Source organism: Motacilla alba, chromosome 2, assembly GCF_015832195.1.
Source record: "Motacilla alba alba isolate MOTALB_02 chromosome 2, Motacilla_alba_V1.0_pri, whole genome shotgun sequence".
In the NCBI taxonomy this organism is placed as follows: Eukaryota; Metazoa; Chordata; class Aves; order Passeriformes; family Motacillidae; genus Motacilla; species Motacilla alba.
The window spans coordinates 36550613-36611560 of record NC_052017.1 but is presented as its reverse complement, the minus strand read 5'-3'; the positions used below and the strand labels follow the sequence as shown (position 1 = coordinate 36611560).

Sequence of the window (60948 nt, the reverse complement as noted above, 5' to 3'; positions counted from 1 at the left end):
GCTTTCCCACGACTCCTCGGCCGAGCAAATGTTACAAGCAAAGAGCACATCTGGAACAACACGCTGGCTGCAATGGACCGCTTAATATCCCCGTCTGAACATAGACTCCTAGTTTTCATGGGAGTTGATGCACCTTTACGTGCCACTGGTTTTCCTTTTTTATTTTTTTCTCCCCAGATCACCAGGTTCTCCTTTAACCAGGCATGATATTTAACCCAGCATTAAGTCTGCACACTTGCATCTAATGAACTGATATGTTTTGATACTGAAAATACATTTACGGCTTTCACACAGATGAATAACCCAACTGATGTGCATCGAGGCCACTCGGTGGGCATTTATGTCTGAAGAAGCTGCACAGGTGAATGCTCACAGGATCACAGCCTAGGTGAATAACCTTATTCTTTAGGAAACTTAAAAGCCTGAAAACTTATTACTTCCATTAAAGTAAAATCAAAGACCAAAGCTGTCAGGAAGCAAATAATTTTACTGCAGTTCCTTCTTGAATCCTCAAGAGCATGGCTGCCTTACAATACCATGTCTCTTTTTTTCCATTATACCTTGATGCTCGCCAGATAACCAGAAATGTAAGTCTACCAGCTTGTGGCTACAGATACAGTTACTATAGTAACATTTATAAACACTAATTTCGCTACACTTGCAGAACTGCTGCCTGCTAGAAGCTGCTTAGAAAGAAACCACTCTAACTGTGAATAGGTAAGTCTTTCTCTTTTTTTTTTTTTAACATTAAGCCTGATCATTGCTCACATTCTAACTTTGTGCAAATATGTTGTTAAAAACAAAAAGAAAAAAAAGGCTTTACTTTGTCTCAAAAAGAGACACACAAAGTGTGTCTAGCAAAAGTGCTCTAGCAAAAAGTAAAATATTACATTTAAAATTTTAGTAAGACTAAGGAGTGAAAAAATAAACAAAAAACAAACCCCCTATGCTTTGACATACAAGGGGATACATGCCATTGTTGCACATATCCAAACAAACCCCCTATGCTTTGACATACAAGGGGATATATGCCATTGTTGCATATATCCAAGCTGTTTTCTTCTGTTGGCTGAACTCAGAAGTATAGTACTTACTAATTTTCTAATTATAAGGCATGCATAAATCTGAGCACCACGTAACCCCTCTGTTTGGGGGTTCATCATCTGCTTGGTTTTCATGATTAAACATGAATATATTAAATTAGATTAAAACTCACAGTATTGTCTGAAAAACCCTCACCACATTTTTCAGTTTCTGTCCTTTGGGGCATGTCAGTGGGTTTGCACAAGTCGAGCTGACTCTGAAACCCGAGATAAGGAAGCACAGGTGGGAGCAGATGACCCTGTCTGTGCTGCTCAGCTCACAAGCTCAGGTGAGTAGCCAGGTGACTTCAGGAATGCTACTCATCTGCATCAAATTAGGGAAGCCAGGAGCCACCAGTGCCAGCTCATGTGGGTTTCAGGTCTCGCCCAGGCTGCTGGTAGCCCCGAGGAGATCCCTGCTCAGAGCCCATGCTCCCAGCAGATCAGACAAACATTTCACATTTTTTGCTCCTGCATGAATTCACAGTGAACACCTGACAGGCTTAAATGCAAGAGCCTGTGTGTTACTATTATTCCAAGGAGGCAAAGGAGGCAGCTGCATTCTTGAGTCACAAAAGAGGAAATCAAAATACAGTTTAGGGTGTGCCGGACTCCTGGTTATTACCAAGTTGTCATTTAGGGCTTTTGGGGCCTATCTTGCTCCCATAAATTAAAGAATGACTCAGTTAATAGCAGCCTAATGCTGAATGTTACTGCTCTGACAGGGACCACCAGCCTGCAGCTGAGCTGTGGGAGTCTACCCCTAACCCTCATCCCTGTCTCACAGCCCAGTCAGACCCAGCATGCCCAACCCAGCCTTGTCTCCCTCTTTTTGTTCAAGAGAGATTTTCTTCCAGTGCTCCCACCTGTTTTCAGTCTTGCCATTCAATTCTAATCGGAAAAGCATAGCTCTTGCTCTTCCAGGGAACTTCTCCGAGTATGAAATCCTGTTGCATCCTTTCATTAATGCATTCCATGTGGGTGAAGTGGCCTCCTTCCTGGCCACCAGGCATTCAGGACTGCTATCAATAATTTATGAATCACTGGAAGTATTAACAATACAGAAGTTTTGCTCATTAGGCCACCTCTAGCATCTCGTCAGCTTCCCATGGTGCCTACATGTGACTCTAACAACACAGACCTTCACATCAGGTTTTTGCTCTGGTAGGAAACCTCACACCCCAATGACCCAGTTTCTAAAGGAAAAAACACAGAAAAATGAATGGAGAAAATGCCATCGCGACACCCATGGCTGCTCCAGTCACACAAATTTCTTGTTAGTGATGGACCATTTAGCAGTTTTTATATGTTTCTTACCCAGAGGATGCTCTTCTTGACTGCAGTCAGACTTTTGATTTAACCCAAACCAAGTGAGAAAACTAAAGGCTGGAGTCACTCCTGCCTTTGCACAATTTGAGCTGTGTGTGTGAAGTCCAGAAGATGTTTGTTGAAGTTATTAAGCCATCAGCAGTCACTGCATAGGCTTACACTGTATTATTTTGTGGTAGTGAGAGCTCTGGATTTCTTCTTGCAAACACGGGATGTGCTGTTGTGTTCTCCTTGTAAAAGCGTTGTTATCTTATTGCAAGAGTCCCATACCTTCTCAGTGATTTCTCATGGGTAGTTCTTCTCAACACTGCTCCTTCTTCTTCAAAGCCCAGACAGCAAGTGACTCTAGGTCCCCGTTCTCCCCGTCTTATCGGACTGTTCCTCCTTATTGGTTACAGCTGTGAGTCAAGCCTGTTTCTGATCTTGGATAATTGGCCTGGCTGCAACTCTTTGGGGGGTAAAGCTGCTTTTTACGCATTTCTTATACTCTATTCCCACCACAATTCCCCCCTTTCTTTTAATTACAAAGTTGCAGCATCTCTAGAAAGGTATGTCTGAGTAAATTGATATAACATCAGAAACCCTTATACTTCTAGAACATTGACAAGATCAATAGCTGTACAACTTTATCTATATATTAGGATAGCAACAAATTGACAATTACAAAAAATAGTTGCAATTTACAAACAAAATGCACATGTTTTATCAGCAAATACACCATACTGAATGATAGAGCTACTCTGTCTTCAATGTACTATCTATTTTTCTCTTACCTTCTGTTTAACTCCTCACAATTCTTTTGTTTATTCCTTTCTCTAATGTATTTTTCTGTTCTTTCTATCCCTTATTTGATGGCAGAGATCCCTGCAAACCTCTGGGACTCCTCTTGGTGCATTTTGACTGCTTGTGCCATGTAGGGCAGGTCATTTGGTGCTGGAAGCCTGAAATACCTCTGGGAGACTGGCACGGGCACTGCTGGCAGAGATGAGAGAGAAAGGGCCTCCTTTCTCCAGGTGCCAGCCAGCACCCTTGGTACAACACTGGCATAGATATTATTTCTGTAAGATGAAGTTACAGTGGCCTAAGCACATCTGACTGTGCAAACCCAGTCATGGGCCTTCCACATATCTGTGTGGCGGACCACCTGGAAATCCTAGATTTGCCAGGAACTAAAGACACAACCACAGGCACCACTGCTAACCACTCAGCCAAGAAGCAGAAGCTAGACAGGCTAAAAACTTCCATTTGGACCAACTGTAATAGTGCTGTGTACAGCTGAAAAATGCAGAGGAGCCCCAGGAGTACAGCACCAACCCCAGATGGGGATCTGTGGGGTGAGGGAGGCAGAATGTCACCAGGAGTGCAGAAGGCACAGTTACGTTATCACCACCCATCTTCTACCTTCTGCCACAGCTTTCTTTCTGGATCCCTAAAGCCTCACATCCCTCACCTCATGTGCCAAGGCTGGCAGGCTCAGTGTCCTCACTTGATGTTTCACGGCCTCTCTGCCCCACGCAGGCTCTTGGGGGATAGCAAACTGCAACTTCTGCCTCACTGAGACTGACCCATCTATGAGGAAGAGCTGCAAAATATCTGGAGTGTAGAAAGAGCTGGTTTGTCATTGTTTCACTACTCCCATTTCCCATTTTGATGCTTCCTCCCAGCTGAGGAGCTGCACCTCTGCACAAGTGGACAGTGTCACAAATTATAACTCTTGCCCAAGAAGACCTAATAATGGGGACTCTTATTTTATAGGGTGGCACAAAACCAGAGGGCCTGGAATCCCGGGATTCCAGTTTTGGACAACACTTTAGGAGACAAATAAGGAGACTAATTATCTTAATTTATTCCATAATTATTTTAATCATCAATCACTTCCTTCTTTCTTACCTATTATCAGGGAGTACAGGATTCCGAGTCCTGAATGTAGGCTCTGCCCCTGGCATTCTCCTGTGACTCACCACGTTTGTCTTTATCTCTTCCCACACCTATCATAACTAGACTTTCTTGAAGCTGCATCACTGCTTCTGGGGATGCAGTAAGTAGGCTATATATGCACACCTAAGTTGACTCACTTGGGAGAAGATGTCCTGCTCTTTCGGCACCATTCCCCCTCTGGATGGTTTTAGAGATTGAGAGGACCAGCTCTGATAAAAAAAAAAAAAAATTAGGGAAGGTATAGGGCATGGCTCCTGAGTTTGCAAAAGAGTTTGTTTTTTCAGTTGAAGACTTTCTCAGAGGTCTGATATGAGTTTAAGGAAGGCTTTGTAAGGGTTTTCACATAAAATATTTGCTTTTTGCTGCTTTGGCTGAAGATGATCACGTGAACCTGGGACCTGCTAAGGCAGCACACCCCAGCAGAGGCTGGCTCCAACTGTGCTGCAGGACATGAGCTGCACAGCACAGCCACACTGCGCCAGACAAATGCTAATGCCTCACTGGCCACCCAGGGTGGCTGCTTGACACATGCTGGTGGCATCAGGCACCCTGCAGCTCAGGGACAGACAGTCCTAGCCATGCTGAGAGTCTCTGTCATGGTTGCTGTATGTGGGTGTGACGCATTCAGTTTTCCAGGGGAGGTGCTGCTGCTGGAACTGTGCTGAAGGTGTGGAGGCAATGAAGCCATGTCCTGTTGTCACAGGCACATGGGAAGGAGAGGACTGAGAGGGAAGCACTACCTGAGACATAAGCAACAAGTAAATAAGTAAATCAGGGAAGCAGGAAAAGACAGGCAAGGAAGCTGGTGCTCATTCAGTGAGAATTTGTTTATATGTACTACTTGATAATATTTTGATGAGAAACTCAGGGAGACCGTGACCTCCATTTTACATCCCACAGCCCTTCTCTGCCTCTTGCTGTCACCCATCTTTCCAGCACTGGTTTCAGCACCAATAACAGTCACCATTTTCTAAGACCACAAGTATGTAGCAAATAATAAAACCCCCAAACCTACAGAGGAAGGAGTTCAGGCCTGGAGATTGTGCAAGCTAAGTTCTGACTGTGTCAAAGGGAAGTGAGGAAGAAGCACTCTCTGGGTGGAGATAGAAACGACATGTGTCAAAGGGAGATAACTGCGTATGGGACTTGTCTGTTGTGATACAACTCAGATCCTCGATCCTCAAAGCTCGGGAACATCTTCCATCTTTGGTAATTAAAAAATGATGATTGTAGTGCCAAACTGCAGAAACAGAAAATAATCTTGCCTTACCTTATTAACAGCAAGCAGCTCCAAGTGTCACAGCTAGAAAGGTTTTCCAGAAATATGAGATTTACTGAGACAATGGTATCATCTGCCATATGAGCCTCATGCTCTGCCTCATTCTGCCCCTTTTAGACAGGCCAGTGTATGGCAGACTAAGCACTGACCAGGAGGCTCTTTGTTATGACACACACACAGTAAATACAATTTTTTTGCCCTTGAAAACACATATAATCTTAAACTGTGGTTCACTCCCCATTCTTCTACATCTAATTTCTTTTTATCTGCTTCTATTTTCATCTCAGAACATTAAACTGTGTTGGGTTTTGGCTCCCTAAATAGGCACAGAGAAACTGCAGTGAGCTAGAAAGCTGAATTTTATCTTTCACTGCGAGGCTGGCAGTGCCTTAGCTTGGTGTATTGTGCTGTCAGTATCTCACTGTTATCCTTTAACCTGACAGCAAAAAAACTCCCAGTCTTTATTTGTTCCTGATGAGAGAAATGCAAGGAGAGAAGGACATACAGACTAATCTTTTATTCATAAGAGATCAGCAAAGCAAATGTTTCTTTTTTTTCATTTTTACAAGGTTTTTAGCTATTAATATAAGCAATTTATGCATAGCATAAAAAATTAACATCAGGACTGCCCTTTTCATAATTATAAGCAAAGCTATTGCAACTAAAGAGTTACAGCCTCTCTTGCTACATGAATTATTATGCATATTATCCTGGTTATTTACACATTGTAATTATCTGGGACTGTTTTGGTGCTTCGAAAATGTGATTTGTTAGCACTTACAGCCACTTATGGAGATACAAACCCATGTAAAATGTATGTGAGTGTTAAGAATTCAGTTTGCGGAGTTCAAACTAACATTTTGCTGAAAGTTATCAATTTCCTGTCTCTAATCCAAGGGGCTTTTATATACACTAAATATAAAATGGGTTAATATTTAAAAGACTGACAAAAAATAGCTTACCAGGTGTTTTGTATACATTAGTCCTAATTTTTCTCAGGCCTGAAGGCATCATTGTAATGAAAGCACTGAAAAGTCTTGTGCCATCTCTCAGTCTCAAATTCAAATTATGCAGAATAAAGGAAAAGGGATCTGCACAAGCAGCTTTATCCACGTACTTCCTTACTTTTCCCTGCTGAAGTGGTGCAGCATTTTCAGAGGAGTCTGATGTTCACCTCTTGTAGAGAGACAGACTTTCCTATAAACTGGTGCTACAGCAGATTGATAGTTGTAGCCAGCTGCAAGCCACCTCTGAAAGGATAAGCTATACTTAACTGTCATAAGAGGTTTTTAAGTGGCTCCACTTAATATCACCCTTTACAGAAGATATGTTATAATTGATTTACCTCAGATGATCAGAGGCACTTGATTCATTAAGATGTATTAGGATTAATTTGAGCTGGAGGAGGTTAGGGCTTCAACTTTACTGAAATTTCATCTAACTGCCATGACAGGAAAGAGGCACACAATGAAATACAGAAAAACTGCAGAAATCCTTATAATACACAGGTGATGGAGAGAAGTAGTGAGACCAAAAAAAAAAAAAAACCAAAAAACCAAAAAAGTATTTCCTAGCTGAAATCCTGGAAGAAAAAACAGGTGCAAAATAGTTTATTCAGGTGTGGCTGTATGGAATGCAAAGAGAGAGCCCCAGTAAAGGAATGAGGTTGAAAGTAGGATGAAATTCCCAAAGGCTGCTCTTGTAATGCGGCTGTGGGGTATTACTGCTGCTAAACTACCTTCCTTTGCCCTGGTGATGAATTATCAGCAGTTGACAAAGGTTAACTGAAACAGAAATCTCATAACAGAGACTTCAACAGCACATGCATTTTTGTCTGATTTTTCTCATCCATAAATGCTAGATACTAAGAAAAACCCATAATCAACTTGAATATAAACACTGTGTTTTCATACTTAGTAGATACATGAAGTATAGGCTGGCAAGCTTAGCTGCTCACATGGTGTCAGGATTTTGTGTTATGGTGTCTGTGCATGTACGTCACGTGCTGCTTTAGGGTGAGAGGATGTTATGCAAGCAGCAGTTCATGCTGAAATTTTCCAAGCCTGAAGTAGAATCACTCGGGAAAAAATTCTAGGTAAAATGGCTTAGCTGTTTCTGAGAATAGGATTTGGAAAATATGTTGTTTTGAATGTATTAAGCCAAAAGTCTTTTTTTTTTTCTAAAGAAGCTCCAAGACAGTCAGGTTTTAAACTACCACTTGGCAATTTGGCTGAAATGGCATCAGCAGTGCTTCTTTTGTCATCCTTGTCAATTTGCCCATATCAGAGCAAGTTACAATATTTAGAAAGCAGCCTCAGTTTGCCCATGCCAGGTAGAGACATGCCAAGGTGCAGGTAGTGAATTCAGGCAGGTCCCTCAGTGCCACCGGGGCTCTGTCAGGAAGCACCTTGCTCAAAGGCTCTACAGCTCTGATCCTTGGCTTTGCAGCACCAGGTGCCAGGCCTGGGAACAGCATTGGCGGTGCAGAGCGAGGTGAGAGAGACTGAGCTGATGGGGGAGACTGGAGCAAGGAGCTGGAGTGGAAGAACTGGAGCTACAGGGGGGCGGGGGGAAGATGCAAGCTCTGGCTAGAGGACAGGCAGAGAGGCTGGTGCTGACTAGAGCCAGGTCCTTGCAGTACCTAAATTCTACACTGCTAAATTCTCTGAGACGCATAGGTAGAAGATTCATTACTCACTTGAATTCCTTGTGGATAATCCACTCCCACACCATTTTGTGATCTTGCCAATATCAACAATCCTGGTACTTCTAAGAAAGTAAATAATTCTTTAATAAAAGCATTACTGATTTGCTAAGATAAAAATTCCACATGGCAGAGAGACACGGAAGACAGGTTTATTGCACTGGACAACCATGAAAGTAGGTCAGATACATGCTTTCTGGAGATTCTTGATGGCTGTCACAGTGTGACAGCTACAGAAACAATTGTAGCAAAGCTTCCACTTCCATTTCTTGAACAGCTTTCTCACACAAACTCCTCCCACAAAAATAAAAATGACAAAAAGAAATTCTAGATTTTTTTTGCCAGACTAATAAAGGCAGATTACAGGGAAAAAGAGAAGAACCAGGAAATGAGGAGACCAACAAGACCAGTCTATTATGAAAGTGTATGCTAAGTCCTTTTGGAGAATGCAGATTTTTACACCTGGGAAGGAATGAGGTTTCCAAAGTTCACTGGAGTGGCTGTTCAGTGGGAAAAAGAATTCCTAGTGAAGAGGTGGATGGCACTGGGGAAGAAGAAAGAAAACATCCTGGAAACAACACACACAGCCCATTAGCCAGGACAGCCATAGGTGTTGCTGGGCTACTGCACGTTGCTATTATAGGTAAGTATATTCCACACCAGGATTTTTTTCCCTTCATCCAATTAAACAAAGAAAAAAAAAAAAAAAAAAAAAAAGAAAAAGGAGGCAAGCCTAAATTAATCTAGAGATTTGTTGGCAGTTGGTATCTGGAGATAAAAAGCAGCAACTCCTTTAACTTGACAATGTGAAGGAGACATGATAAATTCCCTCACAACTGATACTGCTCTCAGACAACAGTATTCAGCTTATTAGATAAATAGCCTGAGCACAATATTTGAATTAAAGCATACAATTCAATTTACTGATGTAAAAGACAGAGTTAGGAAGCATTCCATAATACACAAGTGACCTCTGTAAGAACAGTATGTTTTTTGGTTTTTTTTAAAATCAAGATGTTTAAAGTGTCACCACTTTAGAACAGGCTTCTGTTTTTTGATGTGTCAATGTCCTTGCATCAATAAAACAAGCTTAAGATATTCTTTTAATTCATCTGTTTCATTGGACTAAGTGTCACCACATTTTGCTACCAGCAAACTGAAAACATGATTTGAGGGAATTATCTGAATTATTACTTTCTGAAATAGGAATCTGTTGTATTTTACTCTTATGAAAGAACTATTCAGACCTGTTTCCTTATGAAGTAGAACCTTGCTTTCCTTTAGTACAGAATCAGTTATTTATTACAATCAGAAACAATGACACATTCCTAACTCTTCTTCACAAACCCCTGCTACAAGGGACACTAGAAGATCTTGCAGACTAGCAACTCCAGTCATTTTATTTTCCCACCTGGTGTCTTTTGTTACCAGTTAAGCCCTCTCCTGTACTTAAAACAGCTGTGAGATTACAAGTAAGATACTTCCTTTCCCACAAAGGAGTGCACAAGCAGAGTTACATAAAAAAAGCTTGTGGGTGAAGAGTTCTAAATGGATTTGTGTCTGCAGCTCCATTCTATTCTCTTCCAGCCTCTGCCTGAAGCACATGCCCAGCACTACACCACTTCTCTATCACTCTCCCTGGCATTAGTAAGGAGTGGGCTGACATTGCAGCTGACATCAGAGGCACTCTCTTCTGTGATGTGTGCATTCACACAACTTGTAAGACTTCTTCCTATTTCTCCATATGAAACTTGGCTAAAATTAATGAAGAGGGTCAAAGATCAGTAGAAAAAGAGACAACCATTTGAGAGACTTCATTGTGGCCAAGACAAAAAAAAATCATGTTCTACATTTGAAAAACACAATTCCAGATATAAAAAAAATGCTTTTCCTCAACAACAACTTGCACTCATCTGCCAGCCTGTGAAACACTGTAAACCAACTTTATCATGCAGTGACACTGATCTAGGTAACTGTGGTGTATCCCACCTCCTCCATTCTTCAATGCTTGCTGCTACAGCTGTACTTTACCTCAAATAAGCTTTCTGCAGCTAAGTGACCTTGACTGGTACAGGTATCAAAACAGGTAGTTTAGCACTAGCCCAGCCATTCTTTCAGGAAATGCAGTCACACCTTTACTGGAATACACAGCATTAACTCATAAAAAGGCTGCAATGTTTTCAGAGGCATTTGTTTCCACCTTATTGGAAACACATTTTATTTCAAAGAAATTGATGAAGGCAGGAACTGAGGCCGGGTGAATTCTTTACCAAATTGCTTCTGGGTCTTGTTACCTGCCTCATCCATTCCTTACAGAGAGGGCTTCATGCTGGCTGCAATTAAGGATACCATAAATTCAAGCTCTGCTAACAAGGTTTGAAGTTCATCAGAGGTACTTTCAAATCTTTTATGATTAAAGTCCACATTTCTGAACCACTGCTAAATACACATTTATTTAATCTAATACAATTAATTTTCCACCAAATGTACCACATCAAAGGAAAAAAATTCACGCAACATGATTTTTCCCCAAGGAGTGTATTCTTACAGAAGTACAGACATGTTTCTTCAGCTCCAGGTAAGCAACTAAATAAGATGGTCAGATACAAGGAGCAGGAGGTGGTAACATGGGCCATCTTCTTCATTTAGTCCCATATTGATACATCAGCTAAGCTTTGTTGATTCTTTTGCCCTGTCTCTGGTTGGCAGACAAGAAAGACTTGCATCCAAAAGGGATTAGATTTTACTCTTTCTTGCAGTCAGATCGTTCCACATGGGTTATATTATGGCCTTGGATAGGCTTACAGTTGGTGGTCTTGCTCCAAGGGTTTAAAGGATATTTTAAACATTCTTCTAGCTCTCCATGGAAATCAGAGGAAGGAGGGGGAAGCAAGCACAAGGAAACATACAGAGCACAACTTAAGGCATCTAAAGTTTATAATTAATTAAAAAGGTGCGTCCTTCAGTTTGGTATTTTGAATCACTTTCTGATTTAAGGCAGAAGAAATCTGCTTTCACAGACTACACTCAGCTGTCTCCTACACTCGATGATGCCAATATTGCCCAAGAAACACAACTACTGTGTAAGCAATGCCTACTCATACACCCCTTTTCAGAGGTCTGTGCCCCAGTCTAGCCAGATGATATTAAAAATACAATGTAAATGAACACACTGCAGCCAGCTTCATGTCTAGAAAGCCACCACATCCCAAGCAAGTTCCTTCTGCCTGCATTGCTTTTGCCCTCATGCCAACACATTGGAGGGGACTGAACATAACTCAGGAAATGGTCTCCCAGGGCAGGCACAGAGGATCTCAAACAACATACTACTTTGGTTCACAGCTCTTTCCATTATGCTCTGCATTCAAATCTGACATTACCAGCTCCCTGCAATGCTGCAATTTCTAACACTTTTAATTCTCAGATTTCAGAAATGTTGGGGGACAGGGAAAATACCTCTTCCTACTAAAGCCAAGAAATTAGTCCTCAACTTCCCACAATGACCAAGAATTCTTGCTCCCTTGGGCGCCTTAACCAAGTAAGAGATTTAAGGCATCCTGTAAGTAAACAGTATATCTTACATCATGTCCAAATTATTTTCAAGTACTAGAATTTGTAGGCTGCCAGAAACAGTCTGAGCTGAAACTTCTTGGTGAATTCATTCAGACACTTGAAAGCACATGTTCTCATAGGAGAAAAAGTATTTGAGAAAAACAGAGAAGTCGCACCTTGACGGGCTTTTAAACAAGAGTGCATATTTTTCATATTAGACTGCACTTTAAGCTGAATGAAATGTCACCTAAGACTCCTCATAAGAGTTTATCTGCAGTCAAGAGATTATGAGTCCAGAACAGTCTTCTAAGAATGGAAGGGGAAAAAACACAGAAAACTTTGCTGTAAAACCAGAAACAAATTCAATGACGGACATATTGTTGCCTGTGAAGTAGACTATTAACTATGATCTCAGGTTTCTTCCCAGTTCTTAACAAAAGGCTGATACTGTCACAGCAGTATCTTTAAAAAACCCAGTATGCTATAAATGTTATTTGAACTTTAGCTGATGTATGTGCAGTCTTACATAAAAATGGAGTCATGTCTCTCAAGACTACAGCACTTCTAATGTGACAGAAAACACTTCAGAATGGTGGAAACATTGGCACTAATAAACCAGATTTGTAGAGGGATACCTGAGAACTACAAGGGCTCTTGGACATCACAGAGCTCCAGTAAAAAGAACATCTGTTATACCTGTACCTCATACTGTATCTGTCCCTATCAATGTTCCTTGCTAGGTTCTTATTTTGGCTTCTATTGGGCTTTGAGGGGCTTTGGATTACCTGAAGTGCTTGTACCAACTCTTAACATTCACTCGTTATTTGAGAATGCATGAACACTGTTCAAAAAACAGGACATCGTGTGTCAGTATCTAGTAGCCCTCACTGGAGACAACTTAACTGACTCAAACACTCTTAATCATCTGCAAGATCAAATACAGCTATTTTATTTCAATCAAAGTATTTTTCAGAGTGACTCAAAAGGCAACCTGAAACAAAATCAGTGAAAATGTTCTAGGAAGAACTATAGGCATAGTAAAAATGGAATTCCTAATAAGGAAACCAATGACCACAAAAATCAACCTAATCCAGAACTGCCTCTTTTCAGTAACAACGAAGTAAATTCAAAGAATAGAGATACACTACTCCAATTCTAGCATACAAGGTGACTCTGAAGAACTCAGTTTGAAGAAAGAAAATTTTAATCTAAGTTTTCATCCACAGTGAGACTTCAGAGCAAGAAAAAACCAACATTTTCTGTGCAACAGGTCCAAGTCACAGCTATAAACAGATGCAAGAGAATGTGCTGGCATCAAGGTCTAAAGCAATGAAAATCACCCCAAAATAGAGGAAACCATGCCATCTTATTCTGACTCAAATACATAGCTGGCAGAAAAAAATGGACTCCAATTCATTTTGTGACAAACTGCAGGTGATGTTGGGTCAAGAACTGCTAAAGACTGTATCACCACTGGGTTCTAAACCACCACCACAGTTTGAAAAAGACACAAGAATGTACCCAATCAATTGCAAATCACAAGCTGCAGAAGAGATACAGTCAGCTCAGAGACACTGTAATGCAACAAGTCACCTTGTGAACAACTGGCAAAGACTGCATTAGCTGCAGGTTCAAGAGACAATATTACTATTTTGATCATACTTCTAAATGGATGTGATAAGATACCCAATTACCTCAACATTTAAAGATTTATCATAGGGTAACTGGAGTGCCACAATATATACAGGACAAGCTTATATTTAGCTGTGCCATGAATTTATTGTAAGCATCTTAAATGCTGACCCATACAGTGAATCAGACATTTTGTCTGGAACTGTACAAATGCAGTAAAACCTCCTGAAACCCTCAATAAGAACCAGTAATCAAAATTTTTTTAAACCACTTTATTCAAACCTGAGCACCTCAATATAAAACTAAACACTGGTGAACTGTCATTTTTCTTGCTAAACCCAGATTACTGCAAATTTAAAATCTGCACAAGTAAGTTTCTATCAGTTCAACATTTAAATAGACTAATTCATCTCTTCTGACACACTTTGTAGATTTCATATAATGAAAATAACTAAAAGAATTAGTGCAATATACTGGACTGATCAAAATAAAATGTACTTTGGAAAACAAAGTTGCAAAGTTCATTACTGACAGACAGCAGTACTTATGTTACAGATACAGGAGCATCATTCATTACTGTTCTAGCCATAAAGGAAGAACTCAGAACCCCCTTTGATTAGAGAGGAAAAAAGTTAGCTTTATGTAACTGTACATTCTGTATACCTTTAAGCAACTCTTAAATATTACAGAAAGTATTAAACAAATGTAGACTACAATGCAGAGTACCTATTTACAGTACATTAATATCCAAATTTAAAATCAAGTTGGATGTACATAATCGTTAGTGCACTATTTTTTTTCCTTAGGGGAAAAACAAACTGTAATGGCCAGCAATGATCAGAAACAAGAAAGAAGTCACAGACACCGAGTTTGTTGTGGTTTTACTTGAAGAGCTCTTACAGTTTGTAGAGGACAAAAAAACCCCATATCCTAAGTTGCAGAGTTGAATTTACTGGTCTGTACCCTCTGAACAGATTAGAAATGAAGTTAGACTTGATTCATCACTAATTCATTAAGATAACTAACTGGGTTGATATAATTTACATATAGTGTACCAACTAAAACTCCACTTTCTGGCAAGCATAGGATTCTTAAAATTGTTAATGCAAGTATTATTTGTAATAAAATTATTAACCTATGGAATGTATAACTAAACAGTGGATACCTGCAGAAACAACAGGTTGCATCAATACTGCAAATAAGTTTAAGTAATTTTTAGACCCTGTTTCTAAGGAGGTTTTAAAGCACAATTGAGAATTATGAAAAGACCCAATTCTATTTATTATAACAGTGATCAGTATTGAGGCTACAGGAACTGGCCAATTAGGTCCACAGAAAGTAGTTCTTCTACACCTCTAATAATAACAACTGATTTTTAAAACCTTTCAACTGAAGGAAGTTTATTCCGCCTCCATCTCTCCTCTACTGCTGAAACATTACAGCCAGTGGTGGATACATGCATGTTAAAATTTTAGGTGAAAAGAAAACTCTGTATCATGAACTTGACTATTATCGTAAGTCTCTTCGCTGTTTGGAAGCTGTACTGGACCAGGTTAAGCACTCCAATTCCATGGTTATTAACAGTTAGGAAGCAGAAGAATATTCAGAACAGTTTAAAGCAATTGATCTTTTAGTTACTACAACATTGACTCTTGGGTGGTTGTGTGGGTTCAGTAAGGTCTACTCCTCTTCCTCTGGCAGAGCTGGCTCCTGCATTCTGTGGCTCATTCTTGGGCAATTTTTTTGCTGTAAGGTGAACAGGGAGTAAGAGTTAAACCTGAGATTTTACTAAGATTAAATCACCTGAGTAAACAGAACAACACATTATAGGCATATCAGCGTACTCATTGTATAATCCGATTTGATTCGGTGCATTGGTAATGAAAGAAGTGAAGACACTTCTTAATGATTAGCTACTTTATGATTTCCAGGAGTGAAATGCATTGGTAACTTGAGCAGTAAAATGTATCTGCACAGGTGTGCTATGCCAGTAAATGACAGCTCTTGTGGGAATCCACCCACACAGAACAGGCTTTAAGATCAGGATGTAAGTGCAAAAAGATACAGAAACATTGAAAAGGCAGAAAACACAGAAAGAAATGGGTCCAACAGTTCCCAGATACCCAGCCAGAGTAAGTGTTTGCAAACAACATATAAAATGGCTCTCAACACCAGATCAAGCCACTCCTGGATTTTTTTCAAGCTGTCTCTTCTCTCCAGTTCTTATCAGTCAATTGACTGGTAATTTCTTTGTTGCCCTTGTAGCTCCAAGGTTCCTCCTCAGTCTTAACACAAAAAATAAGGGTGAAAGCTGTCCCCCTTCTGAGCAGTAGCTTCACGTAGCTTTCTCTCCATCAGAAAATTGCTAAGTTCTACACAAAAGGACTTCCATGGGCTTGTCTTACCAGGGCCCAACAACCACCCTTGTTCTATAGTTTGGCTGAACGGTTTCACTCCAAAGTAATGACTTCTGTCAGTTTTTAAAAGAACTTTTTCTAAAATGAATGGAACCCAGCCAAAAAGCCACAGAGCAGACATCAACATGTTGTGGTGCCAGATAACCTCAGGGTGCTGGGAAAAAGGGTGGGCCACAGGGATCCTCTGATATCCCCTCCAACTTGGGCTGTTCTACAGTTCTGTGATAAAACCCAAGAATCCACACGGTACTAAGTTGCTGAGCCAGTACAAAGGGTCAATGCACCAACAGAAAAATGTCTTCAGAGCAATGTTTTGGATTCTAGAACTGTATCTAGAACTGAATTAGCATTTTTTAACTGGGAGTTCTGAATGAGTGCTGAAGCAGTCAATTTACAAGCAGCTGCAGCTTGCATCCAACAATTATTTCAACATTCTCATTTTTCATTTTCTCCCAGCTTTAAGATCATATTTATATAATACATGGTCCTGAGGATTGCATCCATATATTGCAGGCCATTCCAAATTACATGCAATAAATACTTATAACCTCATCAGAATTTCCATTCAGAGTCTATTGCTGCACAAATCTTGCTCTGATGCACTGACAAGCTGAATTTCACTCCACTGATGTGAAATTCTCACATGGCCAAAAAACATTGCAGACAAAACACACAGGTACTAATTGAGCATTTTTTTCCTCAAACTTACTTTGTAGGCTTCATTAAAATATGGAGGCAAGAATTATTGTTGATATATCAAATTTTTTAAAAATCAGATTTTGGGGACTTTTTTTTAAAACAGGAAGCAACCTGCACCATTAAACATAATTTTGAAATTTCACCAGAACAGTCCAATTGAGCATTTCTGTATCATTAAATGCAGGCCTATCTTGAACATTTATGAGAAAAATATACTTTCCTCCCAGACAGTTAAGTGCCTGTGTCTATCCCCCTTTTTCAATTATTTACACTTATTATGAAGCAAGTACTTGTTGTTAAATTATCAGTATTTCTATGCTGATACTTCAATTTTCATCTGCTGGAAGTTTGAAAGACACCACAAACTACCTCCTGCTCTCCTGGCTTGGAAAGCAGAAGATTAAGACCTCTTTAAAAACATTTAATTTTAACATCAATGAGGTTTTTTCACAAAAAGTGAGTTAGAGAGGTGCAACAGACAAAAGAGATTGAGTGAGCTTATTTAATGCTATACATTACTATTACCCACTGGCAAAGCATCTACTATAATTAAGGTTACTACTAAATAGATTAGTGGCCAGCCTAAAAATGAATTCTTTTTCCTCCACTTTCAGAAGTTTATGAACAATTAAATACAATTTTGGGTACCAATGGAACACAAAAGTTCTTGGTTTATACTTACTACTACATGCTAGCATCTTCACAGAAATCCCTAAGATTATGTTAAAAATATATGAGTAGATTTACTTTTCACATGCAGGGTCCTTTACTTATAACTTGGACACTGAATTTAAGTACACACTGCCATCTTTGGCACAGCTTTTGGATTCCAGATAGCTGTTTAAATAAAATGAAACATATGAAAGGGAGTAAGAACACTTCAATACCAAAAATAATTTACAGGAAAAACAGAGATCTTAGGTTAGCAATATTGCCATGGTCTGAATCGCATGAAAACCATTCCCTTCAAAGTTCTCATTTTGTCCATAAACTCACCAATTGCCATGAATATTTCATTTACGTTCATAGATGTTTTGGCAGACGTCTCCATGAACAATAGGCTGTTGTCATCTGCATAAGCCTGTGCTTCCTGAAAGTTAAAATAAGATTATTTCATAAGAAAAAAAAAAAAGAAAACTCATACAATTATTACACACTGTACTTTTAATTGCTACAAAGGAATAATCTCTACAGCATTTTGAAAGAAAGACAGTTTGTGGAAACACTCATCTGACAATGTTATACACCAGTTATGGAGAATTTACAATTTCACCAACCAGTTAAACAATTAAAAATGGAATCTTAAAGAGCCATACTAATCTTAAAAATATCCATGTGGAAAAATCTCAGGCAAAACTAAATAATAAATGAAAATATTTATGAAAGAGATAATACCAATGGAGAACATTAGCTCTGACAGTAAGAACAAATAAGCTCCAAAAGTGCCATCAAATGTCAGCAAGTCCATTATTACCCTGAAAAAAAGGCAGTCTGTGAACTATCTTGAATCTTTCAACCACTGAGGCAGATGGATCAGAACAGCTTATTATTCTGATATAAATTCATAATTCCAGCAAATAAGCAGTAATCAGTAATTTGGCATATTATCTCACTTTGCAGTATGAATTTTAATCTGATACACTGCTCTTAAGAACCATACTATTTTTGCCACTTCTTATTAGTCAATTCAGCTGAGAATCTCCAGCTTCTTATGATTATGTAACTGCCTTTGCATTCAGTAAGACATCTGCAAAAAAGCTGAACTACAGAACACCTTTGATGATAAGAATAATCGACGACTCTCTATAACTAAATGGCACCTGCTAAGATCTATGCAATTCTATCTGAAACAACGCATTAACAAATACTTAGAAATCTAATATTTGATTTGCAATGAGAAAGGCCACAAGGAGCCCATAAATCCACAGCAGCAAACCCTCTACATTTGAAAAACATTAAGACTGTAATTGTTCAAAAAAATAGTACAGGTAGGTCTACTTCGGTAGTTAAATGTGATTACATTATTGACTGCAGTCACGTATGAAATCTTTGTTAAATACTTCAATTTTTCATAAAACACCAAAGCTGAATATCAACTGCCACAGAGGTCTAATATTAAAAGGCAGAAAAACACCTAAACCACTGCTAACCTTTTAATTCAACCCTCTGTCGTTACAAAAGGATTCATTACTACATGCAGCTGTATCTCCAACAGTGACCCCAAACACAGATTAAAAACCATGAATTACTGACTAATAAATACTATCTTAATTCAAATTCAGTCAATTATGAACAGACCAAAACTACCTGCAGTTAGTTTAATTCAGTTTAAAGGCTATTTTCTGATGACTTGATTAAACTTCCTAGAAGATAAAATACACCAGTGAGAGCACAGCTGTAATCACTAAACCAAAAGAAATGCCATGAAAAGCTCAATTAAAATTTCAACACTGTTGAAACAGTACAGCCTAAGCAAGTTAGGCACATCAATCAGCTTTGTATCATACAATCATCAAAACTCTCGGGCTGACAGACAGAAGAGTTTGCACTGAGTTACTGTTATCGCATCCACTGAAACTCTAGTTACCGGTAATTTTGGGTAGAAGACAGAAAGAGGTCACATCAAAGAACAGATACTCAATTAGCCTTAAAGATAAGCAAATAAATTAATTATTCCTGAAAGTCAAATTAATTATTCCAAAAAGCCTATTCCTCCGTATTACTTGTACAGAAATAGGTTTTTCAGTAGCATGTATAATTTAATTAGTCTCAGTTGACATTTATATTTAACAGCATGACCTCCATAATAACTAGCTAGGCTGTGCATATAAGCTCCCCGTAGGTTTATTTACTATCTATTCAAACAAAATGCAATTTCTACGAACAAAAATTATGTACATACCTGGAAATCCACAGCTCTTTTGTTAGCTAGATCAGCTTTGTTTCCTGCTAAAGCTATTACAATGTTAGGACTTGCTTGTCGCTGAAGTTCTTTGACCCAATTTTTCGCTCTGGCAAAGGATTCCTGTTAATGATTATAAATGATGCAACTGAGTTTTATCATCCTTTTGTACTCACCTATTATCCCCATCTCTGTTATCTACACTTCAAGCAAGAAACACCAATGCAAGGCTGCAACCTCAGTCCAAAGGCACACTCCAAACTGCCAACTGAGCTTTTAAAATGAAACATTCCTACCTTAGTTCTCAAATGTGCTTAGCTGGGATAATGCTGAAGAGTAAATAGGTAGGAAGATCTTTGTGTAGACAGAGTAAGGAAAGAAATGCTTAAGAGAGGAAACAGGAATTTCAGTTTCTCTGGAAGATTCAAGCATATGAACAGCTACGCTGAAAAGGCCTCAAAATGACTTTTTAATTACTGAGGACTGCTCACTATGGTACATAATTTCTGTGGTTTTTTGAGAGTTTTGGGTTTTAAGTCTAATTTTATCAGAAACTAGTGAAGCTTATCTCATCCTAGTTCAAATAAAATTAAATCTAATAACCTTAGGTTTTGGTCTCAATAGCTTGTGCTACCCTTCCAATCCTTAATCAAAATTTGCAAAAATACAATGTTAAAATAATGTCTGCACTGTCAGGAACAAAGGTGCCACCAGCAACATGATGAGAGTAAAAGCTCAAACTCCATGAACTGATTTGAGGGTGGGTTAGAAACACTTTTACAAGAGGATTTTTCCTCTTCTTTTCCCTCTTTTTAATACAAAAAAACCCCATCCCAAAGCAAACAAACAAAACCAAAGAAAACACAACAGCAAAAAAAACCCCAAAAAAACAACAAAGAACAACAAACAAAACCCCAATTCTAGAAACAGTGTTTTAGCCAGAAAAGTTTAGAGACACAAATTGACATTACACAGTGCAGTATGAAATGAACAATCTGGTCCAGCAGAAGGCATCCCTACCCATGGCAGGAGCGTAGGACTACACAGCCTTTAAAGGTTACTCCCCATCCAAACCATTCTACAAAATGATGAACTGATTCACACAAGTCAGTGAGAAAAAAATAAGTAAAGATCAGTGCAAGACTGGTAATTTCGAAATCCCCCTTGTACATCCCTAATCCAGTACTTACCTCGTTCGTAATGTCGTATACCACTATGGCTGCTTGTGCTCCTCTGTAGTACATGGGTGCTAAACTGTGGTACCGCTCTTGCCCAGCTGTATCCCAAATTTCAAATTTTACCGTTGTATCATCCAGACATACAGTCTGGGTTAGAAAAGCAGCTACAAAAAAGACAGAGGTGCTGAAACCAGAAGTTTGCTTGTATCTCTATATTCACATATAGTTATGCTCACAGAAATGCAAAACATTTCAAGCCTACTATTAAAATACAGCAGTTTTGATGCAAGCATTAGCTGACAGTCTGTGACTCTGATCAACACAGAGGAGTTATTTCAACAACTGGACTTTCCTCAAGTTAGACATAAGAAAGCAAAAACTGGAAATAATTTCCTTTTTCATTATAGTGAATCTGAGTAACCATAAGCCTTCTCTTAAAGCTTCTACATACAGTCTGTTGAAGCAGGATGGATACTAGAGTACCAGTAACAGCATCCCATCATGCTACAATCCAACAGTTCAGATATTTTCATTTCAGCATATTTGTATCACTTAAATAGCACCTTAAAACTTTGATTTCAGCTCCTAACAACTTCAACTTAGCTAACAGGTCTGGAAGAAAGAAGCACTTCTTTTAAGTTCTTGTTCTCAAAGCAGCTACATTTTTGACTTTGCAAGTGATCTCAATAATTAATTTCAGCACAATTTCAACAGCCTGCAGTTTCCCTAAAACTTGCAGCCATTGCCACTACAGCTGAATGCATTACCATAAATAATTGTCTTCCAGTTACAGAAAATACTAACTCATTCCAAGTCTTCAAACAGTTACTACTAGTAAAATTTTTCCATTCAGATTAGGGTACAATCAGAAGTATAGAGGTGAGTGCCCACACAGCATAGAAATCCATATTAAAAACTAAACTAAGGAAAGCCCACTAGTTAGCTGAAGAAGGAACTCTGATCACTAGGCGCATTGACAGACTGTGGCCGATTTAAATCAAATGGCTGAAAAGACATTGAGGCTTGCATACCTGGGATTTCATCCTGTCCCACATACTCTGAGACATCATAGTGTATGAATCATTCCAAAACTGCTGCAACCTTCAACTCAACTCATTACAGAAACCAAAATTAAGCCAATCTTGCTCTGTAAAGGACATTGTAACTAGCATACAGAAGTGTCCCTGTCTCAGCTGTTAGCAGCAGCTGCATGGTACTTAGCTGCTGGCTGGGGTTAAACCATGACCAGAAGCTGACTCCTTAAGTGGTCAGGTGCTCCTGCTTCAGGGGTATTAGCATCCATCACAGATGAGCAGGCAGGCTAGAGAAGGTAAAAGCTTTGATGTTCCAATGTTAAATCAACATAAATCTCTCTAAATGCTACATATCTGAACACTGGTAGAACAGGCTCCACTTGGCAGCTCCCTAAGCAGCCCAGAACCAAAACGGAGTGGAAAAACACCATACATCCTACACTAAACTAAGGGCTTTCTCCCCAGAACCAGCTCAATATTATATTTCTCCAAGGCAGAGACAAGATGTTAAGCAAGCTGACTTTCAAGATCTCACAGACATTATTCTCTTAACAAAAAAATGTACCTACACGGCATAAAAGAAGGTATGTACTTGGAAAGAGAATTAAACAGGAGGTTTATTCTTTGTAATCCTCTTGTTTTTGTCAAAAGTAACATTTCAACCACTTTAAAATGCCAGGTAATTTCTGCAAAAACGGTAACTTTTTTTGACCTTGCCAAGGCCACAGTAAATTGACAATTAATCATCTGTTAATTATCTGAAAGTCTATCATCTTTAACAGCCATACTTCTGTCTTAAGCAACTAACAGGCCTTGCTACGCTGGTCTGAAGTGGCAGAACCACACCACCACCATCCAACATGTCTGCCTTTCACTGCACTCCCTTTCAGATGTTTTTATCCAGATTCACAATCCTCATAAGCCTCTCTTTGTTAAAAGGCCCTTCTGTATACAAAGAAAATTATGCCTTAGGCAACTACAAGCCACAGAGTTGGACAGTTTTCTCTATAGAAAACTTCTCTGAATCCCAACATTGCTGCATGTAATAGCTCTCAGCTGTATTATATAGCATTTCCTCTTTTCTATTTCATACAGAAGAGGCACAAGTTAATACAGATTACACTAAACCTTATATATCTGAACTTGAACTTAGGCTCTTGTTTAACCTTTGTTTAGATTTTGATCAGTGTAACACAGTTTGGGTTATTCCAAACACTAAAACAAGAAAAAATTAAACAGAGGTTAAAAGAATTTTGAGATCATTGAAATGGAACAATGAATTTTGCTTCATTTCAACTGTTTTTCTAAACAAAAAACCTTGGTGATATTGGACAGTTAATTCACAACACATCTTTGAGAATGCTCTCTGTATTACCACACAGCTGTTTATCAGAGCATACAGAAACTTTCATACCAAACACCTATCCTCAAGCCATGATAAAATGCACAAAGCCAAAAGTGTGCATTAGTAAGACTGCTAAAGTAGAAAATATGTGGTTGTCTATTTATGCTGACAGATAGAAAAAATAAACACATGTAACAGCTAGAAATAGGGCAAAAGAAGAATGCAAGGAAATTCAGCTTGCATTTATTTTTGTAAGCTTTCCAGCATTTTTACATTTCAACAACTGTTGGCGTGTGAAGACACATACAGACCACTGAAAGGCCTTCACATAAATATGACAATGGAACAGGCTGACTCATGCAAGCTGCAACAGCAACTACTGGAGAGTATTTATCAATTCACAAAATCCATACTTTGTAAAGTCTGTATGCTGTTAGGTAGTTTTAGGATACATTTAAATCTATCTGAGGAGGAATATAGCTCAAAGCCAAACAACTCCAAAATACAATATAACTTAAGAAATCTGCCAAGGGTAAGAGTGTTACAAAATCTGTTTAAAGCTAAACAGATTTTTTTTTAAATTCGGTAGTCAGCACCTGTTTTGTTTGAAGTCACAAAATGGAAAAACAGCACAATAAATTCTGTGATTACTAACACAGAAATATATCCAGAAATGTAGCAAGTTCTCCAAAATCAAAGTCAGAATGCCTAAGTGACAAACACAAACTTTATGGAAGATGTAATGGTTGTTTTTTTTTCATAGAAACTAAGCTTAGAAGTCTTACTAAGCAGTTATTTCATGCATTAAGCGTGCAGCACAATTAAAAGAGCCACACACCCACTTACAAACAAAATGTAACATTTAGCCCAGGTTTCAAAACTGTGCAGTTCAAGAACACATTTACTACTTCCACTTGAAAAGGATGTTTCTGTTTAACTCAGAAAGTTATAGTTCTCAATTACTAACACAGGTTTGACCCTTGCTGTCAGTGACCCACTCTAGAAGTGCCATTACATTAAAGGCTTTCAAGGGCAAGGATGATATAAATACATAACATGAAACAAATTAACAGGGTAATTTTCTCACCTCCAATCGTACTTTCTTGAAATTCATGAAACTGTCCTTTTACAAAACGAAGCACCAAACTTGATTTGCCAACTGCAGACTCTCCTAAAAGTACTAATTTAAATTGGCAAATTTTATTTCCAGCATTTGGCCCGTTGGGCCTTGTTGCTCCTCGATTAGCCATGTCCAAATTAGAAAGCAGTCCTTTGTTTCAACAGCTTTTGAAAGCAAGTTCCACTGAGATCTGAATCCTGGTTCTTCTGCCAGTAACAACCTATTTTGTGAAAAGACAGTGGGTGCATTAGATTTACAAACCAAGTAAGACAAGTCTCATTCACTAATGCAATATATTATGTATAACTTCACCTAGTATTTACCAAAGTCAACAGTCCAGACTACAGGTACCATAATTTGTAAGTTGTCAACTATAGCCAGAATTTACAATACATCAACCAGTTATCCTTTTCAACACCTAGTCTTCCCATCAAAGCTTCAAATTAGCACATTAAAATCCAGTTATGCTGCTTCTTGCAAGACCTCAGTCTCCTGTTAGCTCTTAACAAATCAAGACTGATGTATAACACAACAGATTCAGACTTTCAAATTGTCAGTAAAGTAACAAATTACAAGCAGGAATAACTTTTCATAATTATTCTATTGCTAACCAATATTCCAAAGTCAGCACTGCTCAAGGATGCTAAAAAACTGAGCAATTTGGGAAAACTCAAACACCAGTAGCTTCTTTGCAAGTGGAGTTCATCAATTCACTTCTATCCCATCTATCAAACACAATTTCTTTACATAAAAGTACAGATCTTCACACACAAGCCATTAATATCCTCTCTAATTAACAACTGTACTGAGAATCAAAAGTGAAGCCTTCCATATGAAAACCAACTGACCAGTAAGAATTCCAGGCCACTTTGCACAGACTACCAGAGAACTACCATACGATGATAAATTTTTATTTCCAATACTTACACGTGCCCTAGATCAGTATTAACAACAGAGATTTTGGTAAGAACAAGTATGAATAGCGTATTGCTTAGTCTGCTTACTCTTCTTTCCAGCTGCTTAAAATAACCCCACCCACAGTACATATTCATATAGAAAGGGAAGCCTTTAGACTCTGCTGGTACCACTTCTGACCTTAATATTTATGCTTTTACACACTTAATAGGAGATACAAAGCAAAAGACCTCTCAAAATTAGCTCATAATTTTGTCCTGCTCCAGCTGATCACTTATTTGAATTAAGCACACTTTGCAGGGATACAGCTTTTCTAACACCTAGGATACGAGTTAGGTTAGAGTACACGCTCCTAATGCAAAAAATAGCTTTAATTCATATGTTGCAAAAAACATATAGTAAGCAAACATAATAGTTACAAATGACTTCCTGTTCTTTATTCCTTGTGATAAAGCAACTACATTTTAAACCAAGCAGTAGTCTTTAACCACCTTCCTGTTTCAAACACAGATCAGGCACTTGAGCATTCCAGTTTGCTGCAGGCTTAGCTCAGATGCTAAGCCTTCCTCCTCCTTCCTAACTCTCCCCCTTCCCTCAACCCAAGTCCTGAAGATCCTTCTTTCCTGGAAAGTGTTCCAGCAGTCTAGCAGAACCCTACCCTTCAGTCAGATACTCCCTTGCAAACTAATATTCATGGAATAAATGAGAACAAAAATCTTAGCATTATTTATGGAGAAACGTAACAGCTGAAAAACAGATACTTCACTTCTCATTGTAAACAGAATACAGGTTTTAAAAAGTATTTTCAGCATCTTAGAGACACTTATTTGCTCATGTTCCTCCTTTTCTCATATCTCTCAAAATAATTTCCCTTCTTTGAGGTAGAATATAATGATTCTGCATTCTGTCCTGAGTTTGTGTTCCATTTGACTATTACATCACACTTAAAAATACATATTTTTAAAATTTCAGTTGTCCAACATAATCCATCAAGTATTATATACTTGATTATATACCTTTTAGCTGTATATTCTTAGAAACATGTGAAAGTATTCCACAGTGAAAGAATGAAGCAAAAGAGCCCCTGCAAATCCTACCATTGTTTTTATGAACTACCACATTAATTCTATACTACAATTCTTATTCATTAAACTAATTTTGGTGAAGTATTTCATAAAAGTTATTTTAACTCTCATCCTTACACCATAAAACAACGATTTTGCACTACTAGTGTGTTGGTTCTCAGGGAAGTCTTCCCCCCTCCATGCTATGGAAATGAGCTTCAGAAGTTGTGGATAAAATTTTGCATTTTTGCATAAAAATGCATCAGTGACAACAGTTAATCTCTCCCTAATTGTACTACAGCATAGAATGCAGCAAGGCATAACCAAAATATAGGTGATTCAGAATACTGTTAGCCATTTGTTTATCTTTTCCTTTGGAAAAGTAATGAACACAATTAGGTTATTTTTGTTTTAAAATGAAAGAAAATCCAACATCTGTTTGCTGTATCATTCCAGTGTGTTTGGACAACCATGAAATAATTTAAAACCCTTTAATCTTAATATATCCTATGTTTTTCCAGACTCTGCAGCATTCATAAAAACATAAGGACAACATCCAACGACTGTGTGACTTAGTACTCCTGGGAGCAAGTGACTTCTAGATGACACACGGTGAGGAAATCAAGCCACTGCACAGGTTACTCCCTATGACTGACTTTTTGCTTGCTGTTTCACATGCTGAGAGCAAAAGGAGGTATGAGAAAAGAACATTTCACTTGCATAATATTTATCAATTTCACCTGAGCATTGTAGTTATTACAGATTTTTATCACTCACAAAACAGTAATTACTACCCCTGGCAAAACTACTTCAGAACACAAAGCTGACACAGGTTGTCAAGAAAAATATCTAGTTTGATTTTTATAGATGCCCAAGCTAAAGAAGCTGTAGTTATCAGAGAACTTCAAAGTTTACATTCTTACAGCATCCCTCCTCTGAAATCATTCTAGACAGTCAGATACCATGTACAAAAATAACTAGCTCTCAAGCTGATAGCAGACCACAGGACCTGGCAGGAAGGCCATCTAAGAAACATACTGCAAACCTCATTCATTCAACAGTCACATCAATATATCTAATAAATTAGTAATGAAACCTACTAGTCATACCACCCACTTTTCAACAGCTCAGGATAAGAGAAAATGCAAGACTGAAAACCTGACAGAGCACATCCAGATGACTGTGACATATTTAAAAAAGTCACTAACACCTTCCATCAATGTATATGGAAATGATCATCTTTTGAAGTTTCAGATGATGCCAAAACTCTGTAGCTGAAGTTCACAACATGGCAGCATACTTACACAAAAAACAAGGGAAGTACCTGCTTAATCTAAAGAGCAGCAGTACTGCAGTTTGACACAGCCACTGCAGAATGGTTTTGGCCTGGTCTTTTCACATCTGTGAGCTGAACACACAGTGCTTTATAAAGATTCAGAAGTAGATTTCAATGCTACAATCCCCCATGCACACTCCAAGTCTCAGGGCACATTTGTTCTACTATTTCTTAATTCATCAGTAAAATACAAACCTGGAGAACCCGGGAGGAATAGTACACTCAGTACCCTACACATACACTGTGAACTCAGCTCTGGTAAAAAATTCCCAGGAAAAAAATCCACTGATACAGCTCCCCTTCTCCTCCCCTTCCAAGTCTGTATGCAATGTAATCAATATGTTTGGAATATGTAAAGAAAGAAAACATGGGTAAGACATTTTCATTCAACTACACAAAGGCAAGTACAGAACTGCTTGACTTGAAACAAGCTCCTAAACTGATACATATGGGAGTTATGGAAGTGACCTACTAATATAAAAATCTGCTAAACAAAATAGTATAAATTTTTTTGAGATGGATGGCTTCACAAGGATGGAAATGAGGGAGATTTTCTTATTTTTATCGAGTTTAACATAAAAACTCCATTTTGCAGTCTTGGGCAGTACAAATACATAGGTCACTCTGCTAAGTAGGAACTTTCACTCTTCTCCTGAATATTCCCCCCATGACAGAGAGGTCCATGCTGAAATGCCAGAACACAAAGCCTGGAGTATATTATTAGCCAAGTACTCCTGGTAATCCCACCAACTAATTTACTGGATGCTGGGTGTTCTCCTCACTCCAGAAGAGAAATCTGTATGTTGTTGGACAGTCTGAGTTTCATTTATGAAAGAGTCCTAAGCATTTTAACAGATCAAACACAAATCTTATTGTGCTTGAGTCTGAGTACAAAATACCAATAGCCCCAGCCAATACCTACAAACTCCCAATTTAATGGCATAATTCAGTCATGTAAGCGTAAGCACTGGACTATTTTCAACTGCAATACAGCTAATACAGAAGTATCAAAGTAACACTGGTGACAAAAGCCAGCCTACTGAAGAGATTAAGACAGTGAGCACTGTTCCTACAATTAATGTGATTAAGTGTATTATCAAATAGAAAGGCCACAGAAAGAATTCACGATAAATTTAAAACTGGAACATTCCACCACTTTTATATCTCATAGCAAACAACACTGTTTCTTACTAATAAACTTTTGTATGCTGCATTAACGGACACAAAGCATACAATGCTGAGGCTGCAACTATTACCTACTTTAAATTTCTTCCTACTGGACTTTCTTGAATGTTTTAAAATGCAGTAACTACAAAGGCTAATATATTAGCCACTCCTACTAACTGAGTTTTCCTTCCAGGTTCAACAGAATTGGTGTGACACCTTACTGCAGTGTTCAAGACAGTGACAGAGACAATCAGCAAAATGACTGTCATATGTAAGCCATATTGAAACATAATGAGACTCTAAGTTAAACACGTGAATCAACACAGTTGCTGCAAAAAAATCATAGCCCTACAATTAAAGGTAATAGCCATCTCATAAGCTCATCCGAATGATGAATGGTACCAACTGCGTTCAGATAAACTGGTTTATCATACAGGAAATGTAAGTGATGACTACAATACCATTGTCTCTAGCCACCTCACTTCAGCCAACATCTACCTTTTCCAGACATTTCTCATTGTGGAAGAACAATACCTACATGCAATCTGTAGGTAAGCATGACTGTAACTCTGAAGAGACACTCCAAAACTGGAAAAAATAAAAAAATACCACGATTTTTACTCTGCCTGAACGTTACATGAAAGAAACTGATTAATTTCAGCTGCTTAATTAGATGTTTAGCCTCTCATTGCCAGCCCCACGCTCTGAAAGAAGTGTAAGGTAGAAAAACAAAATCATTAAAAATACCGAGAGAACAGCCTTTCATGGCCCTGTTTGAAATTTTTGATAGTTCTTATGCAATTCAGCTCTCCTCTAAAACACAAAAAGCTTAGATTTGTTCCTCAACCCAACCCCAGCTTTGTGTCTAGCTCCAATTCCGTGCGATGCAGAAGATATCCAGCACACTAGGCCTGTCGCGATCCCCCCGATGGCGACGCATTGTCGGGAGCATTTTGCTTCCCACCTAGCTCACCGTCCTTCTTCCAGACGCAAGCGAAAGGGAAAGCGAGGGGCCCATCACCCAACCTCCCCTTCCATATCTCACGAGCAACTCCAGGGGCACAGCCCTCACGGCCGGCCGCAGACAGCGATACCTCTCCGCAGGAGCGCCCGCACGCAGGGGAGGATCCCCGCTCTCCCGGGCCCAGGCCCTCCAACCCCCGCCGCCACCTCCCCTCCCCCGCGGCTCCCTTCCAGGCACAGGAATAAGGGGAAGTGGGAAAACCGGGGGCGCCATTTTGAGCCGGGAAGGGAGAGAGCAGCGTCCCCTCCCCGCACGCCGGGCTGCCCACCTCGGCCACCCGTACCGCGGCACGACGCTCCCGCAGCGCCGGGGGAGCGGCCGCCGCCAGGAGCCCGGACAAGGCGCGTCTCGCCGCCGCCGGGGCCCCCCCGCGCCGCCACCGCCTCCTCACCTGGCCGGGGCGGGGGAGCCGGGGCGGCGGCGCAGCAGCGATGTCCGTCCGTCGGGCGCGTCGGTCGGGGCTGGCGGGCGCGCCGGGGCAGGGTGGGCGGAGGAGGGGTGAGAGGGAAGGCGGCTCCTCGGTGGGGGCGAGGGGCGGGGGCGCAGCCGTGCCTCACCCAGCCCCGCCGCCGACTTCCGCCGCCGCCTCTGCCCCGACCAAAACACACTCACTCACACACACAACACGCACTTCCGCCGCCGCCACGTCACGCCCGCACGCGCCGTGCCCTTCCGGTTCGCCCGCGCCAGTCGTCACGTGGCTCCCTTTCTTTCCCACCTTCTCCCCTCCTCCTTTTGTTCCCGCTCCCTCCCTCCTGCCCGGCCGCTCCCACGGCGGCCGAGCCGCACTCGGCTGTGGGGTGTTCCCCAGCTCCCGCCTCTCCTCAGCGCCCGGGGGAACAGTCCCTGCGAGCGACCCGCGCGTCTTCCATCCTCCATTTACGGTGGGGGTGGTGAGGCACTGGAATGCGTCGCTCAGAGAAGTTCGGGATGCTCCATCCCTGGCAGTGTTCAAGGCCAGGCTGGGTGGGGCTCTGAGCAACCTGCTGTAGTAGGAGGTGTCCCTGCTCAAGGCAGGGGAATTGGGACTGGATGATCTTTAAGGTCCCTCCCACCCCAAACTATTTCGTGATTCTCTGCCAATCCTCTAGGGACTGCATTGCAGCCTGAGGAGGCCACTGAGGAGCCAGGAATGGGAGCTGGGCGTTGCACACACAGAAAAGTCCTGGTTTAATCCTTTAAAACAAGCAGTTTCCAAAGCTATTAGTCAAATGAGTTGTAAGGAGGAACTACGTTGGAAAGCCTGAATTGCCATCGGGAATTTGCCTTTTTTGAACAGCCACTCATAAAGCCCAGAACAAGTCTTGATTGCTTCATAGCACAAAGCATGACCTTGTGAGAGAGCCGGATAAAGGCCAGTTGGCCACAAGCTGTAAGTGAGTTGCAGCGGAAACAGAGCAATCATGATAACCGTTTCTTCAGTATAGCAGCTTTAACAAAGTCGAGTTGGCATTTGAAAGAAACAAACAAACAAACTGGTAAGACATTTAGAAAGTGCATCAAAAATGGTGTTTAGTAATTGGTGCTATTTAATGAAGATTGTTTAGATACTCCATCATAGGAAATAATCAAGTTGATGTAGTTGTATTCTCAAAATACATTTTTTTATTTCAACCACATACATTTAAATGAAGCAATAATCAAGTTACTAAAGCCTGTGGTCAGTGTTACACTACTTTCCCCTTCCTTAGTATGACATATCAATACTTGAACATACTGAAGTGAATGGAGTGAAAACAGATTGGTTTTTTAATCTTCATCAATTCTTCTTTTCCATACACTTTTCCATTGGTACCAGTTTGGTCTCAGAGTAACAATTTCCCCTTTCTGCTTTATTAAGTTGAAGTTAATCACTTACGTAAGTGCTTTGTGAAAGGCCAATATGTAACTTCAAAAAAAAGGAAAACAGTCGTTGCATTCACCAGTGATGTAGAATGCCAGACTAGCTCCAGAGAAACATGTTTGTGTAAGTAAAGTTTACAAACTTCTTTGAGCTGTGAGTTTTCTAAATGTAAGAGTTCTCCTTTAAATCATGTAATCTTGCCCTAATACACTGCTTATTTGCCATAACCCTCTGACTGGTCTCAATATGTTCAACTGGATTGCAGGATTTGCTGAGCAAACAGCAGATTCCTGATAACCAAATGTGTTTTATGACACACCTGACAGGCAAGCATTGGAACACCAGACAACATCCAGTCGACCTGCCAGCTGCTCACTCACTCACTCACTCACCTCCCTGCTGTAAGACAGAGAACATAACAGGAAGAAAAAAAGCAGGAAAACTTGTGGGTTAAGATAAAGACAGTGTAATAGATGAAGGAAAGTGGAAGTGAAAAGGCAATACAAAGGAAATCACTGGCTACCTCCCATAAACAGGCCAGTGTCAGCCAGTCTCCAAGCAGCAGCCAACTTGGAAGACATCTCCTTTGTCTACCTCCATTTTCTATTGCTGAGTGTAAAGCTGTGTGAGATGGAATATCCCTTTGATCAGTTTGGGTCGGCTGTCCTGGCTGTATTCCACTCCCATGTTTCTGGACCATCAGCAGCATTTCTCCCTAGGTGGGGCTGATGACAAAGTGGGTAAAAAGAGAAAGTCCTCACCCTGTGCAAGCACTGTTCAGCAGTAGCTGAAGTATTGCTGTGTTATCAACAGTAGCTGAATCACAAATCCACAACACAGCACCATTCAGGCCGCTATGAAGAAATTTAACTCCACCTCAGTAAGACACAGTACACACATGAACAGTTTTTGTGGAAAAATATTACACAGAATCTTTAGAATTTACACAATTTAGAATTACTTGAACTAAATTCAATTTAGAGATTAAACACGTCATACATGACATTTTGTGTTTCACTTATCTAATAAAGAGCCATACTACTCCATATGTAAGGATCATTATCTATGCTTCTGATATAAATAAATACTTCATAAAATTGAAATAATCTTTCAGATTATCAGATGTATCTGAAGTTCAAGGCTAAATGGAATTTTTGATGCAGGAATTCTATTCACATGATATAGCTGCATGTTTTACATGCAGGAGGTTCCTGCTGGCTTACTTAACTCTGAGTGCAAGGCAGAGCTGTAGCACATCTCTCTTGCTTTGTGAAATGCCCAAATTGTTCACAGCTGGTTGACGCTGACAGAGTGACAGCAAACACCGAGGGTTCACTGTGAATGTGTGAAATAGAGGCTTGAGAGAATGTGGCAGTAATCAAATGACCAAGTTCCTGTATTTACTGTATTTCTGTATTTCAGGCTTGACAGGCTTGACTCTCTGTGAGTTCTAGTGGTGAAGACAAGTTTCCTCTGTTGGAGTCTACACAAAAAGATGTTGAAGGAAAGCTCTGAAATCACACAGATAGCCCCTACCAGTGGTCTTGTTTTCATATTTTATTTCATCGTGGTTCATATATACCAAAAGTGAAACTGCTGTGTGATATTAGCAAATTTATGTTAGTGGGTCATGGTTTCACCAGGTAGCTTTCCATTTATTTTAGCACTTCTCTGCAGAGTTTTAATATTATGTTCTGCTCAGCCTTTTTGTGTTTAAATCTAATGTTAGATAATAAGTGTAATAATAAGTGGAAGTTGGCTTTAGAAAATGTACAGACTCTCTTTATTGTGTTTGAACTTCCCAATTTTTAAAAAAATTTTTTTTTGCTATAACATTCTTTTTCTTCTGTCTCCTATCTCTACTTGTGTACATTTTCTCTGTACCTACATTGGCTTGGTCATATCATAACATACAGAAAGCGTGCAGCACATAGAAAACAATAATTTCCTGTCCATAAATGAATTGAATAAAAAACCATGAAAGCAACCAGGCAGTAACAGCAAAGTGCATCAGCATGGCTGACATCATTCAGATGTTTCACAACATTCTGAGTGCTTTACATGGAGTTCTCTGGCCTTCACATACCTTCAGGAATCTACAAACTCAGTGCTTTGACTCCAGTCAGTGCCAGCATCATAGTCAGAGTGAGAGCTGTGTTGCAGAACACGGGGTGCTTGCACTTCATAAAGAAAGTAAAATGCAGGGCTTTGGACAGTTTCCATTCCTGTTTTAGCCTAAACAAGACAGAAAAAGGCATTAGGTTGTGGGAATTGGATGTTAGAAACTAGTGAAATGTCAAGCACTGTTGAGGAAAAAAAGTGCTGCAGTGGAATGGAAAATTTTCAATTTTTCCAAACAGTTTTCTCTAGAGATTCTGCTTTTGACATAGGAGGTGACAAATTCATGCTGAAATAAAGAAAGTTTTAATCTTTTTTTCCCCCTAAAATTTAGTTCAATTGTTTTTTGTTAATTCATCATCTTATCTTCAAAATTACAGATCCTTCCCACTCCACAAATATTTTTTCTGTGGCCAAAATAACTTTCAGTATAAGAAAGAATGGATATGACACTGATTCTAGAATGAGAGGAATTATAGGAAAGAATGTATATTGTCAGTAGGTTTCAAATTGATTTATAGGGACCCACGTTTCTGCAAAAAAGGAAAGAAGCAGAGAGGCAAAAAAAAAAGAGAAGGCTGAGGACTTCTGCTCTACTGGTTTCTGCAACAGGCACTCTTTTTACATGTCCAAGTCCTATTTTTATGCCTTTGACACAACCCACTCCATCGGGGCTGAGTGGATGGTTTCAATTAGCAAGTGTGGCCACCTACTGGGGAAAAAACAAGGTAAAAATAAATCAGCAAAGCACAGAATGTATAAAAATGATACCACCTTGAGCATAGGTAGAGAGCCATCTAGAAATACAACAAACACAAGGACAAAAGTTCCATTTCCTGAATTTCATCCTGGGATAAAATAATCCCAGTTTCCTGTGCCCTGTTATTACCATCTAGTTTTTACATTACTGTACTTTGCTCTTCCTCTCTATAAATAGTTCTCCCTTCTGACAACTTTACTAGATAGAAATTTATCCTTACAGATTAATGGATCACAAGGCAAGACATAACCAATCATTTTATTTATTAAACTACCAAAAATATTGCTTTGTTTTCCAGGAAAACTCTAAACTTCAAGCAACAACAAATATGGTTGAAATATGAAAAAAACGGAACACACTAAGACTTTACAAGAGCTTCTTTAGTTCCCAAGTGGACATGGATGCTCCATACTAGGGGGTGTGGTGCAGCCACATCTACAGCAGAAAAACACATAACTTCTTTTGAAAAAGGGCACCAGCATTGCCACAGCTAAATCATAGTTGATGCTATACATGATGGTTCTTGCCTGGAGAAGACAAGGATACATTTGTATGTGCTGGAAGTTCATGGATCATGGCACTGACAAGTACTGCGGGTGACTTGGACAGCCGGAGCACATCATTAGACAGCAGTGGCTGCCTGAGCCTCTCACCTTCCATTTGTAGAAAAGGAATTTAGTTTTAATTTAGCATCATTCATCTAAAGTCCTTACCAAACGAATGTTAGAGCAGAGAATAAAATGGTGACACCTGGTAATGTTTGATTAATTACAATTAAGGTCTGTATATTTATCTAAAATTGGTTTTGCCGTCGAAGGACTATAGAGAATGGAGCAAGGTGTGATTAAATTGAGATATTTTGCTGGGAAGAATAGGATAGTTTGCTACATGTCATCTGAGAATGAAATTCTTTTTAAGAACTGAGGGTCTGTTAAACAGCAGTGAAACTTGTTCAGTCTTTCCCACGCTGCTTTTCTGAAATAATCCACATCTGCTTTTCTGAAATAATCCGTTTTCCTTTCTACAAGGCAAATACAGTGGGTTAGATATATGAGGTGTTGACTTATTTAAGACTGTGAGAGCACTCACGTGTCTGATACATGGGGTAGTGCTGACGGGCTTCTCTCACCCACCTCCAAGCTGTGGGTGGGTGGGAGCTGCAGTTTTCTCTAGAGGCACAGCCCCAATATTTTAATAGCATGTGACAACGCTAGTGAAAGAGGCAGTATTTTTTATTACAGTAATAAAGATTGAAAATTTGATCAAACTTTTGACCATGTAAGACCTCATTTCAACCTCAAGATTCAACCCGCCTGTCTGAAAGCTGGTGGATTTTCAAAGATTTAACAGTCGGTCTACGGAATGTGCGACCTCTGCGGCTGGGCCTTAATTATTTTTCTAGATCATGACATTTACAAAACAGCCCGATGCAATTTATTTCCTGACTTTTCGCGAGGGGTGTGAGATGTAAGGGGGGGTGGAGGGAGGGTTGTGAGGGGAGAAGAGGTGGGCGCTGGCGTGAGGGGGGTGGCGGAGCGCAGTGAGGGGTAAGGCAGGGGGAGCTAGGTGCGAGGGGATGGCGGAGCGCTGTGAGGGGCCAGGATGGAGGGCGGTGGGTGCGAGGGGATGGCGGAACGCTGTGAGGGGCAGGACGGGGGGCGGTGGATGCGAGGGGATGGCGGAGCGCTGTGAGGGGCAGGACGGGGGGGCGCTGGGTGCGAGGGGATGGCGGAGCGCTGTGAGGGGCAGAGCAGGGGGAGCTAGGTGCGAGGGGATGGCGGAGCGCTGTGAGGGGCAGAGCAGGGGGAGCTAGGTGCGAGGGGATGGCGGAGCGCTGTGAGGGGCCAGGATGGATGGTGGTGGGTGCGAGGGGATGGCGGAGCGCAGTGAGCGCCGGCCGCACGGCGCATCTCGCACGAGCGCTGCCGGCGCTGCCGCCGCCGTTACCGAGCGAGCAGAGTAAGCGGCGGCCATGGCGGAGCAGCCACCGCCATGCCCCAAAGAGACGCTCCCCGACGGGACTCCAGAGCTGCCGAACGTAAGTGCCTTCGCCAAACGAGTCCCACCGAGGCCCCGGAGCTGCGCTCCCCTCTGTGCCTTTCTGGGGCGGAGTCTCGCCGAGGAAAGGGGCTGGAGGAGGGCAGCGTGTGGAAGGGGATGGCGCCTCTGCCTGCGAGCCCCTTCTCTCTCAGGGATAGGGATGGCTCTTTCCCACCCCCATCTAAACGGGGACAGTTGGACAACGTCTCGTATGTAGTGCCAGATCCAAGTGTGACTAGTTGTTTGTATTATTACGAGCTTCGTTATACATTATTTATTTTTTCATTGCATTTTTTAGGCTGGAAAGTTGAGTTCCGCGGGCAGCACGGTTGCGAGTTGTCTCAAAGAGACACCCAGGGTGAGTTGGTTCTGTAGAGGCTCATATTTTGTTTGTTTTTTTTTCCTACATCCCTTCGCTTTTGATAGCGCCGTGCATTTCAATGTTGTTTTTTATCGCATGGAATTATAGAGACTAGCTGGCAAGATTGGAAAACACTTCTGGCAGTTCATTTTCATTGCACATGTTTTACAAAAGTCACCATGCTTGCTTAGTTGGGACTAAATATAATTGTTTTAGGCAGTTTTTCCCCTCTGGTAATGCAATTAAAATAATTATTGGGAATTATTATTACTTCTGATGGAGGTTCTTCTTTACAAGGATGCCTGCCAGAATTGTGAATCCCACTGGCCCTTCCCCATGGTCCTGAAGAGTCAGAGGCTACTGAGACACAAATGGATTCTGTAAATAGCAGGTCTTCCTTCAAATAATTAAAGAAATCCCAACACCCTAGTTTAAATAATTTCCAAAATTCCTTCATTGATGGTGGAATTGTGAATTGGGTTAGAGGTTTCTGAAATTTATAATTGTAACATCTAGTTTTCATCAAGAACATGTGAAGTAGCTGTGACCCAAGTAAAAAAAAAATTATAGGAAGTGTTGAAACTTAGCCGTGCTAGTTTGATAAAATTTAGTCTGGGTTATGTTGACCTTATGCTCACAGTATCAGCATCTGCAGGAGCATATGCGTGTACTGCAGCCCTAAAGCATTCTCGTATTTTGTTCTTATATCTGGAACGACATAAATGTCTGCAGTAAATTTTCATTAACGTTTTGTGAATGTCTGGTGTAAACTTGATTTTGCTTTGCCTTACATATAGCCTGTTACTCCCACTGCTGTACGAAAATTTCGAAATACCACAGATCCAGCTCCTGGTGCTAAAATAATATTCTACGGCAGTGCAGATGATCCCGATGTTGCAAGTCACTTGACACATGGCATAAAGTCAACCTCCGAATTCACTGTAAGAATGTGACTCATTTACTCTTGTTTAAGAATGAACCTCTTAAGAGTGTTCTTAATAAAAGCAACCGATGTCTTCATAGTCAGGGATAAAGGTGAGTGATTGTACTGCAGCATTTCACAGCTGTGAATTACCTGACTTCTGAGGTCAAATCATAGGACTTAGCATTATTGAAACTGGAAAATATTTGAAGTTCAGTGACCGTTATCAGTGATGTAACTTTTCATAGTGACTACTGAATTATTAATTTCATTTCAAGGTTTAAGTTAATGAACAGTCTCCTGCCCACAAATTTTGCTTCTTGCTTTTTTTTTCCCCCTTGGGTTGCAGAGATAAAACCAGTTGTGTTCTTAGCAAAAGAGCTGTTATCTGTGAATGTGTTTGCAGTTTGGTGTAATTATTCTGTATGCTTCCTTACCTTTGGCTAGAAACTATTTTTTCTTAGCCAAAAAGTGGTGGTTTGGATATGTCAGACTATTTTGTATGTATTCTTTAGAAATTATCTTTGTAATCTGTAATAAAAAAAATGATGAGATCATTGGTAGTTTTATCACACAGTTAGTGTTCCTGTCTCTAAAAATAGCAGTTGTGTTAGTAAAGTGTATTTTTAGGAAGGAAGTCCTAGTATTCCAGATGTTGAGTAGGACATTTATTAGGCATATTCAAAATGAAAGACAGCCAGGTTTTGCTGTCCTTCCTTAGAAGTTTTTTTGTGTTGAATGGGTTGATCTGTACTGGATTAGCCTGTACTGTCTGTTGAAGATTTTGCATTATTAATTAAATATTATCTCTAGGAAGGGTTGGAAGCCTTGTCAGTTTGCTAAGCATGGGTTTGGATCAATTGTACTACTTTTTCAATATTTCTTTATATACTATTTAATGAGAATCTAATAAAAAATCTTCTCTAGAATCCCCATTACTTTGATGGATTGCCTGAAAAATCAAATCACTTTAGGTTTGGTCACATTTTAACTTGACTATTGTTTCTAATATGTGCTAAGAAAAGAAGGACTGCAGTCAGAAAATGTATATATTAAAAAGTGGAAAAGCTAGCATAAAAATAAAAATATCTCACAATAAGTATTTTATTTAGCTGGAAATTTAGCATAGCAATGGCTATTTCAAGATACAGTTTTAGTTTGCAACTCAATGGATAAAATTATGTCAGTGTATCATGGAAGATCTCATTAGAACACTTATGAGCAAACTTTTGTTTGCGTGGGTAGTCGTAGTGATGTGTGAATGATCAAAGTTTGTTGGTTTTCCTGCCTCTAGTGTTGTTTGTGATGTCTTCAGGTAGCTTCATTGATAAGTCCAGTTGCTAAAAGTGAATTTCAAGAAAAGATACAAGACATGAAAGAAGCAATTTACTCCAGTAATCGTGAAGCACCTTTGGGTAAATCACATGATCAATCTTTGAAGTTACCTGAGGGCTTGGATATAATTAATACTACATTCGGAATGAAAGTCTTCCAAGGTAGGAAAATGTGCCATTAAAACATATTACTGTAAATACAAGATAATCTGCAATTTATTATCTAGCACATGCTCTATGATTCCAACAACTCAATTTTAAGAGAAGAGTTATATAACAGCTGCTGAAAGGCCTAAAAATTTTTCAGTTTTGATGAAGAAACAAGCAACTGAGAACATATGGTTACTACCAGGGCTTTTGGCTCTCTTCCTGATCTGTCTTTATAGATTTCCTGGGAGAACTCTAGGGTAGCTGTCAACTTACCTTCCTTTTCCCAACAACTCTAATAGGTCTCATGGAAGAAATTTCCTTGACGTGTGTAGCTTTCCTCCATAGACTGGAGGAAATCACATCTGTGTTGCCCATGTAGCTTTCTTGCAAAAGTTCTGTTCATCTGGGTTTGTGATTCTCTCCCGAGTCCCATGTCATTATGTGAATAATGAATTAGATGTTTATTCATCTATTCATTAGATGAATATAGATTGACTAGCAATGTGGTAAGAAGTATCATCCTTCCACAGTATTAGGAACTTCTCTAACAAGGTATTGTTTACAATTAAGAATGAATGAATATGAATGAAGAATGAAAAATAAAGATATCCCCCCTTAGCTCCCCCAGCCATACATTCTTTATTTGTTTCCAGATTTAACAGCTGGAGAGTTGGTAAACCCACCAAAGACCTTTGAGGAAGTGGATAAAGAAGCGAGAGAAGGACATGATTTGTATGTTCTCTCACATGAGGATTATTACGTGGGTAAAGTAAAAGGCTCATAAGAAACCACATTAAAAGTTCTTCTGTGTGTGTTCAGTGCCTACTGTATGCTGTTTTGTGAGATGTAAACTATTAATTTTAACCACTGTATTAATACAATATATATTACTTTTAAAAATTATGTGCATAAAAAAAAAAGCAAGTAAGAGAGCATGATCTCAGTTTCAATCACTTCAAGATTGGCATTTATAACAGTATAAAAACTTCATGGAATTGGAAGCCTGATTTCTTTTGGGTGCTGTCTGAAAAGCAAAATATTTCCAGGAAACTAGAAACTCACAGATGCCTTAGTTGCTTACTGAGTTTGGCATTGTCTATGCCACTGAAAGCAATCCCAGATTTGAAGTCACTGACTGTGAGCCCAACCCATTCCAGTACTTTTTCCTCTAGTTCCTCTCTTTCTCCAGGATCCAAACAGAATTTCGGAGCAGGCAGACTTTCTGATGAGGAGCTTAGCATTAAGATCTGGTTGCAAAGAATTTCAGGCTGCTGGATGGCTCTCTGGAATGCAGGTTCCTCAGCCTACAGAATCCTCCCCATGGGTCTGTGGGCTGTATCTGTGTGATGTGGTCTGCTCAAGGAAGATTACCCTTTATTTCACAGGTCTGCACAGGAGCAGAGTGACAAATAGCACTCTAAAATGCAGAACACTTTTTTTTTTTTTTTTAGCCACTGTTATTTTTCCCAGTTCACTTGGGCTGAAAATGTAAATTTTATGTGGAGACTATTACATAGATGTGAAATTATAGTACTTTGTTATCTCACTGAGAAATTATTCTATAAATAATATTGGTATAAATTGGCCAAACCTGTAACTTTATTTCCTCTCTTTTCTGCCTTTCTTGGGTGTTTTAGTGAAATTATTCATTATCTGTTTCTGTCTCTCTTGTAACATCCATCCACCATGGAGAGGCCAAGTCAGAAGCAGATGACAGAAAAAAAGTCAACTATGTGCCCCACCAATTGTGTAAAAAAAATGCTGTGCTGCCATACAGCCATATGGAGCCCTTATTTGAAAACATGCAGTGGATAATATTTTTGAAATTTCTAATTATCATTCTTTTTAAAAGGTGATTGAAAAGACATTGGAGAAAAAGAATGACTGTTTTTTCTATGACAAAAAGACATAGCATGAGTATATCTGAAAATGCAGCACGTCAAAAACATTTTTTGCATTTTTTGAAAACAATAAATCAAGTGGTACACATTTCTGCTCAAGTGTCGATATTGTAAAGCAATGTTTCCTTGACCCTCACCACTTAGGCTACATGGTTTAGTTTATTCTGTTGGGCTTGTCTTTAATCAGACATAAAAACATCCAACTGATGCAGGTTTTGCTTTTTTATTTTGCCTTTTATGTTCACTTTTGACAAAGAGATTGTTCCTAACTACTCAATAAACAGGAAGAATGCAAATTATTTATCTTGAATTGAACAGGTTTTTTAGTTATTTGCCTTTGTTTCTTCATTGTTTTGTCTTAAGAATGAAGATACTGGGTACCTTTTACTTCCTTAGGTGTTTTACACAGGTTGAAATGTCTGCTTTTTCTGCAGGGGAATCAGTCAATAGGAGGTATAACTCACACTTTGACAAGTCTTTTGTTTATGGAATGGAAACCCCTCACTATGAAGATGGGCGAAATACAGCCAAGACCTTAAATTGGGTCTTGGACCTGGATTCGTAAGTTGCAATGAGTTAACTAATTAATTAATGGGATGAATTATCAGGAAGAGTGGGTCTTCATATTTAAAGAAAATTGAAAATCTCACAATCCTATCCTTAGCTGTATTGAACTGAATAGAAAATGCAAGATGTGATTTTCAGAATAGTTTATCCAGATAGCTTTTACCATATAACAACTCTTGGCATGTCTTAAGCATTATGTAAAGCCCTTTGATTTTAAGTAGCAAGATAGTTTAATCACTAAATTGAGAGGAGTTGCTGTTTTCTTTTAATATATAATAACATTTAAAAATATTATTGAAAAAATATTGAATATTTAAAAATATATATGCAAGAGTTATTTTTGTAATTTGTAGGAAGAGAGCACCACACCTTGTGTCAAAACGAAGTGAAGATTTCAAGGAAAAATACCAACCTCTGGTTGGAAAAGTTTTTGATCCGTAAGTAAGAAAAGATACCTTCTGTTACAAATAGATCAAGCACAAAATTCACTCACTTTTGCCATTTCTCCAATATCTTTTTATGTCTTGGATAAAACATATGCTTAATGTGCTTAATGTTTCCAGTGCAGCACTCGTTTAACAGAAGAGGACCTTCTACCTGTCCTAATTAGACTGAAAAGTACACAAGTTTCTAGTACGGGCTGTACTGTGTCCGTGTAGTGAAGTTAGATCTTACTGTTTAAGTGTTCAAGCACTCTTTAAGTCATTTTTTCCCCCAGTATTTTGCAATTAGTAAGGTTTGAAAGGACTGGCACATACCAGCAAATGTTTTGGGATTCAACCATTTTGCTTACTCTCCCACTGTTTCTGGTCTTCTTTGTTACATCATCTGCAATCTCACTGTATTACCTCCTTGGAAAAGGACATGGAGCTAAATTTTATTACCTAGCAGCATTTAGATAGCAATCTCTGTTGAATCAATAGAATGACTGACATTCATGGAGCAATCTGGGACAGTTTGTAATTTTACAGAACAGTGCTTAAGAAGCACCACAGAAGTCATAAGGTACAGTGGGGTTAGGATCCAGGTGTGCTGCAGATCTAGGGCTCCTGAATGTATCCAAAGGCTGTCTTTGCAGATGCTCTAGATTTCTGCAGAAATATATCTGAAGGTTCACTAACATTTACTTTGGTAGCAAAAGATAATTTTAAACTCAAGATCCCTTCTGCAAAAATATGTCTGAAGGCTCACTAACATTGACTTTGGTGGCAAAATATAATTTAAACTCAAGATCCCAGGCTTGAGTTGATCTGGGGAAGTGTTCTCATAAGTGCATGTGGGTAGTGAGCACAAACACAAGTCAGTTTCTTCTCTCCCTGTCACTGTGTCCCAGCTTACTGTGAGATCTGGACCATGAGCAACACAAAGCAGTGTGATCCGTCAGGGATGGGTTGCAGTGCTGAAATGCAGCACTTATATTACAAGACAGATACAGGCTAATATAATCTTATTTAGTGAATTTTATGCCATCCACGTCCTATGTGTGATATGAAAATGATAAAAAATACAATACATATATTGTAGTTTTTAGATTGTGGTATTTCCATTTCTGTGTGTGGGTTTTTGTTTGTTTGTTTTGTGCTTTAAAAAAAAAGCACTGATAATCTTTTAAATTCTGATGTGGATTTTTGATCCAGATAAGTGTTTTAATTATTTAATTATTAAAAATAGAATGAGCATTGTATCTTTTTAAAATGAAAAAAGGAAACAGTTCTTTAATGTTAAAAGCAGAATCTTCAATTTTTGGAAAATAGAACTGAGAAAAGTTTTCCGCATGGAGATGGGCTTGGTTGCTAGTTTTGCTAGACACAAAATTGCATGTGGAAAAGCAGAGATGATTCAATTTTTCCACTTTAGCCAAAAGTAGTTTATTTCAGACTTTTCAGTCAGAGATTTTGTCTAAATATTCCTATTATTTGACTAGAAGGACTTTTCTTACAGGTTTCTATCACTTTCTTTGGAAAAATGTCATAGAGTGTTTTTCTTTTTAATGAGCATAAGTGTTCAAAAAGTTAATGTTTACATTTGGCTGTGTTACGTTACAAACAGTGAATGTTCTAATCAGTTTTGTAAATGGTTGCTTTTCTGGAATGGTAATGTTGAAACAAAGTCCTGATAAACAAATTTCAGGTAAACTGTATCATCCCTATTATTAATCACTTTTTTTTATAGTAGCTGAGATTTTATTTTGGCTATTAATAAACTGTTTGACAATTAACAAAAAATGTCCTTTTTGACAGTATAGCAGAAACTATGAATGTTCCCCCAGACCATACATTTGGATTGGTGGTCCCTCCAGATGAATATGGTAAGTTCAAGAGCAGAATAAAATCTTACCTTGCTGATGAAATTCTGCTGAAGTAATAAACGTTGGTTGTATATACAATTTTCCTAAAATTTTAAGAGGCAAAGTACAAAAATTTGTTGACAGTAAATTTTTGAAATGTAAATTCGAGTGGATTTGAAGTTGCTAGTGGAAAAAAAGTAAATGTCAAAAATAAAGAAGCTTTTGGTTTGGGATTATCATGCTGGGTTTTTTTTTTCTTTTTAAAGCCTTTGTATCTGAATGTAACAAAATGGGAAATGTCAGAAAACCCTTATTGGTATCAAAGTGACAAACTAAAATGGCTATTTAAATCAATCATGCATATTCCCTCTCAATGATTTCTCAAGCACTTCTCTAAAAAGAGTAAAATTAACAATAAATAAATAGGAATAGTAAGTTTTTGAAGGTTGCGAGGAGATGGGCAGCAGAGTACAAAAAAACCTCTTAATTTTCATTATTCATAAAATTTTGAAGTCAACTCAGTCAATGGGATTGATGATGTTTTAACATTGTGTTTAATAATTAGGGAATACAGTCAATAACTGGGAGGCAAAAACATGAAGTGAGTCAGAGTCATACAGTTAATCTGGGCCAGAAAATGTCTGTTCAAAGAGTGCATAATCTTTTACATGTTTTACTATATAGTGTAATAAAGTTCAGAAGAGCAGAAGGAACTGAACAAAAGAGTTCATAATTAACAAGTAGGAAATAATGCTTGTACACTGCTGTTAGAGGGGGATTAGGTGAGCTACTCGTGTTTGTTCCTGTTCTGAATGAACTTCTTGCATTCCAGAAAGTGACATTGGCACATTGGGAATTTGGATGAAGATTGTAGCTCAGTGTGCTAAAGTGTTTAAAAATACTGATAAAGTTAGGATACATGCAAAATGGGAACAGTAACATAAAAATAGTGCATTGTCTTTCTAGAAACCTGTGATATGTAATTATCCAAAATACTAAATTTTGGATAGTATATAAGTATATACTTGTATCTCGTAAGTATGTGGAGCCTGACAGACTGGAGGTGGTAGATCAATAATATATGTTCTTTTTTGCTCAATTATCTGGACATTGAGTAAAAACTACTGCTTTTAGAAGATTTTGGAAGCAGTGGATAGATTTGTGAAGCTACATTATTACGTTCAAAAATTTTTGACATTAACTGTGTGTGAGTAGAGAAATAGTTATATGGACCATTTGATCTTGCAATGAAGTGGCTGTATCAGCTGTTCAGCAGTGCTGAAAATCAGCATCTTGAAGCTGAAATTCTCCTTTTCCTAATGAATTTGAGATTTTTTTTTTTTTGGTAAATATCTGATTACTGTATATGCACAACTAATGGAGGAATTGTATATTTTTATAGACGTTCATGATCTTCTTCATGTCCGGGTTCCATGTGAGTTCCTCCGTGGGAAGGACAGAGAAAGAGTTATCTTGATTGCTGTTCGAGAAAGTCTGAAGAAAGCTAACTATAGGAATTTTGATGTGTTACTAGAAGCATTAAGACATTTTGATAAGGTTAGTGCTCTGAAAAGGTATAAATGTAAAGGAATGACATTAGAGCCCCTGTGCTGTAGAGATACCGAAGTGAAGAAACACAAGCATAGCAAGGTAAATGTGGATGAGGACCGTAACTGTGAAGATAACGTCATAGTTACTGAATGTCTCATCTACTGTGATATGCTATGGAATTTGACACAATAGTATTTGGAGCTTTTCCTAATATTATTTGGAATATCCAGGTTAGAGGGAGCAAGGGACACACAAGCAGGAGTAATCTTAACAATTTTTGGAATTAAATCTGACATTCCTTCGTAAAGAGAAAACAGTGGAAGGGGTTATGTTCATATTTTCTTCCAAGCTGTACTTTTTGACTGAGTTGCCAGCCTCAGAATTTCAGGTATTTCCTTTTTTTTCTCTCTGGAAAAAAAATTGTAATTGACATTTCATATGTAACATTAATTGTAATGTATACAGAATGATTGATGTCTTACTTTTAAAGATATCTTGGCTTTCCCTCAACATTTATGATTAGATTGCTGTCTTGTCACAATACCCTGTCACACCTTTACTCTCAAATCACTGTATTATGTAAGTTGAAAATTACTTTTTGACACTTTCCAGATTTCTAAAATACTTAGGGTTTATTTTTGTATTCAGCAGTATTACTCTTCTTGAAATAGTGTGTCTGGTGCTATTTATATATATATGTATAAATATATATACATACACGTATAAACGCATGTATGTGTTTCTTTTGGTGAAGTTACTTTATAATGGCTTTTAGAGACTCTTAGGATATAACAACTGTTTTGTTTTCTTTGTAATAGAGTGGTGATGGAATGATGCACAAGGACAAGCTACGAAAGATCTTTTTTCAGCTGAACGTGAATCTGGATGATGAGCTCCTGGAATCCTTATTTGACTGCTGTGATTTGGATAAGGATGGTCTGATTAATTACCAGGACTTTGCAAACTTTCTGAACTGGAAAGATAAAATGGGTGTTAAAGAGTTTGAAGAAAAAATAATGACAAAAGGTAGATGCCTTAGTACTGGGAAAATGTGGGGATGATCTTGTTCTTAGGATAGCTATTGAAAGGGCATTGCTGTTGTAAACTAGGTGCTCCTTTAGAAGGGTAGGATTTAGAGACTAATTTAACTATCAGCAGAGTCTCAGGTACAGATGTGTTTCAGTATCCTGGAGTTCTGTGTTGCGTGCTGAGATTGACACTGGGAAGTTTCCCTAATAATACAGATCAAGAGAAAGTAAAACATCTCCTAGAAGCATTATCAGAAATGTAGATGAATTATGTTACCTCCTTTGCAGTTATTCAGGCAAAGTTTTTTGCCTCTTAGTCTATAATAATATGCTGATAATATATCTTGGCTGTCTCATAACTTTTTTATGTAGGGAAAAAATTAGATGCCTATCTTCCCAAAGACACAAAGAAAGAAGATGAACGACTGCCAGAACAGGAAGATCTTGAGTTAAAAGAACCAGAAAGCTCAGAAAAGATGCCAAAACCGCTTACAAGATCAGCAGACCGTGTATATACAAATTATCAAACGTCATCTTCTCAGTATAATGCTGTAGTTGGTGGCGTCCCGACATCCTGTAAGTACAGTGGACTGTGCTGCTACCTTCTGAGCATTATTTAAGACAAAATCAGGAGTAAGGTTAAAAAGTATTGCTACAGGTTCTACTAATGTAAAATAGCAAATTAATTTATCTAAGCGAAGTTTTTTTTAAGATTAGGACTTGGAAATTGGAAGGGATGGTCTATTCAAAACATTGAAACTAATCTAGACATCTTTGAGAAATTATGCTAGTAATTTTGGGAGAACCCTGTCCCCTTGCGATCATGTAAAATGCTTTCAGCTGGGAATACTAAGTCAGTAAGCAAGTACTAGTATATTACCGCAAGATTCGTTGTTTTCACACTTCATGATGTAGCTGAAGCTAGGATTTCTAAAAATGTGAAAAAAAGATACGAGGAAGGAAATTATATAACTTGTTTATGAACCTATGTCAAGCATCACATTTCTTCTTATTTAATGGAAAATGTTTTCTCCTCCCTGGCACAATTTATCCATGCTGCCTGTTGATTTATTTTTCACAGGTTATCCATTGTGTGGTGTTCCAAGTATTCGTTCAGATATTCCTGCTCCTCGAGTTCGCCGCCTCAGTGACACGACTAATTATGGTGACCAGGGCAGTAGTTTTTCTCTATTGTTCCCTTCTGTCTTCAGTCAAAAGGGAGTATATGAAAAACATCTTTTAAAAAAGAGACCAAAGGCAGAGGTATAGTGAATTTCCTCAGAATATTCTTCCAAGATAATGATTCTGCTAGCCATATGGGAGTGGGAAGTCATCAAGTAAACAGGTTGTAAAATTCATAGTGCAACATTACCTTGCTTTACATCCATTCAGCTATCTGAAAAATATGCACTCTTCACATTCTAAATTCTTTATAAAGATGGTAGATATTAATTTTATTGAGATTCAACCTATTGAAATTTCTGAGCAAGGTCTCAAGCAACATGGTTTATTAGTAAAGTTAGCCCTGCTTTGATTATCTCATTGGATGAATGATCTCCAGAGATCTCTTCCAATATAAGTTATTCCATGAAATGTCTTAAAAAGCCCCACAAGATTTTTTTACAGGTGTATAAAAGTAATTTCTATCACATAGGGGTGTTTAATGGAAAATTTTACCAAAAGCATCTCTCCTCAGACAAACTTGGCAGGCTTTGCTAATGACAAATTCAGCAAACCACTTGAAAGTACCTTTTAAGTGCTCTGCTGAGTCACAGTTGTAGGCTCAGGTCTACAAAGGATGGAGGACATTGGGAGTCACACAGCAATGCTGTGCTGTCTCGTAATTCTGAAGACAAAGATGGGATGTGAGACTCCAGGGACTTACTTGGGGACTCCGTGATTTTTCTGATGTATCTACAGCCTCCTACCACTCTGTTTTCTCACAGACCAGAATTTCTCTCACATAAATACTAAAATAACTTTGCTGTTTCTTCTTTTACCACTTTGTTTTTACATTTGTATACTATTCAGAGGGAAAAATAGTAAGAGAGAACTTCATGACATGAAATACAATTTATTAGACAATTGTAATGAAATGTGAAATTCCAATCTAAAATGAGAAAATAAGCTGTGGCAACCTCTTCTTCATTACATTAATGACCTCTACTCATTATATTAAATATTCAGCAGTCATGTTTGAAAGTGGATCTAGAAATGGAATGTATATTTTACAAAAAATAGTGTTGCTGGTTGGTGACTGGGGGTAGAAGGTGTGGTGTCACGCTCATCAAATGCCTTGTCAGAATGTTGTGTACATGAGCATTTACCACTTTATAATCTAGCTCTGAGAGCAGGAAATGAGTGCATGCAGCAAATAGCTAACAGTAAATGGAATTCATGCTTCATTGAGAAGCCAATTACATCTGCCAATTACATCTGTCAGGCATTAGATAGAGCTGTTCTTTGAAGTTATACCATGTCCTGAGATGTCATAGTCTATTGTAGACTATACCAGCTATATAGAATTCAGTGCAGAACCACCTCTGAGTCTGTTGAAACACCCTATGTTCATGAAATGGAATATTTGGGCATGTTATGATTATTGTTTTGATACGTGTAATTAATTTTTCCAAAAATTTCTTGGTTAATGAAATTATTCTATGATTCTAAGTTAATATTAGTAGATGAAAGCTCAGAGTAATTTAATACTGTTTTTGTATAGTGTGGTAGAAATGAATGCAAATTCTGACTATGAAATAGTTTCCTGAGGTGACTCATCTTGTTGCAAAAGAACAAATTAATTCTTGGGCTTGCTGTTTTCTTCACTGAAATTCTCTCCAGTCTGTTGAAGAGAAGTTATGTAGTTGAGGAATAGTGTGTAATTTGTATGCAGCCTGTTGATCATAGGTGAGAGTGAGTTTTATCCTGTCTGCACACAATAGTCTGTGGTTTGGTCAGTGATGATTTTACAGCAGTTGATGAGTCAGGACAGAGCTCTGTCTTAACATGGTGAAGCCAAATTATGAGACCGTAGTCCTTTATTCTCCCTGCAGTGGTGTCCTGTGAAGGAATATTGCTTTTAGTTTAATTTCTATATTTCACTGGCTTGTTAAAGACACTGGATCAGATCTGGTTTGTTTTACTCGTAGTAGTATGATTGATTTAACTGAAACAACACCTATGCTTAAAGAAACAAAGTTCAGTCCTAGTTTTCCTCCTGCAATTTCAGCTTGCACAAACACTCATAGATTTATGGGCTAAGATGAAGCTGAAGATTTGCTGTACTGAGGATCAGGCCTATTTTTATACAAAAATATAAAAGACAGTATAACAAGGATGATTTGACTGTGTTAAAGGTCTTTATCAAAGCATGCATAAAGTCTCCATAGCATAAATATAACACACATGTACACACACATATATGATACAATTGAAGAAACCAAATGTTTGCTGATACTAACAGAAGCACAGAGTGCATCAATATTTTTCTAAAGTTACCTTCCTCTAATGAGTCAACAGGTCAGTGTAATGAGGCATGCAACAGGAAGCATCCAAGTGAGAAAACATGGAAAAAATCCCTTCTGCTGAATTATTTTGGAGTAAAATTATAGCAAGGCTCAAAGTTGATGTGAACCATTTCATTTTAGTCACTTTACCCACTTATCTATACCAGCTGATGACCTTGTGTGTAGTACTGTTGCTGTGAAATGCAGATAATAATATAATCTGATTTATGTTCTTAACTGCAGACAGCAAAAATATAGTGGATAAACAGAACTTTACTTAGGGCTTTTGGAAAACATTTACTTTTCCCTGAGTCTTCTGTATTTGACTTTTTCCCAGTGTTGAAGTAGTGCATCAACATTACTGTATTAATTACAGACAATTTTGTACAGCTTTCATTGCAGTAAGATTCAGATTTACTTAAATAGGAACTTCTTTCATTAAGGATGCAGGATGTGGTCTGCAGTTTTAATTTAAGAGTGGGAAAATATTCTATGGCAAATAGAGGTTGCTAAATATGTAAAAGCCAGACACTGTAGAGTTCAACAAAATGCTGACTGGAATTACATGAATTGCACTATTTTGTATTATTTTTGTAGATTAAACAAGTTCTCCACAATATGGGCATGAATGCTTCAGATGAAAGATTTGAAGAAATATGGAAGCAAGTGTGTACAAAACATGAGATAAAAGAGCTTTGTGATTGTGAAGAAAGTATGTGGAATATACTGAATAGGATACATGAATCAGGCATAAAATTCTAGTCTCTGATTCTAGTCTCGGGGCACTGCTTTTATTTAACATCAGTCATAATTCTGGTGCTGAATAAAAAAATAAACAATAAATATTTATGTGTGTATTTTCTTTTTGAGTAGTGGGTTCACCACATATATATGAATCATTGCATTTGGTAGGAACTGGTATCCATGCTTGTTAACGTAATACAAATATTTACAAATATCTTACATCCCATTTTGCATTTTTTTAATTTATTTTTTTTGTCTTAAAAATGGAAAGACACTTTTGAAAGTGCTAAAGATAAATTTTCAGATATTCAAGGTCTGTCAAAGATTATTGGCATATCATGGCATTTTCCTTTTCTTCTCATGTTCCGTAATTCTTGTCAACAGAGATCTGTTTGTGGCAAAGTATTTGAGATGTTTGAACATTCATGTGAGAAAGTGCTTTACAGTCAAATAGTAAGGAAGGTACATAGCAATAGGTGTGGGATCTAAAGTGTTGTCATGAAAAAGACTCCATAAAAACCTCCATAAAAACTTAAGAAGTGCCAGAAATGAATGTCCAGTTGGTGGCAGAGGGGTCCTATTCTTTATGCAAACTTATGACTATTACTTAATAGTATTCAGCTTTCAGAATGAGGAAAAAAGTATGGATATTGAGAGGTGTTTATGTAATGAACATTACATTACTGAGTAGTCAGAAAAGTTTGTGAGGGCTTTCAGAGAGCCAGCTGTTCATTTGTGACCAGTGTGGTTTCTTGGGAAGAGGGAGAGTCATTAATAGAAAACACTTAAAGATTATTATGCAAATCTCAATTAATAGATATAAAGTCCAATAAGAATAAACAATGGAAAGAAAATAATATGAAAACCTGCAACTGTGAGCTGGAATGTTCACTCTTCTACTACAGTACTGAACTTTGTTGTAAAACAGATGGAAATTGTTCACTGTTAACAGTGAGAAATATTACTTCCAGACTTACAAATTCAAATGAAAGATCCTTGCCCAATGTAATCTTAATATACAGGATTTCAAGAAGGATGTTATTTTGTCACCTTTTAGTGTTTTAAATACCTTAATGAGATTTGAAGAATGTTGCCAGCCAAAAGCATTACTGAGTTTTACAATGAAAGTAAAGGTTTGTTTTGTTAAATACTAGAAATGCACATGTAATGCCAGCTTAACATTTTAGTTCTTTCTTTGCTCATGTTTGTTAAGATTCCTCTTTTGCCTATGTTCTAGGAGCTGGTCATTTACATGTAACTAGCTTGTTATATGAAATCTGCAAGCCAGACCCTTTTGTACATTATTTTTGTAGCATTAACAGTAGCTGTCTTACATCAAGTAGAAAGAATTTGCTTTCTGGTAATTCCAAGGAGCAGGTGGTGGAAATGCTGCTTGATGAAGGCAACTGCTTTCCTGCTGTGAATGAATGTTCTGCTCTGTTGCTGCCTTGCCTCCCCATCCTTCTGGAACTCTCTGCATGCACTCAGAAGTATGCAGGAAGCAGACTGACTGTCCCAAGTTGAACCATGACAGAAAGATAAATGTACAGCTGATTACAATTGAATTTAAAATGTTAGAATTTCACCACCTTCAGTGAAATCCTCTAAAGCTTGTTTTCTGCTCATATTATATGGGAAGGAAGAATCTTTTACCTTTGTGGTGGCGAACTTTCAAAAGCACTGGAGAGAATTACTTTAGAAAAAACAAAATAGTTTTCATCTTCAATATAAGATTTAAGATGAAATACTCAAACTCATGTCAGGGGAAAATGAAAAAAAACCTTACTGGATCTGTGTGTATGTATTTATGTATATGTATGTGTATATATATGAGATCTGTTGTGTTTGTTCAGCAGCTTGAAATTCTGTGAACCCTTTTTTTAAAAATCTACCATAAAGATACTCACTTGCACTCCTCTTTCAGTAGAATCTTTTCCTTTGTCAATGAAATGGAATTAATGTTGTTCTTGGTCAGTCTGCTAAATAAGTTCTGAGTAAAGAAGACTGCTAAATCATGGTTTCGTTTTTTGTGAGTATATTTATAACCACAGACTAAAGATTTTCTTTCAGGTTTGGGTTTGAAATTACCCCTCTGAAGCTTTAAAAGAAAAATTACTGAAAAGACCTGTAAATTCTGCTTGTAGGTGCTTGTTTTTCATCACCATACCGATTAGGAAGCCCCTGAAAGATTTAATCACTATGACACAGCGACTTCTCAGGAGTTCCCCAATTCTTTTGCTTCCTTTTGTGTACACAGAGCTTTGGTGCAGGTTTTTCTGTTTCATGTCTGCTTGACTTCCCAATATGTGAATTCAGTGACGTTTTTTTAGGCTTTAAAGCTGCAAGTTGTGTTCTGTAATTTTTGTGGGTCCCTCAATGTATTCCAGAAGACAGCAAAGATAAGGTTTGCTTTCGTCTCTATTTCAGGGTGATTCTAGGTATGGAGCTGGTGTAACCAGGACGGCACACTGCCTTGTACTAACCCAGGGGCTGTATCCAAGGTAAAGCTTTTGGGAAGAGATGCGAAAATAACTCAAAAGCCATGTGTTCTAAGAGTAAATGTATAAATTTAGTGCTTGAGGCAATTTATTCTGTTAACAGTTATATTAAAAACAATCACATGTTGACTGAGACGATGGACAAAACTAATAAACTATAAATTGTAGCAAAGGTAAATATTTTGTCAAAAATCAGTGAGTTCTAGACATTTTGTGTCAAATTTTCTTAATAGAATTTTCATAAAAATAGACACTGGATAAAAGACACAGCACATTCAGATACTTGTGCATTATTTCTCCAGTAATCTTCACTGTAATGAGTATTCTAAAGAATAATGTATTTTATAATGATGCATTTTTAACTGGTTCTGTCAAACAAACAAAGTTCATTTTGGAGCAGATGTATTGGTTTTCAGGAGCTGAGCAGGGAGCTCTTCCTAAGTACAGAGTACTTTACAGTATTATATTTAGTATTTTACAGAATACTAGCAAACCACTGTTTCCTAGTCCCCAAAAGCCATGACAGGGAGACTTACTTTCAATACCTAAAGACACCTGTAAAAGATAAGATTGAAGATCTGAATGTGCAAAATTACTTTTCATTCATTCTGTATTTCTGGCACTTTAGAATGTGAATATTAGCATATATAAGAATGTGAATGTGAATGTACATAGCTAGTCTGACTTACTTGGCAGTGACTTGTGCTACGTAAAGCAGATGTTGGACTAGATTATTCTGTTATTATTACTGTTATTATTTCAGTTCTCTAATAAAAAAAAATCATCTGTGCAATGACTTTTGTTTGACATGCTGGAAGATCCAGCCCACTGTCTTCCATAGAAATGTATGTACAAATAAATGTAGGCCTTTCCTTGATATTATTACTAGATAACATTATTGTATCTGTCTTAAAAAGATTTAGTGTTTTTGTTCTGTACATCAAGAACTATTGGTTTTCAGTGATTTACCTGATCAAGTAAATTTCCAGGTCCTTGAACTCATTCCTTGAAGTGAATAGCCACTTTTGTTTGTTTACTTGATTTGGTTTCTAAACAGCTGTATATAATTATTTGTGTTCTAAATAGAATGCTAATAATCTTTTATGCTAAGAAGAGTACTTCAAATGGATGCATAAGCAGAAAAGGTTCTGGGGGAAAGTGCCTAGAAAAATTATTTAAGTCTTTGTGTTGCCAATAGATGGGAGCAGGTATGATGTTTTTGGAACGACTTACACTGCCTAATTAGTTGATGTTTGCCGTTAGGATGCATTTCTTTGGACAGTAGTTATTTGCATTTGACAGTCTGTCACAGAGCACCATCTGCCTGAGTGGCTTCACCTTGCTGGATGGCCAGAGTGCTCTTCTAGTAGCTAGGTACAGGTTTAGGCATGCCGGAGAAACACTAAATGCTACCATGGTTAAGTAGTTCCAGTAGGATCTTTATTTCTTTACTACTCTTTATTACCCTGCTAATTTTGGAGATGTCATCATAGATTATGCAAACCTGTAGCAAAGATTTTGGAATCTTTGATCAGGACTAAACTGCAAGGAGAAAGGTAGTTAAAACAGTTGCCAGTAGGCTCTGATTTCCTAAGACAGGTGCTTGCTGGTTTCTGCCAGATATGTGTGGCTTCTCTGAGGCCTGGAGCATGTAGAGAACTTGTGCATCCTGGATCCACATTCTTAGTTCCAAATGTGGGAATTTATATTCCTGGGGGCACAGGTATGCACAGCTGTGTTCTGAGATTGTACCCTAAGAGATGAAGTGTTAAATTCTGTAATAAAACTAAAGAGTAAATCTGCTGTATTCTGTGTGTTTTCAAAGCTGACTTCTTATTCCAGGGCTTAGACGTAGATGAAAATGGCAAAACTAAGTCTTAATCTGAAAGAAAAAAGACCTAAGTACCTCTGACAGGTTTTAGTCATGGCTTTTGTGAAAGCTCTGTTCCTCTAGTAATAAGGATCATATGTTCTGTATCCTAAAAAAATAATCCTGTGTGTGGTATATATTCACTAGATAAGGTTCTATCACAAAATCAGATCAAAACTAGACAGAGGAGCTTAAGAACATGTACTTCTAGAAATAGCTTTCTTATAGGCCTTGACATTTTCTGCAGATTCTAGAAACTTTCCCCAGAACCTTTTCTGCAGATTTCTTTGAATCTGGAGTGGTACAAAGGGCTGAAATTAGAATGAAGGGTTTTCAAATGGTACCAGTTAATCACAGGGTGATGATTTTTTTTTTCAGTAGTTTTCAACAGATTTTAAAGACAGACGTACAGAATCCCAAATGACTGCTTTACTAAAAGTATGTTCCACAGTGCATGACAAAATTTAGAGTTCTCTGCTTGTGAGCAATGAATATAACATGAGAATGTAATGAGTATTTGCACAGGGCAGCCCAGGGGTTCTATGTAGCCCAGTGTGTCAACTGACAGTGGTCAAAACATGTTTATGGAGAAGTAGCCCACCAGGGCAAATGCTTCAATGTTTGTTCCAAGCAGTCTCACAGTGCTCCAACTACTTGAGCCTCAAGTGGTTGAAAGGAAGAAAGAACTTTTCTGAGAAGCATTCTTAACATTCAATGATCTTAAACACATTTCTCTTCATGAGCTTCTCCACTGCAACCTTGAAATTTTGGGATGCTCTACCTTCTGCAATATCTTTTGTCATGGATCTCCATAGTTTTAGCAATACGTTGAACAGAAAACCTAGCTCCTTTGCTTATTTAGAAGCTTCTTTCTAAGGTCCTTAATATGATGTAAGGTGATCATGCTATTTGAAGAAACAACAAACAAGTCAATTTCCAAATGCTGTCAGTGATACAGATGTTTACAAACCTTTGTCACATCCTTACTAAGTCTGGACTGGGGACTGCTTGCTTACCTGTTGTCTGCATGGAAATTATTCCTAAGTCTTCTTTTGACAGGTTATCTTTTTCTGAGATATTTCTGATTCTGCAGCACATTTTCTGAGATACCGTGAGCATGGATTTAAAAGTGGCAGACCGGAGCTTTCTCTGCACTGTCAGTTGATTTCCTCCAGTAAAAATATTGGGAATAACTACTGTATTTCAAACATGGAAGCAGGGGCAGTTTCAAAGGAGTGCAATGATTTTGCACTGAGTCAGAGGTCATTGCTGAGGGCAACAACCATGTAATATATTGGTGTATGCCTACTGCAAACATAGTTCCCCATGACCTTCTTAGCTCTTATGTACTGAGTCAAGTAGATTTGATTCCAGGTTGCATGTTGCTTGGAGAAGAGAATTTGGTTCCTTTTACACACCTGGACAGCCTACGTGATTTTTTAAATAAAATGCTTTGGAGGTGTAGGATGGAAGATGAAACCTAAAATTAAATGGCTTTGCTTTTATAAATACTCTGTTGTTGTGCAGTTACAGTGGGAATGTAGACTAGTGCTATAGCTGTATGTCTTAGTCTTATTCCAGTGGTTTATATCAATAACAAAATATCACTCATACAGTGTTTTGATCAAAGGACAGTCCAGCTGAAAGCCAAATGTATAAATGGATTCCAGACTTCTGACGTTTCAATAAGAATGTCTTTTGAAGTCCTTATTTGCACCAACTTTAGAATAGAAAACATTACAGAGAATTTCTGAGAGAAAAAACAAGCTGGTGATTATTTACCTCATTTGAACTGGACTTAAGTTGCAGTTAAAATAGTAATATGATGAATAGGGATGTAGGATTGAAGGGTTTTTTGTTGGTTTGTTTTGTTTTTTGTTTTTTTTTTTTCAAGTCTTCTATTTTCCTTATTCTACAGGTGGGGAAACAGACTCATATTACCATTTTTTTGAGAAGTGTTAAATGCATTTGTAGCTGTGCAGCTGTCTACTGAAGACAGTAGGCAATTGTCTCTGTGTACATGCAGGCATATAATTGTCTGTCACAGACCTGGTTTTCTTTTCTATTTTAATCACACAGGTGGCTAAGTCAAGCCTTGTTAAACCACTGTAAACCCTTATTAAACTACCATCATAAATGATTAATACATCCTTGCTCAAGATACCCCACAGTTCACCTCTTCACCTGCTTTGACATGAAACCTAATGCCAGTAGCAGAGATAAGATTGAGACCAAAAGCTTAGATATCATGCCAAGTATTTATCTTTTGAATAATAGCTGTTGTTCTTAAAATTGTGTTTGTTTGCGTTGGGTTTGTTGCTTTGTTATTTTGTATTGCTGGAAACAATTATCAGTAGCCTGAGTATGTTGTCACAGAAAGTGCTGGTACTTTGTTACCGACTCATTTTTTGCTTCATTTCCCACCATTTATTGTGTTTGTCAGCTTTTCTGTTCAGACAATTTACTTCGGGCTTGTGAGATTGACATCGCTGGAACACACAGCCTAATAGTGTTTGCAGGTGGTCAGAGATGTGCTAACAATGTTCCAGTGTCATGATTATTGGTATTATTATTTGAGAACAAAAAGAACTGAGAGATTACTCAGTAAAATTCTGCATAACAAACATTTGTTTGTAAAACTAGGCATGGTTCAGATGAGTGATGAGTGCTTCCCTTTCCACTGCTGCTTCACTGGAGAATTAGGGAAGCAGATTGCTATCCTGGAAAGAGCTTTGCATGAATTGAAGATTTTCTGGCCCTGGGGCTTGAAAGATGTCAAGTGTCATGTCCAATTCTCCCTCTGGTTAACAGTTAACAGAATTGGTAGGGAAAACTGACTCTGTTTGGAATGAAAGGAAAAGAAATTAATGTTTTGTATGCTGTTACACAGTTGTTGTGGGTTATTTCCTTCTTAAATGCAAAACCAGACCAACCAATCAAAAAAGAACGTAGGGGAAAAGAGTGTTTCCTTTTGAATTTTGTTTCACTGAACAGGTAGGAAAAAAAACACAATAAAAAAAAAATAGGAGAATACTGGGAAATTGGAAATGAGTAACCTATGAAAAGGCACATTTTTCTTTTCAAGAAAGATGTGCATCAAAAGGAGTTTGCTTGTTTGTTTGTTTTTTTTTTTATAAGAAGAACAAAATATGAAAAGACTTTTCAGTCAACTCCCTCCTTTTCTGCCAAAGAGCCTATGTGGAAGAAAGCTGTGGTTCTCTAAAGGGAAATTCCTGAAAGGACATTGAACCTTTCTTGAAATATAGCAAGGGGTTTGAGAGAAGAATATATTGTAGCTGTCTGTCGAGTGGAAGTTGTTCTGCAGAATTAAAGGATGTTTTGAAACATTGAGAGGGATGTTGTGAATTGGATTGTATGACAGCAGTGTGCCAGTACAGTGTGTTCCTGATTCTTTATTTTGAATGACTCTATAAATATAATAATAAATCACCATTCTTCCTTAAGTTGTTAGGCATGCAATAGAAGTACAGTACTTTATTATTCTCTTTAATTTCCTTGGAAACTGTAGGAATATTGATAATTATCACTTTATTGAGTGACTGCTGTTGGGGTGATGTAGAAAATATGCTTGCCTAAATATTTTGTAGTGTTTCATACAAGTGGGAGGATATGTTGTATTGCTTCAAATCCATTTTCCTGTCAGAATTGAGAGCTGCAACCACTGCACTTCTGACAAGCAACCCGTTTGAATGACATGAATTTCTACATGTCATTCACATCTTTAATTCCAGGATTCCAGGTTAGTAATGATATTCTGGAATGGTGAATCATACAAAATGGTTTTACCCAGCATTTAATAATATATTTCATTTTGAATGTAAATAATATGGTAATTGAGATATGTGTTTGTGAGATTGGTGATATTAAGCCCAGGATCCCTCTGTCCTTCTCTTTAACTGCACGCAATCTGTCGGATCACCAACTTTCCTAAAGGTTCCTTCACATTAAGCAGAAGGAAGAATGTGAGTTTTGTGGCAGTTGAATTTCTCAAATATTTTCCTCACTATTCAAAGACTAAGAGGAGATTTAGAATCTCTTTAAATTAAGCACATGAGCTTGGTGAATGTTTGGGGTTGTTCAGTGTGAGGAAGAGAAGGCTCCATGGATACCTTAAAGCAGCCTCCTAGTGCTTAATGGGGGCCGACAAGAGCTGGAAAGGGACTTTTTACAAGTGTGTGGTGGTGGCTATAAACTGACAGAGGGTAGGTTTGGATCAGGTATTGGGAGGAAATTCTTTACTGTGAGGGTGTTGAGGCACTGGAACAGATTGTCCAGCAAAGCTGTGGATTCCCCGTCGCTGGGAGTGTTTGAGACCAGGCTGGATGAGATTTTGAACAACGTGGTCTAGTGGATGACGTCCCTGCCATGGCAGTGGGATTGGGATGAGATTGTCTTTAAGGTCTCTTCCAAGCCAAACCATGTTTCTATGATGTTTCTGGGCTCAGCACCTGATTTACCTTCCTCAGTCCGTAGGCTCTATTTGTTCCTTCCATTTCCATGTACATTACATTGTCATGTGGAAGAGAGTATTTTCCCTTAAAATTATTTGTGAGTTTGATCTACGACATTATTTTAAAAAATCACAAAACCTTCTCTTGTAGCACGATGCTGCCTCAGCATGTGCTTTTAGTGACTGATGCCATTTAAATCTATTGACTTATTTCTCGATGGCAGCGAAAAGAGCGGGAGGAAATCCGTGTCCCTGGGAGATGCTGTTTCGCAGTTTAAGCTCTGTTGTGGCGGTAGCGGCCGTGCCAGCGGCAGGCGGCGCTCCAGGATTTCCAGAGCCGCGGCCGGGGAGCGCCGGACCCGCGGGGATGTGCGGCTGCCCGACGGCGGGAATCGCCTAACGCTGTGTTTTCCAAAGCCAACACCGTCAGACGGTATTTCCCTCTTCTGTCGAAGCCCGGAGTAAATGTCGCCCCTTCCTCCGCATTGAATTCTAAGGCGGGGGGGACAGAAATTTGGGGATGTTTAATGTTGCGTGTTCACTCGGGAAATACGATTCAAAAATACTGAAGAATTGTGATGTGTAAAGAAATACCTTATCGTACTTCCTCCCCTGCTATACATCTGTGTAAGTAATCATGGTGGTTTTTGTAGTATATATATGACTGGATTTCAACAGGTAGAAGATTTTCACTCAAGTTCAATAAGTATTAAACTAACACACAAGTGTCCAGAATATTTTTGTCTGTTAGGTTTAGCATAGCTCCTCTCTGCAGCAGACTTTGTTCATAGCTCAGAGATCCTCAGGAAACATCACATTTTGTCATTGATGCAAGCAACAATGCAAGGTTTATAAAAATATGTAGATACATACTTTAATATCTATGAAATATGTAAGTTAGGTGAACAGTTATTATTCCTTTAATGGTAAGATTTTTATTTGATGTATATAGCAGCCACAGTGAATGGTGATTAGAATGGGAAAAAGGAAAACTCCAGAAAAGATTCCTCAAAAGCAACTGCAGGCTTTATGGTAGTATTGCAATAACAATTTACAATAACCTAATAAACATGGAAAAAGATTCATTAGTAAGTGCATGTATTAGGGAAATACTTATTACTTAATACTGGATTACTTAATACTTACTTATCTTCAGTGTTGATATACAAGCTTTGATCAAAAGACAAAAAAAATGTGGGTTTTTTTTTTGTTTTGTTCTTATTATTTTTTTAACCATTGATAATTTTAAATACTGTTGGAGTAAAATAATGGAAAAAGTA

General features: G+C 38.4%; 3 protein-coding genes across 11 annotated transcripts; 2 read left to right on the top strand and 1 right to left on the bottom strand.

Moving 5' to 3' along the window:
* The first annotated feature begins 310 nt into the window (after positions 1-310).
* PP2D1 (protein phosphatase 2C like domain containing 1) lies at positions 311-13290 on the top strand. Its single transcript, XM_038126893.1, is given in 6 exon segments — positions 311-361; positions 8251-8344; positions 8347-8709; positions 8712-8741; positions 8744-8780; positions 8782-13290. Coding segments are annotated over 6 exon segments (873 nt in total). The 3' UTR covers positions 9080-13290.
* Positions 13291-13773: 483 nt separating this feature from the next.
* RAB5A (RAB5A, member RAS oncogene family) lies at positions 13774-30324 on the bottom strand. Of its 5 annotated transcripts, none has more exons than XM_038163356.1 (6): positions 29986-30324; positions 24179-24431; positions 20725-20876; positions 19535-19657; positions 17629-17722; positions 13774-15262 (listed from the first exon to the last, which is right to left on the bottom strand). In XM_038163356.1, the coding sequence occupies exons 2-6, from the start codon at positions 24339-24341 to the stop codon at positions 15147-15149; spliced, it is 648 nt and encodes a 215-aa protein (XP_038019284.1). In that variant the 5' UTR covers positions 24342-24431; positions 29986-30324; the 3' UTR covers positions 13774-15146. The 5 variants fall into 5 exon arrangements, with proteins under 5 accessions (XP_038019284.1, XP_038019273.1, XP_038019295.1 ...); XM_038163345.1 differs by having other exon boundaries at positions 30109-30323; XM_038163367.1 differs by having other exon boundaries at positions 30001-30137.
* Positions 30325-35972: 5648 nt separating this feature from the next.
* Positions 35973-50928, top strand: EFHB (EF-hand domain family member B). Of its 5 annotated transcripts, none has more exons than XM_038129548.1 (13): positions 35973-35985; positions 36777-36836; positions 37637-37874; positions 39077-39257; positions 39899-40009; positions 41581-41707; positions 42067-42150; positions 43954-44021; positions 45403-45557; positions 46370-46577; positions 46952-47155; positions 47661-47842; positions 50683-50928. In XM_038129548.1, the coding sequence occupies exons 4-13, from the start codon at positions 39134-39136 to the stop codon at positions 50845-50847; spliced, it is 1428 nt and encodes a 475-aa protein (XP_037985476.1). In that variant the 5' UTR covers positions 35973-35985; positions 36777-36836; positions 37637-37874; positions 39077-39133; the 3' UTR covers positions 50848-50928. The 5 variants fall into 5 exon arrangements, with proteins under 5 accessions (XP_037985476.1, XP_037985473.1, XP_037985474.1 ...); XM_038129545.1 differs by lacking the exon at positions 35973-35985 and adding an exon at positions 36341-36476 and having other exon boundaries at positions 37637-37780; XM_038129546.1 differs by lacking the exon at positions 35973-35985 and adding an exon at positions 36572-36687.
* The last annotated feature ends 10020 nt before the right edge of the window (positions 50929-60948 follow it).

What these genes read in the sequence shown, in the direction of transcription:
- RAB5A (XM_038163356.1), bottom strand. Translation starts at nt 24,341, where the DNA reads ATGGCTAATCGAGGAGCAACAAGGCCCAACGGGCCAAATGCTGGAAAT. An exon ending in TCAAGAAAGTACGATTGGAG is followed by an intron (nt 20,877 to 24,178) that starts GTGAGAAAATTA and finishes TCTTTTTTGTAG; the next exon opens with CTGCTTTTCTAACCCAGACT. An exon ending in TATACGACATTACGAACGAG is followed by an intron (nt 19,658 to 20,724) that starts GTAAGTACTGGA and finishes AATCATTAACAG; the next exon opens with GAATCCTTTGCCAGAGCGAA.
- EFHB (XM_038129545.1), top strand. Translation starts at nt 36,411, where the DNA reads ATGGCGGAGCAGCCACCGCCATGCCCCAAAGAGACGCTCCCCGACGGG. An exon ending in ACATGAGGATTATTACGTGG is followed by an intron (nt 40,010 to 41,580) that starts GTAAAGTAAAAG and finishes CTTTTTCTGCAG; the next exon opens with GGGAATCAGTCAATAGGAGG. An exon ending in GGTCCCTCCAGATGAATATG is followed by an intron (nt 44,022 to 45,402) that starts GTAAGTTCAAGA and finishes ATATTTTTATAG; the next exon opens with ACGTTCATGATCTTCTTCAT.